The sequence below is a fragment of the Sturnira hondurensis genome, unplaced genomic scaffold, assembly GCF_014824575.4.
Source record: "Sturnira hondurensis isolate 20B ecotype Veracruz unplaced genomic scaffold, ASM1482457v3 Scaffold0006413, whole genome shotgun sequence".
In the NCBI taxonomy this organism is placed as follows: Eukaryota; Metazoa; Chordata; class Mammalia; order Chiroptera; family Phyllostomidae; genus Sturnira; species Sturnira hondurensis.
The window spans coordinates 26,875,521-26,947,609 of NW_028079044.1; the positions used below are offsets into that span (position 1 = coordinate 26,875,521).

The 72,089-nt window shown below is 46.2% G+C and overlaps 1 protein-coding gene across 1 annotated transcript; it reads left to right on the forward strand.

Annotated features, from left to right (window-relative positions):
- Positions 1–30,686: 30,686 nt before the first annotated feature.
- LOC118988563 (60S ribosomal protein L6-like) lies at positions 30,687–31,559 on the forward strand. The gene is given in 2 exon segments (XM_037048291.1): positions 30,687–30,877; positions 30,880–31,559. Coding segments are annotated over 2 exon segments (834 nt in total). The 5' UTR covers positions 30,687–30,708; the 3' UTR covers positions 31,545–31,559.
- The last annotated feature ends 40,530 nt before the right edge of the window (positions 31,560–72,089 follow it).

A 72,089-nucleotide genomic window follows, 5' to 3' on the forward strand; every position in this document is an offset into this window, starting at 1 on the left:
TGAACGTGGAGATTTTGGAAGCCAGAGGAGTGTGTCGGGTGGCCCAAGGAGTGAACATGCTTGTCGCATCTACTTGAGAGGAATGAGCAGTATGCTCACCGGAGTGCCCTTTTCCTTAACATGTATTTTGGGCCTAGATTAAAACTGTTTCCATAAAGTATCTCCCTTTACCCAAGATCATATTAACCTCTCCTTAGAGTAACTATTAATGCCTTGAGTCCATGTTACTGCTTCCATTTAGAATGCCGTATTTTACCAAAGTCATTTAAGAATGAGAAACATATGGAAAATTTATTACTCTGACAAGCAAATCTTGTACCTGGATACTAATTATGTAAAAAGTTTGCACCAAATATTGAATGTAATAGCAAGAGTTCTGAGAATGTCAAAACATACTCTTCTCAGGTGGAAATTTAGTAAGCAACTTACTAGAAATTATAAGCATAAGTAAATATTTTCTGATGTTTATAAATTTTAACTAATATTATGATTTCCAATAACATACATGGATGTTTAAGACCTTTTGAAGCTAGCCCTGGCTGGTGTGGCTCAGTGGATTGGGTGCCAGCCTGCAAAGCAAGGGGTCAGTTGCTGGTTTGACTCCCAGTCAGGGCACATGCCTGGCTTGTGGGCCAGGTCCCCAGTAGGGGTGTTCAAGAGGCAACCACACATTGATGTTTCTCTCTCTCTTTCTCACTCCTTTCCCCTCTAAAAATAAATAAACATATATTTTTAAAGACCTTTTGAAGCTGGAATCATAGAAGTTTTGGCCCTGGAAGAAACCCAAGAGATAATTTAATCTAAACCTTTCGGCGCTCACATAAAGACTAAAGAGAGAACTCCTTGCCATGGCCACTGGACCTGGCACAAGGGACCGGGCCTACTGACCCTGGGTCGTTCTTTCCTCTCACAACATCCTTCCTCCAATCTTGCTGAAGTTGGGGATAAAAATGATCTAAACTTTAGCTGTCTAAATGAAAGCTTTTAATTTATTTATGAATTTAATGCATATCTGTGATACTTGGAGCTAGATAAGAACACAAAGCCAAATGTGATTGAAATTCTTCCTTTGCCTCAATCCATCTCAGGCTTCCTGGCAGAATATGCTATTGGAGTCTCACAAGGACAGACCCTAGGACAGGACAATGACAAGAGTCTGATTCAGGTCTCAAGGCAGATTCAGCAAATAAAAATAAGATATTGCCCAGTTAAATTTGAATTGCAGGGTAATTCTTTGTTGATGGCATCCTGTAACACGTTCAACACTCTCAGGTGTTCTGCTTGTTGCAGGCCTTCCAGAACGTGGTCATTTTCAACAGACTCTCGACCATCTTGAAAACACTTGTGCCACACTTTTATTTGCGTTGCGCTCATGGCAGTGTCCCTGAAAGCCTTCTGAATTAACCAAATAGTTTTCACGGAGGAATGTTCAAGCTTAACACAAAATTTGATGCATTTTCATTGCTCTACTCATTCATTTGAACATGACAGCCACACAGTGCACATGCTCACTCCACAGCATCTACCACCCCCACTGGCTAGGACAGTGAAATCCTCACTGTTCACACAAGCTCATTCCAGTCCACTCTCCTTGGCTGCCAGGTTACATTGATGTCATACAAACCATTCTCATTATATTAACAATGGTTGGCCTTTTTCCAGACAGACCTTTTATACTATTCTGCTAGAAGAGTATTTGGCAAACTACTGCCCAAGGCCCAATCCAGCCAGCCTCTCGTTGTAAAATTAGTTTTATTGGAACACATTCATTCAAGTGTCTATGTATTACCTATGGCTGCTTTTGTAAAAAAAAAAAAAAAAGTCATGTAAACCCTTCTCATTATATTAACAATGGCTGGACTTTTACCAGACAGACCTCGTGTACACATACAATGGAATACTCCTCAGGCATAAAAAAGAAGGAATTTCTGCCATTTGTGATACATAGATGGACCTTGAGATTATTACGCTGAGTAAATTAAATCAAACAGAGCAAGACAAATACTGTATGGTTTCAGTTATATGTAAAATCCAACAAGACAAAACAAATAAATGGACAAACAAAATTCATAGATACAGAGAACAGGTTGGTGATTACCAGAGGGGCAGGAGGGTGGGGGTGGGCAAAATGGGTTAAGGGGGTCAAGTGTATGGTTATGGATGGCAACTAGACTTATTGTAGTGATCACTTAATATATACAAATATTGAATTATGTTATATACCTGAAACCAGTATTGTATGATGTCACATTAGCTCAATAAAATTTTTCAAATCATCCTAGGTCTGCTATGGTGTGTGCAGAAGCGAAGGAGGTGTCCTGCTGTGTCCTGGCCATCCCCACAATGTGCAGGACGATAGAGGACTGAGCTTCTTGAGATTGGCAGGAGTGGGGGTGGGGGTGGGGCTGGGAAGTATGAACACAGAGTCTCCTCCACTGTGTATTCTAAGGCAGCTGTATCCTCTCCTGCGTTTTTCACAGTGCAGACCGATTTTGCAGGCACAGAGTCAAAATTCATTATGTAATCAGTGATTACAAAACCAAAGCTAAAATGCAAAATAATACAATGTTGCATTACAGAAAACCATGATAAAGAAGCCTTCTTCAAGACAAGTATCTCACCCTAGCGTCCACGGCTTTGGCCCTGCATGCAAGCCTCATTTAGCAAAAAGGCTGAGCATTGAAGTCTCACCAGGAGACTCATCGCAGAACCGGGGCTGAGTGATAAGGGCAAGGAAACGCCAGCTGTGTGTCAGTGTATTAGCAGAGTTTGGCCGTTCGATCAGGCAGCAGTAAGATGTCATAACAACACTAAGAGTGATTTTCAAGTTCAGCTACACTGGCCACACAGCATTGCCAAACCTAGGTGGTGAGTCTAGGTATGAAATTACCCCACTACATGGCTCAGGTGACCTTGGCTGGATGTGGTGGGAGTGATGGTGGCAGTGGAAGTGGGGAAAGGGTCAGAAGTGACTGGGAAAACCTGGGGAGGAACACGTGCCAGGAATGAACAGAACTGGGGCGCAGCTGCAATCCTGTTTGTGAAGCTGCTTCCAGAGCCACAAGCAGGTCCCCTCAGAGCAGCCTGATAAGTCTTGCAGTCAATTTCAGTTTTGTCTGTTACTTCAAACAGAAATACCCACACAGGGCATCTGAACTTAGTATTTTAAAAAAATTCATCATTCAATCATAACCGTCACATAGTGTAAAAAGTAAGTGTTGAAACCAGGCCATAGTGGAGTTAAAAATGTGGTTAATTATAAAAATTGTATGTGGCTGCCACAGCCAAAAATCACACTCAACAACTGTACAATAATACCATTTTCTAAAACCTTAGTGAAGGAGGAAGTTAATGGTATCTCAGTGTCCGCTATGGGCCAGGGCTTTATAGAGCTTTTTATCATCTCATCTAATTCTTTTACATGTGTTCAGTTTCTTTTTTATTATGATAAGCTACACATAACACAAAATTTACCACTTTAACCATTTTTAGCATACAATTGAGTGGTATTAGGTACATTCATAATGTGCAACTCTCACTACTATCAATCTCCAGAACTGTCTCATCACCCCAAGAGAACTCTGTACTCACTAAACAATAACTCACTCCTCATTTCCCCCTCCCAGCCCCTGGTAACCACTATTCAACTTTCTATTGCTGTGAATTTGCCTATTTTAGGCACCTCATTTAAGTGGAGTCATGTATTACATGTCCTTTGTGTTTGGCTAAGGGTAGCATAGGGTTTTCAAGGTCCACCCATGTGATAGCATTACTATCTTATCTAAAACTGCTCAACACTCAGTGTAGTGTGGGCAGATGCATTTGTAACTCATCCATCATGAAATGGGCAAACTCATTGAAAGAGTCTTCCAAAAAATTTTTTTCACTGAAGCCTAATAACACCTCTCACAACAACTCCAGATGGTACACTGATACAGACAGGTTCCTAGAACACTCACCTAGCGGGGCAGCTACAAGGGGCCTGCCCTCCACAAGATAATTATTTTGGGGGGTCCCCCTCCTAGTTAGTTATTTATACCAATATGTGCTCATTGATATTTTAAACTTTGATGCTTTAAGAAATCAATCAAATGTCAACTTACTTCTAAAAAGTTCCATTTCCTTTCTCCCAGGTTCATTCTCCATGCCTCCCTCTGTCCCTCTGTTGCCCCAGCTCTGTCCGTGCCCCGACCACATGGCTGGTCTGTCTGCAGACCCCACCTGCTCTGAAGAGATGGGAGTGCATTCGATGGGGAGCCACCGTGCAAAGGATGATCCTAGAAGCCTCTTCACGCTGAGGTCAGGCACTGCGGGGTGTGTTCTCAAACTGCTGTGACTCACCTGCAATGAGGAGCCGGGCCCCTGTGGTCCATAGGACGGTGGAAAGGGGGGAGAGCCTAGCCTCCAGCCAAAATGGTCACGAAGAGGAAAGGAGTGGTGCTTTGGAAAGCCGGAGGGTTGATAATGTCTTACACCAGCATTTCTCAAGTCCTCTGCCTGGTCTGAAGAAAATGTGATTATGTAACTACACAAAAGCAGGCACTGACTAGAGGTAATCTCGAGGCCTCCTCTGTAATGAGTACCTGTTTACTCTTCGTCATGGTACTGATTTGGGCATATGAAGACAAGATGATAATTTGGGGGAAAGGTCTTCATGAAAGGATATTAAACATCTCTCTTCCCAAGTACACTTTAAAATTTTTTCTTTTAAAAGGGGTGGAGTCAAAACAGGATTTAGTAATCCAACCAAAAGCTGGAGTCAGGGTGTGAAGGAGCCTCACTGATCATCTGTGTATTCACAAACCACTAAGTAATCCCTAACCTGACACTGCGTGTGTCTAATCCTGTGAATCACAGGGTCCTAAGAGAGGCGCAGGTGAGAAGCGCCCAGGCTTTGCTCCTGCCACTGTGGGCTTGGACCTCTTCCCAGTCAGAGAGCCCCTCCTGCTTGGCCTTGTAGCCTCACTTTTGCAGGAAAGAGAAGGCTTTAACCTTTCCTCTGGGGAGCCCTGGTCAATGTGGGGAAAGGTGGAACCCTGTCTGGTAGTCACTCGGTGCTCAGTGTGCGCACGCATCTGGCTGCTGGTCTCTTGTTGAGCACCTCCCATGGACTGGGCCTCGCAGAATGCACATCACCAGCATGGCAGAACTTCCAGTTGAGAAACTGAGACCCAGTAACCCCCACCAGGGAAGGCAGGGCTAGGACTGAGGCCTCTCTGGCTCCAACCTCCAGCCTTCTTCCCTCAGGCCACACCACCTGTGGACAGGAGTGTGTCCGTGGGAGTATGTCCGATGTTGGAACTTCTTTCCTTTCCTATCCTGATGATGGTGTAGATCTGGAACATTTCCTTTGGCTCTAGTCTCCGGCTGCAACTCCACAGCGCCAGCAGAACATGGTGCAGAACCTTCCTACCAGGGCTGGTGGGAAGGGAGTAGGAGCTTCAGAGTTTGAGTTTTCCCTGGGCAAATGCCAAGGTGACAAGAGCAAGAGCAGAATCGCTCCTGTCGATGTAAGAAGGTCCATGCCTGAGAGAATTTTTGTAAGAGTTTACTTGAGCCAAGCTGAATACATATGCCAAGGAGTAAAATCTCAAATGCTCCAGAGACGGAGTTCTGCAGTTTCTTTGGGGGTGGGGTGGGGGGTGGAGAGAATATTACATGACGGTGGGAGAAAGCAAGGCAGGCACTGGGCTGCAGGATCAGGACAGGTGTCAAAGGGCAGTTCACCCATTCTAACGAGGGGTGTGAAAAGAGGCATTTCAAAGGGGTGTTAACTCAGATACACAGGAAGAATGGACGGGGCTTGCTTATGGCAAAGATAAACCCTTTATTAAAAAGTTATGTGCCTACGGTGTGCCACCCACGTGAGCTGCCTAGTTAGGAATTCCCGATGGGATGGGATCGCCCTGCGCGATGACTCTCCCTCACAGCGAACCATCCGTCACAGTGTGTCCCCCTCCACCCCGATGGAGCTCCCTCCCTCAAACACAGATCTGACACTTTGCACCTCCTTAAAACGTTTCAAGCGTTCCCCTTCATTTACAAAACAAAGGCCTGCCTCCTCAGTGCAATACTCAAGTCCCACCCCTGCAGAACCCTTTCCCCACCCCCTACACTCCCTATTCAAGTGCTTTTGGTTATAAATTCCATAGTTTGTATTTCCTGAGTATTTACAAAGTGCCAGGCATCACTGCACAAACCTCACACTCATCTCCATTAGCAACCCCAAAGGAGCAGGTCCCCAAACCCCTTATCCAGACTTCATCCAGAACCTGGGTAGGTTTCCCCATTGCCCGTACTTCTGAGAGACACACCTGTGCCTACGATGTATCATTCACAACACCCCCACCCTCACCCAAAGGTCTAGGACGACATCCGTAATCAAACATATTGATATTTCTGAGGCAAACTTATGGGCAATTAGGCTTAATGATATAAATAAAACTATATGAAGTTTCACATCAGTTCAAGTCAGGTTTTGCCATCAAATGAATTTCATGTGAACTTAGAAAACATGTTTTTCAGAGCTCTTTGGGTTTCAGAATTCGCCAGTACAGGATTAGGAACCTGGAGTACCATTTCCCCCTGCCCAGATTAGAAGGCTGAGGTGTGGAGACGTGAAGAAGCTATCCCAGGCCACACTATAAGTGGCAGGGCCAGGATTTCAACCCAATTTGATTGTGCTCATACCATTACCCATTTTAACCTTTGCTTTCGCTCCCAACATCCACAAGCAGGAGGTAAAGTCAGTCAGATTGATCTAGTTCATCTCCATGAAAAACTATTTGCTGCTGACATTCAAATACATTTACACTGGAAATGATGACTAGATTTTCTTACAAGCTAAAGGCTAGAGAGGTTTCTCATGTGGGGTCACACTCTCAAAGAGGTGAACGGACCACCAGTCACGTTGGGGAGGGGAGACGAGGGTGTGTGACTGTCCCATCCTCACTAAGCAGACACTGCTTTCCTATTCTTTCCAAGTCACGTGCTTTCTGCTTTGGTCCCACGTCTGCTCTGATCAGTGGGCTCCCGGCCTCGGCTTCCTGCTCGCATGGGCTCCAGGAGCTGTGGCGCTGCCCGCTGCCGGCTCCTCCCAGGACTGCTGTTCTCTTTAGCCTCTTTCCCTTTCCCACCCTGCTGTTCACAGTTCTCACCAATCCTCTGTCATCCACCGATTTCCACTGTGGAGGGCCGAAGTGAGGGGTGTGTGTGTGTGTGTGCGCGTGTCTGTCTGTCTGTCTGTTATTGCTCCTTAGCCAAGGCTTCTGTCTCCTCTGAGTCACTAAGAATGTGAGTACCTGGCCAGCTACTCAGCAAGACATCAGATTTCAGGGAATTGAGGAGGGAAACAGAGAGAGAGTGACTTTGGCACTTGAGTCTCTGCCGCTTCAGCTGGAGCTGGGTCTTGACTAAATTCACCAGCACTGGCCATCAATTGCCATGAATTGACACACACTTGGTTGACTGTGTCTTCGTACCTTTTCAATTAAGCATGTTGTCCTGCTTTGGATATGTCTGAAGCATATGCAGACCTTGGTGGGGAAGAGTGATTCCTGGTATTCGTTTAGTTGGTGGAGTCTAAGTCTGGGGAAATAAAACTCAATGGAAAGTGAATCTGTCTCCTTTTAAAATTATGTTTTTCCACAAATGTCTCTCTTCTTGTGAAATCCAGTTACTCCGATGTTCTTATGAAAGATACTCTTTTATTCTTCAAAGTAGGAGAAAACAAACCATGGGAAGTAACGGGAACACCACTGATTTTCATTAAGGGCTGACGCGTTCTTGGGTCAAATGTCTTAATCACAAAGATCAAAGGAGAATAATGCATCTAAACTCAAGTTCTTTTTTTTCCTTAAAAAAGAATAGACCTCAGTGAAAATACGTATTTCCTAACCCAATAAAGAAATCGGTGACAACCTGTCCTATTAGCTAACTTCCTAAATTTCATGTTTGTTTAAATTACAGATGGTGTGGTGAGTCTTGCCCTCCTGTATTTTTTTTACAGCCCAGGCCAGGGGGCATGATTTCTCCCGTGTTTATGTTCCGAGGTAATGACGTACCCCCACACTCACACCTCTCCTGAGAGCCTCTCTTCTCTCGCCGTTGATTCCAGCTCCTGTTTCCTGCTGTTGACACGCAGACTTGGTGACTCGTGGTTTTAGTCTCTGTACACTGCCCCCATTTTCCTGCTCTGTGATTGTCCACTGTTGCGACTTGATTGCTCACTTAGGAGCTGGAGACCACGATGTATGTCCAGTCCCGTTGAGCTCCTGAGCTAAGAACTCAACTGCCTTCTCTTGAATTCTCTGTTGGGGTGTCGGGCACCAAAGTGTAGTTGTTATCCACACCCACCTTTCTTCCCGCCATCACCGCCAGCCCCTTCTCCTCTTCCTCAAACCTATTCCTTCCTCAAGCTCTACTGGTGAGCCTACCATTTACCCACTTTCCAAGGCAGAGGTATCTGCAGGCCACCCTCTACGACTCCTTCGTCTCTCAAATGCAGCCAGGCAGGCTGATCTGTCAGTCTGCTTCCCCAGCTCACTGCCACTGTCCTAGTAGGGATCTTCCTCCGTTCTCACCTGCGCTGCGAGACCACCCACACTAACTGCTTCAGCCAGGGTTAACTTCACTTCCATCGCACCAACACTGCCAACACTCACACCAAACCAGCCATCACACTGTGCTCTCAGTTGGAGCTCACTTAGTCAAACACAAATCTGATACTTTTCACTTCCCTAAAATTCTTCAAGTGTCCCCATTGGTTTACAAAACAAAGTTCCGCCTCCTTAGTACTAATTTCAAGCCCCACTCCCTACCCACCACTCATTCTGGTCCCATCGTCTGCCTTTCTCTGCCATGTCTTGCCTTACATGCTTAAGTAACGTGGTCCTTCGCACTGATCCTTGCGCATAGCACGTGGCTTTAACTATGTGGGCTTCCTTCATGAAATTCCCTAAGCCTACGATGGTCTCTACTTTCCTCCACCCAGAAGGCACCTACGGGGTCATTCACATCAACAAACATTAACCAAGGGTCTACTCTGTGCCTTGAGACTGCTAGGTAGTGGAGACAAAAATGTGAAGCCCGGCTCTTCCTAACCATCCAACGGAAACTGAACTTCTCGAAGCTCCCCTTCGGCATCCCTTCGGCATCTCCACCACTTAAGCACAGTAGACCATTTTTTTCCTACTTTGTACATATTTATTTTTCACTGCACTTACATGATGACTTTGTTTTTCTTCCTGGACCCAGAACCAGTGCCCACAATTTTGGAGAAGGATTGAGTGACTTAAAGAACATGTGGGTATTGACATCGGTGTGGCAGGCAGAATTCTTAAATGACCTCCCAAGATTCCTGCCTGTTGGTGTGCACGCTCTGCCCCGTGAAGGGAAGCAGGACCCATGAGTATGGTAGGATTTTACGCCAGGGAATGGAGACTTGAAGCAGCACAGATGATCTCCTGTTGGCCATGAAGTAAAGTGCTCTGTGGGGGAGAGAACCAAAGGGCAGGGAGTGGTGGGCAGCCTCTAGGAGCTGAGGGCCTCAGTCCTACCACAATAACAGAATGTTACGACAATAACACAGAATTCTGCCAGCTTCCAGGAAACTTGGAAGACAACCTCAGACCTCCTGTGAGATTGCAGTCCTGGCTGACATCTTGATTTCAGCCTCATGAGACCCTGCGCTGGGAACCCAGCTAAACTATGCCCAAACTTCTGACCTAAAGAGATTGTGAAATAATAAATGGGTATTGCTTTTTAAAAATCCCTCACCCAAGGATATGCTTATTGACTTTAGAGGGGGTAGGAGAGAGAAACAGCAATGCGGGAGAGCAACATTGGTTGGTTGCCTCCTGTACGCTCCCGACCAGGGATTGAACCCACAACCTAAGTATGTGCCCTGACCAGGGATCAAACCCGCAACCTTTTGGTGCACGGGATGATGCTCCAACAAACTGAACCACCCAGCCAGGGCTAAATGAATACGGTTTAATCCACTAAGTTTGTGGTAGTTTGTTATGCAATAAGAAAAAACTAATACAACCTGATAGCCAGGGGCTGAATACCTATTTTCTAGTTACTATACATGTGATATTGGACTTAACCTCTCTAAGCCTCATCTTCCTCAACTATAAAATGGGGATGGTGATACCTACCTTATGGTGTATCTCTGAAGGTTAAATGTGCTGGAAACATTGTGGTACCCACCTCCCATGCCCCCACGCCAAATCAGCTTCTTGAAGATAGGGTCCATGTCCTCCTTAGTATTTTTAACTAACCCTCTTTCAATTATTTAAACCTCTTTGAATTACTTTTATTTTTAAAAAAATATTTATTTATTTTTTAGAGATAGGAGAAGGAAGGGAAACACTGATGGTTCATTTTGTGGATGACACCCAACCAACCGAGCCACACAGGTGGCACCTCCCTAGCTATCCTCAACACCTAACAACACGCCCGTACACGGAAGGTGCTGGTGCCTTTCAGTGGGATTACTGAACCAGGCTCGGAGTGTCTTGGAGAACCAAGCATAACCCTAAGCCTCTCTTTCTTGACTTCTTTTCTAATTTAGTGCAGATACAGTCCTCATTCACGCATATGTGAAATCAGGAACCACCGAGATGATCTCTCAGTTGCCTTCTAGTTGCAAATTCTATGATGCTGATGAATCTTGAGATAAAGTCCTGGAATAACAATCTGAAAGTTGCAAATCATTAGCACTCTTAGGGAGTACGTCATAGGAGGTGTTTGTTAATCCTCTCCCAAGCCTCTCTCCTGAGTTAGTCACTATCCCTCACCACAATTGGGTATTAATATCCAGATGTCTGCATTGAGAATTGATAGTATTCATGTAGTGTTTTGCCAGCTGTAAGCACAAATTATTTTTGATCAAATGATAGAGACAAATTTGAGTTTCTTACTTCAATATTAGTATATAGTTCAACCAGTTTTAAATTTCTAGTACTAAGAGAGATATTATGACCTAAAAGTAGAAATAAAATACTTACACTTCATAGGTGACGAGATTTTGTTTTATTTGTGTTTTGTTCTGAAATGGCACGAGAAATTCAGACACTAATATTTGGCAGAGGGAGGCAATAAAGAACCCTGCTGTACCTATTGTAGCTAGAGTTGCTCCTGTAGGTTGTACAAGTGGAATATATATATATACACACATACAAGTGGAATATATATAATATATACACCTATATATTATATTTAATTATACACATGATCATAAATATTGACTTACCATTGGGATGTTGGGCAACTGTGTTCACACTCAGATCTCAGAGGGATGCTTGATTACTATCTGGGAATCTCAAAGAATGTTTAACCTCAGAGCTACATTTCAACACGAAGGGATGTCCCTGGCCACTGCCGCTTAACAAGAGGAAAGCGCGGGACGCCTTCTCCAAGGAGCCGGCCTACGGGGAGGGTTGTGGGGAGTTCCGTGTTGTGCACAGCGTGATCTCTGAGCCATAATCTTACATTAAACTTCTCACTTCAGAGCAGAATACCGAGTTCCTTCCCTGAGAAGCTTCTGATAACCATACTGTCTGAGCAACAGTCTGTGAAGAATGAGATTCAGGAAGAGTGACTGATTTGTGTGTGTGTGTTGCTGTGCTTCCGTGCCTCGGGGTGGGAAGGAGTGTAAGCTAAAAGGTTAACCAACTCTTGCTGACTCACCCCTGTTCCCAGGAGACACATGCCTGGTCCACCTTGACTGTCCTGGGCTGAAGCTGGGGCGACACGGGGTCTTGCTGTGATTAACAGGATTCTGAGGGAGGAAAGGCCCCATATCAGTAAAAATGGCACAGCCTTTTTCCCTCTAAGGGAGAGAAACTGCTGGGCCTGTGCAAAGAGTAGAGAGAAGTGTTTGTGATCAAGGGAAAGCAGGGAAAGGCGAAGGGCTCTCAGATCCCTAAGGATTCTGGAGCTGGTGACAGGATGCTGACCCCACTCCTCCCCAGGGGTGACCACAGCCGGAGCAGCCCAGGAAGTTGCAGCCCTTCGTTGCCTGCTGTTCCAACCACTGGGTCAGGCAAGACAGCAGGTCCTGGGATACCCTTGATTTATGAAAGGCGCCCCCTTCCTCTTCATGAGCGGGTGCAGTATGCAGTAGAAAAGGCCCATGTCCAGTGGAAGTAACTTCCCCAACCTAGAAGCAACTGCTCTTCCTCGTCTGAACACCCCGAGCACTTCATCTATCTTTCTTTCAAGGACACTTTCCACTTCTTACACTTTGGTTGCCTCTTTTGTGTGGTAAGCTGTTTGAAGGCAGGATCTATGTCTACTTCCTATTTGTATCTTATAGCTGGTTCCTAACATCTGACTTCAAATCACGGATCCTTAGGAATGGTTGCTCAAAGAATGGATGGATGAATAAAAGACCCATCATATCATTTGCCAGCAGACTCTTTAGCAGGAATCACGGATTATAATAGCAGTTGCTGAATATTTACCATGTTCCAAGCATCACACTAAGAGTTTTACATCCTCAAGTCCTTCAATCCTCAAAACAACTGGATGAGGTCGGTACTGTTGTTAAACCATTTTCAGATGAGGAACTTAAGACTCAGAATGGTTAAGGACACCCAGCTGGTAGAGTGGCAGAGCTGGGATTCAAATGCAGGCAGCCAGACTCCGAGACCCAGGCTCCCAACCACCTCCCTCTGTTGTCCGGGAAGTTCACCTGGGACTTACCAGGGCTTTGGGGATTCCTGCAGGTCCTCACGCAGCCATTCCTGGATGACGGAGCGTCTCCCTTGCTCCTCTGTTATTCCGGGGAGGTGTGGGGGGCAGGGTGGCAGACGAAGAGCAGAGGCAGAAGGCCAGGAAGGGAAGGAATCTACACTCAGCAGACTCGCTCCCCACCAGCTTCCTTTTACTAAACTGACACAGTCTTAACTCAACATCCTCTTCCAGGTTGCTTTACAGTGTTTCTGAAAATTAAGATGCCTTTTCTCATTCGTTTAGTAAATAGCAATTGAACAACTACTCTGTACCAGCCACCTGAAGTAATTAATTTAATGACCTAGTTCAACAGAATAATAAGGAAAGAGGTTTGAGGGCAGTGGGGAGAGTGAGAGGAGAGTAAATACTGATATGTCTCTTATGCTCATGCCGACAATTAAATCTTTTCTTAAAACATGCCTTCCTGTCCCTTAATTATGCCGATGAAAGTAGACTAGAAGCCCTGGCTGGTGTAGCTCAGTGGATTGAGTGCGGGCCTGCGAACCAGAGGATCACAGTTTGATCCCCAGTCAGGGCACACGCCTGGGTTGCAGGCCGGTTCCCATCAGGGGACACACGAGAGGCAACCATACATTGATATTTCTCTCCTTCCCTTCCCCTCTAAGGATAAATAACTAAAATCTTTTTGAAAAAAGCAATTAGACTAGAAACCTAACTAACCACTTTACTTGGGTAAAGCTCAACACTTGTCTACCCCATACACCAGTAAGTTCCAACTGTTTTCAAAAGTGTCCTGTGATACCAGACAAATGTCCCACACCTTATTTCAGGGTTTATTTCTGAGCCTGCCCCGCTGCCGTTCCCCAACCATCTCTGAAAGGTCAGCAGGATGTTAACTTTGCTGAAAGCCTGTGTGTGCCAACCTTCTTCTCCCCAATGTCAGTGTGATTCTCTGACCCACCTTTCAGAGCAGAGAACAGTCCCCAGGCCCAAGCACCTTCCATGCCGGTCTACCAGAGCTTAGAGCTCCGAGCGCCCTTGTTTACCACCTGCTGGCTACTGCCGTCTTCCACCACGTGCACACACACTGCTCTGGGGCTGACTCAGCGGAGGTCGGACTGACTGCCTGTATTTTTTTAAGGCACATTTAGATTTGGCAGGCCCACCTGATATGCACACACATGTGCACGCCACTTCAGTGTGAACTGTATTTGGGGCCAGTTTCCTAGACCGCCCAGAACATGTCCTACCTAACCTGCCATGGCTATGGGCAGGCCAGCTGGAGAATGCTCTAGAATGCAGGGCAACCGTGCTGGAAGCCTGTTCCCAGGGGCCGGTTGGTCCTTGGGAGGACCGAGCCTCAGCTTTCTTGAATGCATGTCCTACTAAAGAATTCTGACAATCTGTCCCTGGGTCCTCCTATGCCCCATTTACTGCTGTAAACAGGTATGTGACATTGCAACCCTGTTTCAGACCCTATTTATAGCAACCCTATGCCTAATATTGCAAAGGGATAATTAAACTCTCTTACACTTTTGAAGAACCTTTCAGCAAAAGATTTCAGGGAATTTTACCAAACAAACAGTCCCACCCTGTCCTCCTCCCGTTTGGCCAGTGGAGAAGCTGAGGCACAGTAAAGCCTGAAGAACAGGGTCAGAAGGTGAGTCAGAAATGGAGCAGGGCTGTACCTGGTTATACCTGCTTTCTCACCCGTGGCTTAACCCCACCATCACAGACTTCCTGGAAAGGTGTAGCTTCTTTAAGGGCTTATCTGTTGAGTGAACACTGTTGTGTGCTTTCAGAGCTTCCCCCGATCGGATGAGGCTGTGTCTCAGAGAGGGAGGTGAGCTTTGTACCATGCACAGGGCCCCTTGGTCCACAGCGGTTCCCCTGGGCAGTCTTCAGAACCCAGCCTCTTCCTGTCGTGGCCCGTTGCCGCACAGCGCCTTGGTGAATTACTGCTCAGAAAGTCCCACAGCGTCACACTCCTTTCCTCACCCACCCCCTTCCTACCCTGGTTTGTGGCAGCGAGACTCCTGGGATGGTGGAGTCACCCGTTTCACCTGCCGTCATGTTGTCCTACGCCCACGAGGACAACAAGCCTGTCCCTTTCCCATGTTGCCCCCGGTTCTCCGTCCAGATCCTTCTCTCAGTGGAGGTCTTTGTTGCACCCTTGCACAGAGCGGGGATTTGGAGCAACGACACTCCCCCCTCCACCAAGGAGGAGGCCTAGTATTTGCCCAGACCTCACAGAATTAAGAGTTTTCTAGTGATAGGGGCAAAAGAGAAATGCTGCCAAGGATAAGAAAACAGAGGGGCTTCTGATTCCGTCCAACAGCCACTGCGTTGGACCCCAGAACAACAGCTCTGTTGCCAACTCCTGGTCATCCCCCTCCGTCTTCACAGGAGGAAACTGTATGGATACGTTTTTAAAAGGGTAGGTGTGAGTGAAAGCAGGTTTGGTTTCCACGTTTCCTTTGGTAGATAACAAGCTATGAATGCTTTCTTTAAAGGTATTTGTAAATGGGCCCAGAGGTTAGTGAAAAATGAGAACATTTGATGCAGCATATAATACCAGCTTTGTCTGTTTCCCCGGAAGTTCCCAGAACTTGGACCCTAAAGTGGAATCATTTTCTCCAATATCTTAAAAGACTGCAGAAAACAGAAGGCAGAAAAACTTGGTATAACCTACAATAGCAGTGTTTACAAACAAATAAAGGAACTACTCAATTATCTGCCAGATAAATGAACCTTCAAAGAAAATCATATTCAGAAAAAAATCTCTAAGCACCTAAAATAGTTGTGACAAAGCCCAAGCACTTAAGCATCCAATTAAGAGAAAGGCCTTCTGCTCATTCTTTGGGGCTCAGTTCACACACATCTCTACAAGACTTAGTTATCTGACTTCTCAGACCTCAGCAATAGGAAATGAAACATTTGGAAAAGGGAGATTGGAACAAGCAGGGATCAGATAGCAGAAGTGACAGCCAGGAGCGATAGCTGGGGAAGGGACAGAAACAGTTCTGTTAAAGCAGAATTTAAGAAGCAGTAGCCATAACCACAAGCATGATTGGTTCACTAGGACAATGCTGGATCATGTTCACCATCCCCAATGTGTAATTGGCCCCTTTAGGTCTTTTATCTAATGTAGTTTCAGCGGGGGCTGCCAGCCTCTGGAACGTTCCCTAAGGTGGAATGTGACCTTGCTCAACATGGAAAGAGTCATGGACTACTTCACCTCCTTCCTGTCATGTGTCACGCTAATGACATGGTCAAGGAGCTGGCTTCTTCCCTGACTCACTGTTTACAGGTAGCCACTGGCTTCTCAGGCCGCTTCCCCTCCAGTAAAAAAGGGGAAGAAGCTCACGAGTACCTGGTAAGGAGCTCTGGAGACCTTTGATGGCAGGTTCTAAAACAAGACCCAGCTTCATAATAGTGCAATTACACATGAGGCCAATTGGCGCAGAGATGCAGGAAAGCACCTTTTTGGAACAGACAAAACATGGCATGCTCAGCAGTAACACTACAACACTAGAGGCATAGGGAAGCCCTCAGGAGACCTGGAGATGGGCCTGAGGGAGGACTGTGTGCACCCACCCCTCCGCAGCAGTCCTGGCAAAGGGGGACCACTGACTGGGGTGCAGCTTCCACTCGACTCCTTGTGAGTCCATTGACTGCTCCTTCCAGGGAACTGGCAGGGTCCAGGCACATTAGATGGAGTCAAGGCAAAAGGCTTGGCCCATCCCCTGCCCACTCCTCTGCCTCCTTCCCGGGCCCACACTGTAATGCTAACTTCTGAGCCAAGTGCTCGACACCAAGGATGCCAACGTGAGGGTGGGAGGTGACATTTTTAATCACCAATAGAAGCTTTTCTTCATTTCCTTGCTCTAGTCTGCACTGTCCAATAGGAAGCCACCCACAGCCTGCTGGCTTCTGGGCCCTTGAAATGTGGCTAGTTTAACTAATATGCCGTGACCGTGAAATATATCCCAAATCTAAGATTTAATGCAAAAAAGTAAATGATCTCATCCATAACTTTTTTATACTGATTGTATATTGAAATAAGGTTTGGAGGGACTTCCAGTCAAGATGGAGGCATAGGTGGACACACTGCCTCCTCGCACAACCAAAATTAAGGGCAACAAAAATTTAGAAGCAAAAAAACAACAAAAAGACAGAAAATTGAACTGTATGAAAGTCCAACAACCATTCATCCAGACTGGTAAGAGGGGAGGAGTCGGCATCCAGCGGAGATGGGTTGCAGCTGGAAAAAGCGGTGGTTGGCAGACCCAGGTGTGGGGAGGCAACAAGCAGACCCAGTGAGGCGCACAAGGCAGTTGGCAGACCAAGGTTACACATTGGCACGCAGATAAACCAGGTGAAAACAAGCAGTGAGACAGACCACGCAACCCAGGGCTCCAGTGCCAGGAAATAAGGCTTAAAAGCACCACTTGAAAACACTTGTGGGGACTGATGTGCCAAGAGAGACCCCCAGCCTCACAGGAGAGTTCGTTGGAGAGACCCACAGGGTCCTGGAATGCACACAAGCCCACCCACCCAGGAACCAGCACCAGAAGGGCCCAATTTGCTTGTGGGAAGCAGCCAGCGGAAGGGACTGAAATCCAAGAGGGAGCAGAGCAAGCACCATTGTTCTCTCTCTGACCCCATCCCCACATATAGCATCACAACCCAGCAACTGGGTTGCCCTGCCCTGGTGAACACCTAAGGCTCTGCCCCTCATACATGACAGGTGAGACCAGACTCCCCCCCCCCCGCCAAATGGCCCAAAAGCAAGAACAAATCAAAGGCCCAGAACCAATACTCTTAAGTGACCAACAGATAGCCAACCTATCAGATGCACAGTTCAAAGCACTGGTGATTAGGGTGCTCACAGAATTGGTTGATTTTGGTCACAAATTAGATGAAAAAATGAAGGCTACACTAAGTGAAATGAAGGAAAATGCACAGGGAATCAATAGTGATGGAAAGGAAACTGGGACTCAAATCAAGGAAGTGGACCAGAAGGAAGAAAGAAACAACCAAACAGAAAACAATGAAGAAACAAAAATTCAAAAAAATGAGGAGAGGTTTAGGAACCTCCAGGACATCTTTAAACATTCCAACATCTGAATTATAGGGGTACCAGAAGGGGAAGAAGAACAGCAACAAGTAGAAAAGTTATTTGAACAAATAATAAAGGAGAACTTCCCCATTCTGGCAAAGGAATAGACTTCCAGGAAGTCCAGGAAGCTCAGATAGTCCGAAAGAAGTTGGACCCAAGGAGAAACATACCAAGGCACATAATTACAGTACCCAAGATTAAAATGAAGGAGAGAATTCTAGAAGCAGCAAGAGATAAGGGGACAGTCACCTGTAGAGGAGTTCCCATCAGACTGTCAGCTCATTTCTCAAAAGAGTCCTTACAGGCAAGAAGGGACTGGAAAGAAGTATTCCAAGTCATGAAATGCAAGGACCTACATCCAAGATCGCTCTATCCAGCAAAGCTTTCATTTAGAATGGAAGGGCAGATGAAGAGCTTCTCAGATAAGGTCAAGTTCAAGGAGTTCATCATCACCAAGTCCTTATTATATGAAATGGGATTTAGCTAAGAAAAAGAAGATAAAAATATGAACAGTAAAAAGATAGCAAACTCAGTTATTGACAATCACCTAAAACAAAAGCAAAGCATGCAAACTAGAACAGGAACAGAACCACAGAAATGGAGATCACATGGAGGGTTAGCAACAGGGGAGTGGGAAAAGGAGAGAGGGGGAAAATGTACAGAGAATAAGTAGCATAGATGGTAGGAATAAAATAGACAGGGGGAGGGCAAGCACAGTATGGAAAATGTAGAAGCTAAAGAACTTATGACACATGGACATGAACTAAAGGAGAGAATGTGGGTGGGAGGGGGTGTGCAGGGTGGAGGCAAATGAAGGGGGGAAATGGGACAACTGTAATAGCATGATCAATAAAATCTATCTTTTTAAAAAAAAATTAAAAATAATTTTTTTGCAAAAAAAAAATAATAATTTTTTTGCAAAAAAGAAAAGGTTTGGATATATTGTGTTTAATAAAATGATATTAAAATTAATGTCACCTGTTCCTTTTTACATTTGTAAATAAGACTACTAAAAATTGGAAATCAGACATGTATGTGGCTTACATCTAGGGCTCGCAGGACATTTTTATTGGACTGTGGCTACACTTTCTGACTCAGGTAGTTCAACCTGGCAACTGCCTTACAGAGGGGAGGGACTCAGAAGGAATGGAACCTTTCACGGCCTGGCAGTTTCAGCAGTTGGGGCTTATGGGAAAAAGGAAGCACTCTGACCAAAGCAGATGTTGGAGAGTCTTCCATGATGCTGGCGGGGCAAGGTTCTCTGGCTGCCCTCCCACCCTCCACCTGGTCTCCCAGATCAGATTCCCATTCTTCATGTTGGAGGGAAGGGGGCACAAAGGTTGGTGGGGAATAGAGGAGAACTTCTGTCCTGATGTGTCCCTGAGAAGAGGTAGGGCATCAGCCACACCACAAATATATATTGAGCACCTGACATGTATGCCTAAGGCATTGTCCTAGATACTGGGGTTCCTACAATGAGAAGTAGAGTCCCTGTCCCCAGGGCAGGTGAAACAGAAAATAAACACGTGGACAAATACATAAAAGACTTCCAGGTATTGCTAAGTGGTACAAAGACTCTGATGCGTTGGTGGGACTGGAGAGCATGTGCCACTTGGGCCTCATTCTCCTGCCCTTCCTGTTACATAAACTCTCTAAGACTGCCCGTTCTTACTCATTGTAGCCCTCTGCATTCTTTTTTTTAAAGATTTTATTTATTTACTTATCTTTAGAGGGGAAGGAGAGAGGGAGAGAAACATCAATGTATGGTTGCCTTTCGTGGGTCCCCTGCTGGGAGTTGGCCTGCAGGGAACCGGCCTGCAACCCAGGCATCTGCCCTGACCGGGAATCGAACCTCGATCCTCTGGTTCGCAGGCCCGCGCTCAATCCATTGAGCTACACCAGCCAGGGCTCTGCATTCTTTTTTAAAAAGACTTGCACAGCCTCTCCCATTATCAACATCCCCCACCAGAGTGGTACGTTTGGTACAACCAATGAACCTACATTGACACATCATAGTCACCCAAAGTCCATAGCTTCCATTAGGGTTCATACTTTGTGTTGTACACTCCATGGTTTGGACAAATATTTAATGGCATGTAGCCACCATTAGAGGATCATATGGAATAATTTCACTGCCCTAACAATCCTCTGTGCTCTACCTATTCATCCCTCCTATCTCTCCAACCCCCGGTAACCACTGATCTTTTGACTGTCTCCATCATTTTGCCTTTTCTAGAATGTCATTTAATTTTAAACACACAGTATTCAGCCTTTTGCATTGGCTTCTTTCACTTAGTGATATGCACTGAAGCTTCCTCCATGTCTCTTCATGGCTTGATAGCTCATTTCTTTTTAGCACTGAGTATGAATAGCAATGAACACATCCATTGCATGGACGAACCACAGTTTATCCATTCACTTACTGAAGGACAGCTTGGTTGCTTTCAAATTTTGGCAACTATGAATAAAGCTGCTATAAATAGCTGTATGCAGCTTTTTGTGTGGACATAAGTTTTTAACTCCTTTGGGAAAATACCAAGGAGAGTGACTGCTGGATCATATGGTAAAAGTACGTTCAGTTTTGTAAGAAACAGCCAACCTGTCTCCCAAAGTGGCCGCACCGTTTGCAGTCCCACCAGCAGTGGGGGAGGGCTCCTGTGCCCCACGTCCTCACCAGCATTTAGTGTCCTCAGTGTCCCAGACTTAGCCCCTCTGATAGGTGTGTAGTGCTATCTCGCTGTTTTAATCTGCATTTCCCTGATGACATACAATATGGAGAATCTTTTCAGGTGCTGATCCACCATCTGAATATCTTAAGGTCTTTGGCATACTTTTTAATCAGGTTGTTTTCTTATTGTTAAGTTTTAAAAGTTCTTTGTATATATTGGTAATAGTCCTTTATCAGATTTTTTTTGCAATTATTTTTACCCACTTTGTGGCTCATCTTATTCTCTTGAAGGTGTCTTTCAGAGACAGTTTTTACTTTTAATGAAGTCCAGCTTCTCAATTATTGTTTTCATGGATCGTGACATTGGTGTTTCATCTAAAAAGACATCATCAGCCCTGGCTGGTGTGGCTCAGTGGGTTGAGTGCCAGCCTCTGAACCCAAAGGCTGCCAGGTTCGATTCTTGTCCGGGACACATGCCTGGGTGGCAGGCCAGGTTCCCAGTTGGGGTGTGGGAAAGGCAACCACACGTTGATATTTCTTTCCCTCTCTTTTTCCCTCCCTTCCTCTCTTTCTAAAAAATAAATGAAATATTTAAAGAAATAAAAAGACATTATCATATTAAAAATCATCTAGATTTTTTTCTATGTTATCTTTTGGGAGTTTAATAGTTTTGCATTTTATATTTAGGTCTATGATCCATTTGGAATTAATTTTCATAAAGGGTATAAGGTCTGTGCCTAGATGAATTTTTTTGCATGTGGGTGAGCAGTTGTTCCAGCACCTTTTAAAAAATCATGCCTCATTGATTTGGAAATATATTTTACCTACCTACATTTTTCAACTTGTACCTCTGAATGTAATTTCCCCTTGGAGGTTTCTGCTAACATGCCAACCCGGGGAGTCTATCTTTTAAGATTTACCCAACATTTAGGGTTTTTTGCTACAATTAAAATTAAAAACATGTTGTTTAATCTGCCTTGCAGAGAAGCAGGAACACCACTGGAATTCTTAAAAGGTTTTGTAGTCCAGCTAGCTTGATATCGGAATTTTACCTTGTGTTTATAATTTAGATTTTTTTTCTCCTTAACTTTATTTCATTATGTCTGTTTATATCTGCTGCACAACACTAATTAATTTCTTGGCTTTTCCTTGTTTTGAACTAATATGTGTTAAACAGCTGATGCTAAACTGTCTCTCTGTGTCTCCTGCTTCAAAGCCAGTAGGGGCGTCTGTGGGGAGTAACACATCTTCAGGGCTCCCCTGGTGGGAAGTGGGGCCTGTCCCCGACCAACACACAAACAGTGAATGTGTCCCCAAACAGTGGGAGTTAAAATGCATGATCACCAGTTTCCATCTGCTAAGTGTGACTGTCCCCTATAGTTAGGAAGCCCCGAAGAGGTGTAGAACTTAGCATCTTTGTGACAGGAGAATGAAGGCCAGAGGAATGATCTGTGGCCTGTGGTCACCTTTAGCTTCTACTTCTAGAGAACTAGAACATGCACCTAATTGAGTGTGCACCTAATTGTTTTATGAGAGAGATCTGGAGTAGCACACATAACTTCTGTTCACAGGTTCACGGGAGGAACTGAGTCATAAGGCCACTTGGCTGCATGAGTTTTCCTGTAACATAGCCTTGGCCTGGGTGGCTGTATACTCAGCTAACCCGTTATTGTGAAGAGCAGGGGAGAACGGACAGAGGGACAACTAGCAGTCAGGCACAGGTATTAAGAACCATTCCCAAGCAGAACTAAAAACCCCAAGTCCAGGAGTCAGGAGGCCAGAGTGACAGCTGGGAGTCAGACAAGTTCTCCGAACACCTGCTGTTATCTCCACCACGTGGCCTCCTGTCATCCGGAAAACGCTGTGTGACCTCTGACACTGTGGCCACTGGAGGATTGTTATCAGGAGTCCACTGGGGCCAACAGACACCTTTCTCACCAAGGCTGTTTGAAGACTTAAACTCTTAGTGTATCATAGGCTTTAGGCACACTTGGTGAATTTGTCTTCCTCTGCCTACAGCGACCCTATTTTTAGAAAAACGAAGGATGAATGCTGCCATGTTTGACAATGAAACAGAACACCTGGAAGAACCAGCACAGATGGTCACCCTACCCCTGCTCATAGATCATGTCTTACCCCTGGAACAGTCCAACGGAGGGGCCTTTGGGAACCTTCTTTCCCAACAGAGTTGTACCCATATAGTTTCACATTCCTTAAGTCAATCTTGTGCAAAAACATATGGCATGAAAGCATAAGAGAAACAATAGCTGCCTAAAATAGATTGCTTCCTAATTAAGAACTTTTTTCAAAGTTTTATTTATTTTTAGAGAGAGGGGAAGGCAGGGAGAAAAGGGGAGAAAACAGCAATGTGTGAGAGAAACATTCTGGGTTCCTCTTGCATGGTCCCAACTGGACACCAGGCCCACAACCCAGGCATTTGCCCTGCCCAGGAATCAAACCAGTGACATTTAGCTTTACAGCATGATGCCCAACCAACTGAGCTACATTGGTCAGGGCCCCAATTAAGAATTTTACAAGTCAATATAAGATGCATCCTTTCCAATACAAAGAGAAAAGGAAACACTTTGCAGACATCTCTCCACAAATCATTAAATAACACTGTCTGGAATAAGACAAAGTCAGAAACATCCAGTGATAAAGAGCAAAGAAGAAACCCAGACAATTCACTGAAGATAAATTTTGTATCACTGGATCGCCCTTGATAACATTTTCAAAGGTGGTAAAACAATTAATTGAAACTTCATTGTTCCCAGCCTTCCTTAGCAAAGAAATCCAGACTTCTTAAACTGGCATCAAAATTAAGATCCTAAGCTTATGAACATAGATGCAAAAATACTAAATAAAATAATTTTAAAATAATGCATTATGAAAAATAAGTTCAATTTTAGGGATATAAAAGTGATTTGACATTAGGAACTCTCCTAATATAATTCAGTTTGTTAATGGATTAGATGGAAACTGAGACTCTCAGTAGATGTTTAAAAGCTTTTGCTTGAACTCAATGGCCACTGCTAGTGACACCGCTAGTAGGTGCAATAGATGGAAACAGCAACTGGAACACACAGCGGCCACACTCAGTGGTCTAAAGTAGCCCCCCCCACAAACACAGGGAAAAGACGGTATCATCTCTCACCTCTGCGCCTATTCTGGGGTTCACTAAAGTCTTACTGAATCAGCAAAATCGGTACAAGAAAAGCAGTCTAAAGATTGGAAGGGAGGATTCACTTGTTATTTGTAAACAATATCATCCAGAGGGAAAATGCAGGAAAGCCACACGAGAAAGTACTGCATTCACGAGAAAGACACAAGATCAACACACCAAAATTCCATTACTGCCACACACTCAAAAACTCTAAAATACTTAGGTATAAATATTATCAGAAATATGTAAGATATGAGTAAAATTGTAAACCTTTATTGAAGGACATAAAAGAAGACCAAAAGAAGTGGAAAGACATTCTAGCTGCTGAATGATGTTTGTTATTGTTTAATATCAATTCTTCCTCAAATTATTCTATAAATTCAGTTCAATCATAATCAAAGTTTTGATTGAATCTTTTGGATAGAACTCGATAAATGTATTTTAAAGTTCACATGTATGGACCATTTCTCGAAGAACTAAAGCTGCTAAGACCAGTTGGCTGCCTTTGAGGGCGCGCTGAATGACAGAAGGGAGGGGAGGGTGACTTCCTTCCTCACGTGTACCCTCCTGTGTCTTCAGGATGCGGTGCCATGTGTCTATTTCCTAGACAACAAACTGAAAGTAAAATATAGGCTCCACGTGGGAAAATCTATTTTTAAAAAGAACAAGAAGTTTTTGATGAAAAAGGTATAATGGCATCAAATAGGAAAATATACAGTGAATAAAGCCATAATAAAAGGCTTTGGTATTGAGATAGAAATAGGTGAGAAGAAATCGGCAGCGTAGATTAGAGAGCTATAAAGAGTCGTGTACACATGGCAATTTACTTTGTGATAAAGGCAGCATCTGAAATCAGGGGATAAGAGAATGGATTACTGAATAAATACTAAGCCTTCCAGGTTCCTCTCTGTAAATAGGAATTGTGACTTCGTAGGATTCCTAGGAGAATTAACTGAATTGATGTGTGTGAAGTCTAAGAAGTGGAAGTAATAACAATGGTGTGATTGGAACTATCAATAAAGCTAAAGTGGTTTAGGAACACGTGACACATTATATAGTATTTATAACTCTAGGCTGCTGCAACAAGCGCAGACGATTTAATGTGGTCTTGCACTCCTGCAGTGATTTTTGCTCTTAAGGCACTTTTCTGTATTTCATCTCATTTAATCCTCTCAACACCTGAGGAACGATTCTTTGTCTCTCTTTTTTTAATCCTGCAAAGGATCACAAGCAGTGCAAATGTTCAGGTGTAACAGGGCAGAGACTAAACGATAGCATCCAGGATGACAATGCAAATCCCTGTACCAGTGTCGCTTAAAGACTTTCCCAGAAGTCTCTGAAACTTCCTTTTTAAAGGAGGAGGTGGGGTGGGGAAAGGGCTTATGCGTTGCTCTCATTTGAGCGGTGTTTGAGCTGCCTCCATAAGAAAGCAAGGTGACCAGGGCTGGGCAGAGACGGGGGCAGGTGTAGGGGTTGATGGCAGAAACGGCTGTGGGAGTGGGCAGGTGGGTGGGTGGGCAGCAGCTCCAGGCCACGCCCCTCTCAGCAAGGCTGTGATGGGCACGTTCACAAGTGGGGCAGGGGACGGAGACCAGAGCAGGTGTTTCTCATGACTGCCCTTTTTGTGTCACTTCTTTGTAGCATGGCCTTCCCCCACGAGTCAGTTTCCTTCTGGACACAGAGTTTCTTTGTCAGGGCCTCTAGGAATGGACGAAGAATAGAAAACAGGCAGTTCCATGCCTGGGCTGACCTTCCTCCTCATGGAGCACTGAGTCCATTCCATGCCTTTGGCCTCCTTCTCCACGCTGAGTGTCAGCTTCCCTAGGGCCCACCTCCCACTCCCTAAGCCTGCTCACCTGTGACCAGCTCACACACAAGGGCCCATCAGACCCTGGTGTGCCTCCTGCCTCTTGTGTGTGGGGGGGGCAAGTATAAGCTCGCAAAGGCTTGCTGGCCACATGCGTCTCAGGGCTGCAAGAACTCTGGGCACTGGAGGAGTTCCGCAGCGTCGAAGTGCTCTGTGGATCCGCACGCCGGCGGCTGTACTCAGTTTACAGTGGGGTAGGGAGTCACAAAGTGAGTTGAGAAATCATTGCTCTGGCATCTCTTCTTCCACTAAAGGACATTCTCAGCTCTCGGCAGGGAGCTGAACAAAACCCAAAGTAGGAAACTGATATTTTAATTTGAATTGAAACCGAACTCAAATAACAATATTGTTCTCTCTTTGAAGTGTAAACTGAATCTGACCTGGACAAAATCCAGAAAATTCTTTACCCTATTCCTACTCTCAAAACAACCTCCAAGACTAGCCTAGATCACTCTGAATTCTGAACCTGCTTCATGTTTTGTTGTGTTTTTCCAACCGAGTAAAGCAATATGTGAAATAACTTTTAAAAAACCTGTTTTATAACTGTGGTAGAAACATGGCCTTTTAAATACAGATTCTATCTTTGCTTTTGAAAGACTAAACTGAATTGGTAAGACTTAAGAGATTTGTAATTAGAAAAATTTTTAAAAACTGATATGAAATTTTGATTTGAAGTTCCACACTTTCTAAATTTGTATTTTGTTTCTAATGATGAATTCAAGCAGCTACACAGAAAAAAATTAAACTTGGTGAACATTTTGCTGCCCTATCTTCGTTGCCAGGTCTTTAAGGAATTTCAGCATGAGAGGGTGCAGTGGTAGTAAATGTGGATTCCTGGGCTCAGTGGCGATGCCTCTGCAAGATCTCTGTTCAAGATTTTGAACAGAGCTGGAGGTCGGTGCCTATTTGTTGAGTGAGTGAATTGGGAGAGGCCATCAGCCTCCTCCTGTTCATGGACATTTTTGCCTCTGTTGCATTGTAGACCTTTGGTCTTGATTTCAGATGTTTTCAGTTCAGCCTTTCACTCTCCTAGACCAGGCTGGTCTCAGGGTCTGTCAGCACAGTGGTCACCTCCCTCCTCTCCCGTGGTTACTTTACTCACTTTCTTCCCAACTTGTTAATTCATCGTGTGTGTGTGTAATTTTTCTAAATATTTGATCTTTGATTATGATCTTATTTTTTTAAGTAACTTTTTATTAGAAGCTCCAAATTTATTTTCCCCTTATATGGAGTTGTGTACTTTATTTATTTTTTAATATTTATTTACTTATTTTTAGAGAGCGAGGAAGGGAAGGAGAAAGAGTGGGAGAGAAACATCGATGTGGTTGCCTCTCATGTGTCCCCTACTGGGGACCTGGCCTGCAACCCAGGCATGTGCCCCGACTGGGAATCGAACCAGCGACCCCTTGCTTCACAGGCCTGTGCTCAATCCACTGAGCCATACCAGCCAGGGCTGGAGTTGTGTACTTTAAAAACATACACAAGAATAAAGGGACTGTGTATGATTTCAGATTTTTTTTCCTTTGGACACTCAAACATAGGCTAGCTCTTACGCTTTGGTTCCAACTTTACTTTTTCCCTTTATTTCTTCCATATTTATCTTTTATTTGTGGCTAGCGCTAGTGCCTTCCATTGGGATAGCTAACTGGGGCATCTTTCCTAAATTGTACATGGTAATTCCAAAGAGCAATGAGTAGAAAAAGAAGCAAGTTCCTCCTCTTCTCACACATGCCTTCAGGTTGCTCTTTCTGACCTTGCCTCCTGAATCATTTCTCTGCTTCTGATATTTTCAATCTTAATTCTAATGATCAATCCTGCAGAAAATTCACTCCACTGAGTGCCTGCCTGTGTCCCTCCAGGGAAAGTGCAGGTGAGTAAATCCACGTGCACAGCACCCGTCTCTGTACAATTTCCATCGCCAGCAGGCTCGGTGGCTCAGTCACTGAAGGTGCCCCACTCCCAACCAAAGGGGAACACAGGATTGAAACGAAGCAAATGGGGATCCTTCCCTGTAGGATTTAGACCCTGAGCCACGTGACATAAGGACCCAAAATGGCAAAACAAATTCATCCCAAAGGAGAGAGCTGCCCCTTTACTTCCTGCCCCCTGGGTCTCTAGAGCCACCAGGTCCTGCTGAGGCCTTTTCCTGTGACTCTGTAGCCAGGGGTTGTCCAACTTTTTGGTGTCTCTGAGCCACAATGGAAGGAGAAGAGTTGTTGTGGGCCACAGATTAAATACACATACACACTTACAGAAACTGAGGAGCAAAAGAAAGGTTTTAAGTACATTTAGAATTTTGTGTTGGGCCGCATTCACAGCCTTCCTGGGCCCCGTGGCTGCTGCCATGTGAGGCTATTCCACTGCACTCCTTTTGTCTTCAGTTACCTGGAGCTCATTCCTGTTGCTGCAGCCTAACAGCCCTGCGTGGCACAAGGGTTTGCAACTCTCTGAGAAAGTCCTCTGTCCCTTGTGGTTGTGCTTTATCCGAGCTCTGCTGCGGCCCCATAGATCAGCATGCATCCTCCAGCCTTGAGCGCCAGATTGCTGAACGCTGGGGTTCACTTCCACCAGCCCCATCCCAGGTTCCTGGGCAGCCACCTCTGCTTTCCGTGATCACTGCTGCCTTTGGAAGAGGTGCAACTATCCTGTTTGTATTACACTCTGCTATGACTTTGGGATGACAGGGTACCATTTGGAGACCAATTGGAACTGTAGACCTATTCTGTTTAAACAAACACAAACCAGCTAAACCAGAATGCAATCGGCCTACTAGAATCCCTCCCCACCGTCCACCTGGGCTCTCTCTGAGAACGGGTGACCTTTGGGTGAAACTGATGCAAACGTGGGGAGGGAGACAGGATTCCTAGTTGCATGACATTTTTAGCACAGAGCAAGTCTTTGTGAGGCAGCATCACGGAGAGCTTTCATCAGGAATGTCAGGCATCTTGTCTGCCTCGGGCACTCTGCCAGCCTCCCCCCTCCCTCTTGCCTCTTTCCCTCTTCCAGTCTCTGTTGCTGCCTCGAGGTGCCTTTAGCTGATTCAAGTGCCCTCTGCAGGGCAGTGCCTCTGGGAATGGCTCAGAGACTCCTCAAAGGTGTCTGAGTCACCACAGCCTTTCCCTTGGGTTCTTAGCTGGGCCTAACTGATGGACATGGTGGCCCTAAGCAACAATGGTGGTGGCTTTGTTTTCAAAAGTCAGACAGCACCCACTCTGGCAGTCCTGAAGGATTCAGAGCAAACACTCTGCAGGGCTTGGTGTGAGCTTCTGGAGGGCGGAGTTTGGGTCTGGTTGCTCTCTCTGCCCTGGCTGATGGACTAAGCAGTTGACTGCAGTGTAGCAGAATACTCACAACTACTTAGTCAGCCTCTGACCAGCACGGGGACACAAGCATCCACTAAGCCAAGTGGAGAGAAGGAAGGTCTCCGGGGCCTCCCAGAGAAGGAGGGTTCAGACTGTGTGGTTAACAGCATGAACACTGGACTCAAACAAGATCTGGGTACAAAAGCCAGCTCTGCTACTTAGCTGTTAATGTAGGCAAATTACTTAATGTTCTCTGAGCCTGTCTGCAAAGTGGAGATAACACTAATATTTATTTCATAGGATTCTGTGACAAATGAGATCAAGTTTTATTTTGTTTTATTTTGAAATCAAAGGGTAGTTTATTAAAAAAAGAATCAAAACAGAAACTTTAAATACCAGTGTTTACATCATACACATTTAAATAACACAAGAATGAAGGTTTTTTTATATACATTAAGACCACACCAGCGTTTACCAAAAGATCTTCAAGAATAAATCTGACTCCAAACTACATTGCTACCTTAACGAGACCTCATTTCAAACCTGCAACAATGCCACTGGTAATCAAGCTTTGGAATGGGAGCTCATTCTATTATTTCACTCAAACATGATAGAAAGGAAGATAAGTTGAGAACTTTTTCTAAAATGGAACGGAAGGCGTAGCTGCACCAGCACCCCTCCCTCGTCTGCTGCCATCTTTAGCAAGCATTCTTTGTCCGTCTTAGAGTCTCCACCCCTCCTTGCTGGACAGATCAGAAGCACCTCTCTTTTTGTAGAAGATGAGAGATGATTCACTCCATTCTGCTACCAGGAAGTGCACGCTCCTGCAGCGACATTTCACCATAACCCGGCTTAGAGTCTTCAGAATTTCTGATCCTACCCCAAAGCTTCTATAATCACTCCTTTTGAAGAAGTCCTCAAGATACAAGAGTCTGCCAATCCATGGGCCACAGGTAAACAGACCAAGGCGAAACCAAATGCTGTGTCCTTCCATGGTGCTGGGCCCCTTGGATACTTCTGCCACCAGGCAGTGGTGGAAGGGGTGCTTTCCGAAACCATCTTCCAGCAGGTCTTTTTCAGCTAGTATCACTTGTTCTTCCATGTGTTCATATTTACCCAGTTCCTGAGGCTGAGAGTAAATTTCAAAAGCCTCCAGTATGGACAGTTGTCTGTAGTAACAGTGCAATAAACATTAACTATCATTTAATTAGCAGTAAAATCACCAGTAATTACCAGAGCTACCAGGGGAGGAGCAATCTTCTGGCTGGCACTGGGGCCCTTCTGGAAGCAAAGGCTCTGGGAGAGCGTTTCCAGGGATTCGGGACTACAGACCGCAGTGGGGGTACCCCCACCCCACCTGGCACAGCACAGCGGAGGCCAGGATAAGACAGACCAAAACCAAGAGGAGTCTGCTTTGCCCACTGACGTCAGGCTACTGCACAAACCCTGAGATGTGGAACTAACTTCAGGGATTAGGAAGAGGAAAGGGTGAGTCCTGCAGTCACGCGTTGGCTTCTAGTGGGTAGAGGCCAGGGTGCCGCTAAACATCTTCCAATGAATAAGACAGCGCCACAGCAAAGAATTATTTGGTCAAAATGTCATTAGCTCCAAAAAACTTCACAAACCACTTTGGACATGCTCAGTCAGTCACAGCACCTTTTTCACCACAGCACAAATCTGTTTTTACATTTCGGTTGTTTTTACCTTTCCTGAAATAATAAAGCATAATACACCAAAAACATTGTTTATCTTCTTCCATCTTCAACATTAAAATGACTGCACAAAAATTCACCAATTTTGTTAAGTTTTTTTAAATGTATGCTGATATGACAGCCATCACAATACAATCTAACAAAACTGTTTCTCTTTTTCCCATCTTGCAAGATGGTGGGTGAAAAAACCGAGAAGCCAGATGCTAAGGAGAAGAAACCCCAAGCCAAGAAGGCTGATGCTGGTGGCAAGGTTAAGAAGGGGAACCTCAAGGCCAAGATGCGTAAGAAGGGGAAGCCCCACTGCAGCCGAAGTCCCGTCCTAGTCAGAGGAACTGGCAGGTATTCCGGTCAGCTATGTATTCCCGAAAGGCCATGTACAGGAGGAAATACTCCGCAGCTAAATCCACGGTTGAAAAGAAAAAGAAGGAGAAAGTTATGGCTACCATCACTAAGCCAGTTGGTGGTGACAAGAATGGTGGTACCCGAGTAGCGAAACTTCACAAAATGCTTAGATACTGTCCTACTGAAGACGTGCCTAGAAAGCTGTTGAGCCGTGGCAAGCAGCCCTTCAGTCAGCACGTGAGAAAACTGCGGGCCAGCATCACTCCTGGGACCACTCTGATCATCCTCACTGAGCGCCACAGAGGCAAGAAGGCAATTATCCTGAAGCAGCTGGGCAGCAGCTTGCTACTTGTGACTGGACCTCTGTTCTATAGTCAAGTTCCTCTGTGTGGAACACACCAGGAATCTGTCATCGCCACCTCCACCAAAATTGACATCGGTGGTGTGAAAATCCCCAAGCATCTCACTGACGCTTACTTCAAGAAGAAGAAGCTGCACAAGCCCAGACACCAGGAGGGGGAGATTTTCGACACCGAGAAAGAGAAATATGAGGTTACAGAGCAATGCAAGGTTGATCAGAAAGCCATGGACTCGCAAATTCTGCCAAAAATCAAAGCCGTTCCCCAGCTCCAGGGCTACTTCCGACACGAGTTACACTGCTGTTAGCCATGAGTTTAGTGTTAATCACTATATCAGATATAGTAGATCATTACATAAAATCATATAAAACAAATCAATATATTAAATAAGGTGTCTTTAGACAGAAACATACATAAAATAGGGTTATATATTGATGAACTGATGAAAATGATGGGGCCAGAGGCTCGCAGAAACCCAACTTTTACTTTGTGAAACGTAACTGCTGTCAATAATGAGGGTCTATTGTATTTAGAGGGGAAGGACAATTAGTGAAGAACGCAGAAAACCCACAGACAGTCCTTTCCCGTGAGCCAAATTTCCAAACACAGGCACTGGTCGTCCTGTCAGATACTGCGGGGAAAGCGAGGAAATGTCCGGCCTCTGCTGTCTCCACCACCACCCTGAAGGGGTCCCCATCACCTCCAGCTGGACAGGTTTCCCCAAGCCCTTTTCCAGCCTCTATAAATAAATAAAGCCTCAAGGATTGCTCCAAGCAGAGTACGCCTTCCTTCCTCAGACTGTAATAGGAGGGTATGGTCTCCTCTCCTCTGCCTTAGAAGGGCAAAGGAAAATAAAGTGGCAGATGACAGAGATGAGTTGATTTTTATTTAAAAGAGAGTTCTGAGGTACCTACATTTTCGAAGTACAACTCTTTACTCTCCCAGAGGGGAACAGGAGGGTACCAGCAAGCTTTTAGCCAGGAATTGCCAGAAAAGCGAAAATCTTTTGATGAACTCTTGGCTGAACGTGGCTAAAGGAAAGGTAATAACTCTCCCTGGTTCTCAGGTGATTCGATGCAAGGTGCACTGGGCTTCTGTGCCAACGCTAGACTTCGTGGTCACGGCACACTTCCACCACCTGGTGACCAGACACGTAAATTGCAAGGCCTGCTTCTAGAAGCCAGGGGAAAATCCACTGGCAAATGGAGAAAACTATTGATATGAACTGAGAGCAAATAATTGCCAATTCTTTTTTACCTAGAAATAATAAATTGGTACGTCTGGACCAATCTATAGTGACCACTCTCTTTCCTAGATTATTGTACATTTTTGGGTGTGTGTGTGTGTGTGTGTGTGTTTTACCTGGAGAACAGTGAACAGTCCTTGTGGATGGTGAATTTAAGAGTCAAATGACTGCTTAGCAGCCGGAGTGAAAAGCATCTTTTCCTCATGGGTACCTGAAGACTTATTCCAACCAGGCCTCAGAAGCAGCTTCCTTCAAAACCAGAATTTGGTTTTGCTCCTCTTAAGTGTCCAGAACCCTAAAATTCTTGCATTAGTAACCAATCTGATTTCCTTACCTGAGTCTCCCCTTTGAAGATGGAGACACCCATTGTGAAGGGTGAGCTGTTAAATCATTAACATTTTAGTGTGAATAACTGTCTTAGCCATGTTCCTGGAGGGCCCTGGAGGAGGTTAAGGATCCCCAAATTGGGGAAAAGGCTTCAGGCCAGATCTTTCTGATTATACAGGCCGATGGGGTCAGGGAGGACCCCTGGTAAGAGCTGCACAGGGTAACCTGCCGTGCTCCGGCCCCAGGAGCACCGACAAAGCCCACAGGGCCAGCTCACCAGAGGAGGCAGTGTGCAGTGAGCCTGGGGGGCTCCTGGGGGACTGCTCAGGAAGACTGAAAGCCCCAGGATCCCAAAGAGAGAGCTGGGTCCTCTAGCTGGGGGATGCTTGTTTCTTTGAAGCAAGGCTTGTGGATGCAATCCTCGCCCCAGACGTAAACTGCTTTGACGCCAGAGGGGCACGTCTCTAGGGGGGATGCAAGCCTTGACACAAGACAAGAGGTCTCTTGGCTTCACGCAGGAAGGAATTCAAGATAGGAGCTGGACAAGAGATTAAATTGGAAATGCAGGTTTTATTGAGCACAAAGAAGCAAGAAAAGCCATTCCACAGAGTAGTAGACTCTTCTCAGGAGAGAACAAAGGGACACCCAACCACCATCAGAGGTTGAGCGTATATCTGTTTATAGTTTCTACGGAAAACTGCTGCATAGGAAAATAATGGGAAAAGGTTGGGATTAACTTCAATGTTTATGAGGTATATTTTGTAGTCTGTTTCCCTTTACGGTATGGGTAAATGACAAGGCATGGGTGAGGAGCTATTAATCAATCTTCGCAGGAATTTTCTTTGTCCCGAGGCTCCTCGAGGTCTGCTTGTGTCCCCGATCAGTCCACTGAGTTCTGCGTCAGACAGCACGAAGCAGACCCCTGACTGAGCTTTGTTTGACATTAGCTGATTCATACATTCCTCATGCCCAGCTTCTATATTAGTTTAGTTCTCAATATTTAAAATGGGGAGATTTCACATAAAGTCTGGACTTCCAGCTTTTTCTGAAAAAAAGGATGAGAGTAATGAGGAGGAGACGGGCATCCTCCTGTGACTGGGACTTGCTGGAACGGAACAGGGGTGCTCCACTGGAGGGGGCGCCTGCTCCAGTCTCCTCAGCGTCACAAGGTCCCCTGGCCGCATTCACATTCCTGGCCTGGCTCCTGCAACCTTCTGAGGTTGCAACTCTGCTTTCAAGTGCTAAGGATAATTAAAGCCATGATAAAAATAATGAAAATATAAGTAATGACCAGTTAGTTACTACTATTACAAGCCAGACATTGTGCTAGTAGTATTATCTACAAGTTATTTTTAATTCTAAAAAAATGGTTTTCTATTCCTATATTAGAGAGAAGGAAACCAAGGGACAAAGAAGAGTTTCATATTCACATGCTCTTTGTCATATTTGTGTTAGAATACTGCCACTGTAGATTTTCTTAGGTATTTATTACACATTTTGTACTTCCTTGTCCTCATTCTCATTTGGTTAGAGACTCCACTAAAAATGAACAGTACTGCGTTCCCTTTCGACACCAGCAATGACCTGGCTCTGTGTAAACACCAACACTGCAGCCACACTGTGCTGCCTACAATCCTAGGTTCTGAACCCTCTGACCTGCCCCACCCTGCGCAGGAGAAGGAGGAATCTGTTTACCTACGAAGGCTGCTTTTCTAAACCCCAAATATCCAAGGGCTCCCTACTGTTTTGCTAATTTATTAACGACCACGCTGTATTTCAAATGACTAAGTGCCTTGGTGCCAGCGGGGAAAAGGAGAGGTGTTTCCACTCGTGCCCACGTACTGGCAGTGGAAATCCATTTGAGCTGCTGCTTCTGACACTGTGAAGTACACTCCCTAGGAAGGCAATGAAGGTAGAGCACAGGGCTTTCCTTTAAACATGAAAATAATGCTGCTGCCCCCAAGTATTTGGAGTCTTTGCCACCCCTTCTAGGCCCTTATAACAGCTGTATCTCCAAGGGAGCTTCTACTCCCTCCATCCTGGTGCTTCAGTAATCAAGAGGACACATTTTCTCTATCTATGCTTCCGCACCACCCCCTCCCCCAAGGGAAAACAGAATGGGGGGAGGGGCGGGAATCAGAAATATTTTCTCATTTCATTAAATTAGCTTGGCCAGAAATTAGTTTGCTTGTGTAATTGTGTGTTAAATAAACTATCCCAGAGACACATTTTTTGATATTCTACTAACTCTGTAACTTCCATTCTTTCTTCCCCTTTTTGTTTATTTGTTTCAACCCCAGTGATTTTTCTCAGTTAAATTTTTATCAAAGTTATCTATGATCATAGAGACAAACACAAAGCTTGTTACAAAAATAGCAGATCTCTATTTTCTGATCCCGAAATACAACCATTTTTAAATGTTCTACTAACAATCTTAGACTACAGATCTTATTTATCAGCTTTCTATTTAGGAAGATAAGGATTTTAGCTCTTTCTCTCTCTCTCTCTCTCTCTCACACACACACACACACTCTCTCTCTCTCTCTCTCTCTCTCTCTCCAATTCCCCACCCTCCCCAACTAATTGTATCAATTTTGGTTAGATAAATATTTAGTGTTGAATTAATTGATCAAGGTCCAATTAGGAGAGAGAAGCCACAAGTAATTAATAGAGGGAAAGTTTCATATCACTTTATTATATAATAAAGGGTTATCTTACAGGAGAAGGAGAACTCTAAAACACCCTAGAGATGAGCAAGGCTACTCAAGGAAGGGATACCCTTCCCTGAGGCTGGTACGGCAAAGAAGTGTACTGAGCTGCTCCGGGCCACACTCACTGGCCAGGCAGGAGAAACCGCTGCAGGGTGCAGGTGGGTGGAAAAACCATGGCCAGGGCTGGCAAGCAGTAAACCCCTTTCTGGAGCGCTGAGAAGCCAACCACAAGGGTGCCAACGAGAGTCATTGGAAATCCAGTCGTGAGAAGCTATCTAGGAGGGGCTGCTGTAACTTCACGGGGGTGAATGCCACTGGATGCCTCCCCAACCCAACCAATGCTGGCAGTGAAACGGCAGAGGAGTAGGAAGAGGCAAAACAGAAAACAGTAGAACGAGGAAGAGAAGCCCCTTCCCCTCGCAGTGTCCCTCCAGTGCCCTCTACTGATCATTTAACATCATGTCAGCTGCAAAGGAAAAACAGTTCAAGGACCCTGATCTGTTTTCACAGGTCAAGCAATGATGGATCAATTTAGAGCCTAAAGGCAACGAATTGCAAACAGACACACTTTATCTTTTATGGTTGTAATAATCTCATTCACAGCTGAAGCACGTAGTATACTGTAATCACTTTGTCCTCCCTACTTGACTTTTTGTTTTCTCTTGAATTAATAACTGACTTTGCTTTTGTTTCTTTAATTATCATCAATCCCAAAACTCTTTCCAGTTACATAAACTCCCCTCCCACGATGGGAGCAACGGACTCAGCCCTAATTCTGGCAACATTCGGAGCCAAGACCACCAGCAGGGTAGAGGAGATGCGGCAGCACAGACCACCTTTGTCGTCTGAAGTTCGTGCACCTTGAGCAGGATTTCCCCCCATGGCCTTGGGGCCAGTACTTTGCTCCACCATCTCCTTTCCCAGGGGGAATCTCATAAATGTGGAGCCCTCTCCTTCATTAACGCACTGCTCTCCCAGCTTCTCAGCATCCCATTTAGTAATCAAAACATAGCTGTAAATATGGCTGATAAGCATGAATAGTGGGGCAACTCAGTGTATTAAAGATAAGAAGAAGAACGGTGAAAAACTCTCGACTCCCTTCAGCAGTATCATTCGAAATAAGTAAATCGTGTCTTATAACAAATGTATATAATTTCAACCACTTCTCAGAAAAAATGCACATAATTTCAACAAATCAAAAAACCTATAGCTAGGCTGGCTCTCACCACTACTTAACATCTTTTTACATGACTTCTGAGTTTTGAACAAGTGATTTAGAAATAAATCTTTGAAATTCAACTCATTTGTAGATTGGAAACTACTCATTTTTAGGGTTTAACCATGAACTAGTAAAATTGTTTTCACAGTATTAATTAAAATGTATTGTGTACCCCTGGCTGGTGTAGCTCAGTGGATTGAGAGCCGGCCTATGCACCGAAAGGTCACCGGTTCGATTCCCAGTCAGGGCACATGCCTGGGTTGCAGGCCAGGTCCCCAGGTGGGGGCATGTGAGAGGCAACCAATCAATATATCTCTCACACATTGACGTTCCTCTCCCTCCTTTTCCCCTTCCTTTTCTGTCTAAAAAGTAAATAAAATCTTTTAAAAATGTATCATACCATATACCCAACATAAAAATAAGTATTTGTTTTGTTGCCATGCACAGTTTTTAGCCCCTGGAAACACAGAGATGAAGAAGATAGTAGGGGCTTATGGAAGAGTTATTGGATTCAGTGGAAATATTATTACAATAATTAAGTTCTAATCATTAACACCATTTTACACTTGTACTTGACATGTTATATGCTGTGTTATGTTATTTTATAATTATTAATAATATACCAGTATTACTTGTACCTATTAACTATTGATTCTGTTTCACAATACTTAGAACTCACCATGTGGCAGTCTGAAGCTTCACTCTCAGGCACAAATATGTCATGTTGGCCTTGTTTAGGACACTGAGTAGCCCTAACAGATGAAGTTCAAGTTTGTTTAAGTTACAATATCTCAATAGATTTCTTCCCCAGGTAGGTTTTTTTCATTGATTTTGAAGATCAAATAACTTTAAGATTCAAAGGAATGTGGAAGCCATAAGTAACACATCCAGATGAGTTGATTGTAAATTGCTATACACAGAATGCTATTCATGCCTGAAATAGTAAGAAAATTATCATTTTCTTTTTTAAAAAAACAGCTTTAGTTGTTGGTATTTTACTGAATGAATGGGTTTTCCAGAGAGACAGAAAACAGTTCTCTGAAACCAGCGTGGAAAGGGGAGGAAGAATGGGAGTCCCAATGGGGTGAGGTCCAGATGAGGGCAGACCGGGGACTCCTGTCTCCAATCAAAGGCTTATGTGCTTCGAGACTAGTTTGAAGAACAAAGTGGTGACCAAAGTAGGCAAAAAAGAGAGTCAGACCTTACCCCAAACTGATTTCAGAACGAGGAAAATCTGAACATAGTATAAGGCAAACATATGGGATTTAAGAAGACAGTGTGCGTACACATTTGTGACTCTGGTGAGACAAGCCTTACTCAACGCATCGCCGAGGCAGAATGGCATCGAGAACATGCTCGGCAGATTTAACCGCACGAAACCCCATTTGGCAAACCTTTCTATTGCGGACCAAGTGTTCGTGTCCCCACAAAAGTCATTTGTTGAAGCTCTAACAGTCAGAGTGCTGGCATCTGAACGGAGGCTTTGAAAGGTAATTAGCGTCAGATGAGGTCAAGGGGTTGGGGGGGAGTGGTGCCCTCGCAGAACAGACGAAGCAGCTTGCTTGCCTGCCCCCACCCTGCCTCGCGAGGACACCGTGCGAAGATGGCTGTCCCCAAGCCGAGGAGAAAACTCTCACCAGAACCTGACTGCGCCAGCACCCTACTCGTACATTTCTACCCTGCAGAACTGTGGGAGATGAATCCAGCTGTCTAAGGCACCAAGTCCAAGGTGTTCCGTTATGGCATCCTCAGCTGACTAATATGCAGCCCAACGAAATATTTAAAACCAGCAATGTAGGAAAAAAATGTTTACAACATATGTAATAGGCAACATGTTATAACTCCAAAATATAACTTTTTTATAAATCGGTTAAAAAAATACAAATATTCTAGTAGCAAAATGAACGAAGGGCACATAGATAACTTATTAAAGAACTGCAAACTGTCTATAGCAAAAGAGAGCATGCTCTGTATCATTACAATGATAGGCAGAACAATGGCCTCCCAAAAATGTCATGTCCTAATCTCTGGTACCTGTGAATCTGTTACCTTACACAGCAAAAGAGATACTGCAGGAGTGACTAAGTTAAGGATATTCAGATGGGGATACTGTCCTGGGTAATCTGGCTGGGCCCAAAGTAACCACAAGCGTCCTCATAAGCGAAAGGGGGGGAGGCAGGAGGGTCAGGGTCAGAGAAGGAGATGTGAGAATAGAAGCAGAAGTCAGAGTGATGCACTTTGAAGGTGGAGGAAGGGGACACAAGCCAAGAAACGCAGGTGGCCTCTAAAGCCAGGAAAGGCAGGGAGACAGATTCTCCCTCGGAGCGTCCAGAAAGGAATGCAACCACGCTGGCACGCTGATTTCTGCCCTGTGAGACCCAGGTTGGAGATCTCACCTCCAGACTTGTAAGTTAATGAATTTATATTGCTTTTGGCTCTCAAGGTTGTGGTAATTCATTACTATAGCAATAGGAAACTAATACAATTACTCCTCAAAGACTCATAAATTCTAACAATATTTTTGTCTTCAGAGCAGTATAAATGGAAAGTGCTGGTGTGGGGGGACAGGGGCACACAAATGCGTTTGGTAGGAATGTGAATTACCCCGCTCTTTCAGGGTAGGAGTCATTTGGCAGTACGTATCAGATCTTCAAACATGCACACTCTTTGACCTATTGTATTTTTCTTTGACTATACCCTAAAGCACCGGATTTTCTACTGCATTTAGTAGTGAAACTTTTTTCACACCATCCAGCAGAGATGAGACCCTGTAATTGCTGAAGCAGGGTAGGGGCTGCAGTCCTGCAGCCTGGCCCCTGCTTCACCCCTGCAGGATACCCTCAGGCATTTCCAGGGGTTCCACGGGACATACTTTGAGAACCACAGTCCTGGGAGAATAACCAGACAAGCAAAGACTCTAGCACACAAGATGCTCATCAACATTGGTTATAACTGCAAAAAATTAGAAACTACCTACGTGCTCTTCAAAAAAGTGACTTATTATGGTTTATTTGTGAAGAGTACACAATACACCTATTAAAATGATGACATATATCTATATTAACATGGAAAGAGTTATGCAATTTGTTTTTTTAAAGATTTTAGTTATTTAGAAAGAGGGGAATGGAGGGAGAATGAGGGAGAGAAACATCCATGTGCAAGAGAAACACTGATAAGTCGCCTCTCGCACACCCCCAACCTGGGACCCGGCCTATAACCCAGGCATGTGCACTGACTGGGAATCGAACCAGAGATCTTTTGGTCTGTGGTACAATGTCCAACCCTCTGAGCCACAGTAGTCAGGGCTGAGTTATGCAAGTTATTGAGTGGGAAAATAGGCTGTAAAATATCTTTGCATGGCAAGATTCTTTTCTTCAGCATATATACAGACATATGTAGAGAAGATGTGTAAAGGGATACAGAGCAAAGCAATAACAGTGATCTCTCTGAGTGATGGAATTAACATGAATTTTACTTTCTTCTTTACATTCACATATTTAAATAATGAGCACATATTACTTTTCTAATCAGAAAAAAGTCTGATTATACCTTGAATAATGATGAGCAACAGATGATGAGATGACAAGAATGTGGGGTGGGTGAAAGGAGGGCGGTTGGTAGGGGACAGGGAGGGCAACAGAGGGACACAGGAAGGCGGCAAATGACACAGAAACCTGTTTTAGGTGGAAAGGTCTGAACAAAGCCACTGGTGTCAAACAGCTTCCATTTGCCTCGCTAACCCCAATTGCTCCCTTTTTTCTTCTGCTCTGTGTGTGAAGATGCTGACCCATCAATGACTCCCATGCCTCCTGGCTCCCAGTTGGGTTTTTCAACGAAGGAGCACCAGCAGAGATTAGACAGCATGAGATCAGGGGACCTTTCCCAAGACCTTCACCCGTGTCAAAGCCCAGGGTGTGCTGCAGGCTTCACACTGCATCCTTCTAGCACAGACCCCTGTCTGCAGGCCCTGTTCATGCAGCAACCCTCTGCTCTACCCACTGCAGGTCTAGTGGCGACGCAGTTTTCTGCTTTGGTTAGCGCCAGGGTACTGCACGGTCCCTTGTGAGTTTCTGTGAATTCTACCCACAACTTTGCAAATGATACATTTTAAGTGCGCCATCAGTTTCCAGCTAGGATTCAGACTAATACACTAGTTGTGTGTGTGTGCGTGCACATATATGTATTTGAACTACTGTGAACTACTATGAAGAGGGGTAGTTTATTGAAAACATCCTACAGCCTTATCTAAAAGTCTCAACTTGTTCTACGAGTATGCAGCAGGTACACCGCACACATCTCAGCCCACGAATACAGGTACTAAAGAAATCATACATTCACCATTATCTACAGATCAGCTGCATTTCTATTTGGCATCTCCATTGTACCAGGGAGGCAAAACTTAGAGTCACTCAGTTCGAGACTTACTCCCCCACCTGCTTTCCCCCAGGTTCGTATCTAAGTAACGGGGAGCTTTCCTAGTGTCCAGCCCTGGATGAATGGGATGCCCGCTGGCCACGTGGGCACCTGACGGGACACTGCACACCTTACCCTGTCCTCAGTCAGTGAGTCAAGAGGTTCAGTGTTTCCTTCCCCTACAGCTATGCCACCCAGGGGCACACAGGAATTGTTCTGTTGGTACAATTGTTCTGTTGGTACCCCTGTGTTATTCTGGGGTACAGGCCACAGGGAGGTGGCCCAAGCGCCATCTGCTAGGTTATATACTGTACAATGAATGGTATGCTACACTATGCCGTTTCTCCCCTAGGTCTTGCCACACCCTCAGGGCTCTGCCAGGGAGCGTGACACAGGCCCCACTGCTACTCCCACCCTGACCTTCCACGACAGATCTTACAGTCTCCCCAGGTCTCGGCCTGTGGTAATCAGGGGTCTGTTCTCTGGGGCCCACCAACACCTACCCTGGGACGGCTGCCGTGCAGCTCTCCCTGTTTCCCCCAGCCAGGAAATCCACTGTCTAGTCTGTATTGTGAGGAAGCTTTCTCATTATGTATTCTTCTGAATACTTCACTTAGTAGTTGCTCAATCTACATAGGTTCATCTAGCTGTAAGGCCAACTATTACTTGATAGTAATAATTATGAAATTGATATACAACCTAAAAACATCAAAAGAAGTTCAGCCCTGGCTGCTATGGCTCAGTGAGTTGTGGCACGTGCCAGGGTTGACGGCCAGGTCACTGGTTGGGGGTGTGCGAGAGGCAATGGCTGGGTGTTTCCACTGCACATCGATGTTTCTCTCTCTCCCCCTCTTTCTCCCTCCCTTCCCCTCTCTAAAAATAAATCAAATCTTTTCTTTTTTAAAAAAAGTTCAGGATCATGACAGGTGAGCATATAGAAGCTATTAATAGAGTCATTATATCCCAAATTTCTCTTTCACACACTATATACACTTGCGTACATTTAAAACTTTGGGGAGAACAAGCTTAAAGTAGGTTTATTGTACTTTTCATTAAAGATAATACTGTACTACTACAAATTTAAAGTGTGTACATTCCTTTTCTTTCAAAATAATTTAATCCAAAGCCTTCCAATTTGGGCATGTACAGGTTCATAAATTATAATTTTTAAAAAGTCAATTAGAGAGGATCCGCTAGGCCTGTGATATAATTTTCTGCCACTAGGTGTCTCTGAGTCTCAAAGCAGCACAGTAATGAGGTTTTTGTCTATTTATAACAGATCACCTACCTCCCTGTTACAGAGTTTCATAATCCTCTTATGTAATGCTGGGTCGGCAGCTACAGTTAATCATCAGTTGGGAAATGGGCAGGCAGGGACCTCAAGGGCTCAATGTCCCCAACACCAGACCGGAAGTGTCGAGAGAAGGGTCTGTTCCAGTGTGACCACAAGAACCCCACAACTCTGAAATGTGTCCGTGCATTGGGCAGGGAAAACAAAAATCTGCCTTGGCATGTGACCAGCTGGATGCAGAGACCAAATCATCCTTTTTCTTGCAGTTTGGAACCAGCAGAGGAGCTAGTGGGCTTGAGCAATCTCCCAGGGTTTCTCCCCAGGCTGCAGACGCCACTTAAAACCCTGACGCCATCATACCTCCTGCCCTCCCCACCAGGGCACCTGACAGCCAGCAACAGCCACAGAATTCTCATCAGCCTGTTTTCTGTGGTGTTTCCTCTCTCTGGCAACTTGACAGGGACTCCCTGAGGGCACAGACCACTCTAGTTCATCACCGCAGCCCCAATGACCCCTTGCCCAGTGCTCTCCGGATGGTAGGTATACAGTGAATGTCTGATGAAACCAATGTGCGACCGTGGAAGGTGTGAGAAGGCTGAAGAAATTGCTCATCACTCGTGAGTTTTTGAACCTTAAAAAAGAGCTCAAATCCTACAATAACATACACCACCTTTAAAGAATGGCTCTCATGCTCATAGGAAGGCTGCTTTTTACAGCTCCTTAAAGCCTGTCATCTCAGTGCAAGGGTTAAGTGTGTGAACTCTAGAGTAAGACTGTCGGGGATAAAACTCAGCTCCACTGTAAGTTCTTGTGGCAGGAGATAGGCAATCTCTAGGTCAGTTTTGGCTTCTGTAAAACGAGAGCAATAATAATACTCGTTCCATAGATTTGTTGTGAAGAGTCCGTAAGTCAACACTCACAGCACGCTTAGCACAGTTCCTGGCACACAGTAGTTGCTTAATATTAGTGATTAAGAGCTGGAGGACAAAGTGTAATTTGGACAAGTCACCTTAAACTCTCCAGGCCCCAGTTCCCTCCGGTAAAAAGGGATACACTACTTAAACTCGCAGGGCTGGCATGTGAGTAAGTAAAACAGGAAGCTGCTACCATGCGTTAGCTATTATTAGTAGTGCCTTTCAACACTTAAAACATTGAACAGGCAGCAGGTAGGTCGGTTTTTAAAGAGATTAGGGATCAGTCATCACATCAATATTCATCATACTGGCAAACCCTTAATTTTCCTTTACTCCATACTTTTGTATAATCCTGCAAAGTAGTTTACATTCATTATTTCACTGGGATCATAAAACTCCTCCAGCTCATTTCAATTCAGAGATTGGTGGTAACCCATTCGTTGCACACCTGGCTGCAGTATAGTCACTCCCAGATCCACTCAGAAAGCCAAGAATGAAGACATTTGGGCAGAGGGAAGGATGGCAGGGAGGACAGGTCAGGAGTGACTTGGGAGCTTTATCTGAGCCTGTGGTCCCCACCCTTTTCCAGGTGGTGGGGTTGTTCAGGGCTCTTTTGAAAATGCAATGAAAACTGTGGATGCTCATCCAGAAAACTGTACATGCTCACAACATACTCACGGAGTTTACACGGGGTCAGGCAGAGATCTGTTGCAAGCTACAATTTAGCATCCCCTTGAAGTAAATGTTTAAATAAATATTTTTAAACTTATTTGCATTGGCAGAGAGGAACTAATTTTATTTTAGTAAAACTTATGCACCTCTTTGTGTTTAAAATGAGAACTTCTCATCTACATGCAGTTTTCTGAACTTTCTTGGACCCATTTTAAAGTTAGTTAAGTAAATGACAAATTTCTGGTAGTCAGCACGAGAGCAAGGGCAATAGAAGCGTTTCTACTTAGGTGAGTGTTGCCTGTGGGGGCCTTAGGGAGCAGGCACCGTCTTTCTGAATTACTGCCGTGCTGTTGGGAGGCACTTCGTAGAGGAATACCTAAGCACCTGCTGACCTACCCACCCTTTAATCCACGTTAGGGGTCAGGGCTCAGGGAAGGACCTGGCAGTCCAGGTGTGAAACACCAAGGAGGCCACTGCAGTTTATGCAAAAGCCTCACTTTTCACCTGAAGTTGATGATCATGGGAAGGGGGCCAAGGAGGGGGGAAAGAGTAAGAAAACGGTGTCTTTACCTGGAAGCCAAGGAGGGAGAGCCCACCACACGTGCACGCGGGTTTGAGAAGCGGACTCTTGTCCCGTGGGGCGGCCCTGGCGCCTCCGCGCATTCACTGCAATGCCCGAGGCCCCGAACTTCCAGGCTGGCCACTCACTTCTGGTTTTGAATACCAGGTCGGGGCACCGGCTCTTTAAGGATAAGGGAGATCATGCTGAGTGAGGGAGCTTCGAACTAGCCTCCTCCGAGCTTCAGCGGGATGGGTTTTGGCATCAGCTGGCACAGGAAGTAGTTCTCAGACTTCCTGCCCGGCGGGCTGCATTTCCGGTCCTTCCCCTGCACAGGCCTGCGAGGGGATGGTCACTGCACGGGTTGGCCTGGAGAGCAGGGAGGGTGTTTGCACTGGTTTTCAGAGCCAGTAATGAATGGGTCTCGGTTTATGAACGTCTTGCTTAGCCCCCAACACAGTGTGGTGCTTGGCAACAAGTTCGGGCCACAGGAAATGTGTTGTGTAGGCAATGAGAATCCCTAGAGGGCTGGACCTCCTTTGGCTATTGGGCCCCTGGCTTTCCCCCGGCTTTTGCTGATGCTGTCAGCCCAGCGCTGCAGCGAGGCGCGGAGTGTGCAGGAAAGACGGCCTCTGGGCAGCTTTCTAGGCTGTTCCCTGGCCAGGTTGGCAGCAAAAATTTGGCAGTCAGTATTGGAACAGTGTTGTGCCCCAGAGGAGAAGGTGGTGGTCCATTAAACAGTGGTTCTCAGAGTGGGGTACCCCTAGTAGAGGTTGAGGTTCTGCCTGAGAACTTGTGAGAATGTATGTCCTCAGGCCCCATCCAGGCCCAGAGTCAGAAGCTCTGGGGTGGGGCTTGGGGTACTAAGCCCTCCAGGTGAATCCCGTGCATACTACAGTTTGAGAGACACTAAGATGGGGAGCCACAGTCACGTCCCAGCCTGTTTTCTTCATGGGCTGGAGGGGCTCCTGGCAGCAGACTGGTGAGCAGACAAGGGGCTAGTTTTGCAATTCCAAGATTCCCCCCACCCCCTGCACCCACCCAGGATTCTGAGTTTGGAATCAGTACTGGTGGAGAGCTTCTAGGTCAAATCCTGCACTGACCATAGGGATCCCAGGTGGTGGGGACCAGGAGTGCAGATGGGAATGTTGTGTGCTAGGCACAGGGCTGGTCTCTGGCTCCTGGAAGGAACAGGGGATGCTGGGCAATCCTACCCTCATCTAGGTCCTTGGGGGTGGCCAAAGCTTCAGCAGACATGGACAAGAAATGAAGGCTTCTCGGCAGGAAGGCAGGGTTACAAAATACTGGGAGGGCCAGCTGCCCTCACCCCTTCTAATGGCCCACTTTCTCCAAGGCAAAAGGGATAGGGAGGTGGCTTGACATTTCTGTGATTTCCCAGTGACTAAAGCTAAATTAATGTTCATTGTTGAAGACCCTAGGCTGTCCTTAAACACGTTGGAGCCCTGTGCTTTCTCCCAGTAGCCACGGGAAAAGCACTGGGGGCAAAGTGAACGTTAGTTCTTGTGTGTGAGGCAGACTTGCACAGGGTGCAGAAGCTATGCCAAGCTGGGGGAACTCAGCCCCCAGGAGCCCAGAACCTTCAGAGAGACAGAAGGAGCCCAGAGCCAGCTCCCACCTCTCTCCTGAGAGCCCGAGTCATCCCTCTTTGGGCAGGGCCTGCATTCATGAGGTTAAAGCAGGGGACCAAGGTTAGTACAAAATGCAGAGTCTCCCGGCAGCTCGTTTTAATCCTGACCCTCTGTCTACTGGAACACAGGTTCCTTGGCACAGAAAACTCAACAAACCACTTGCACTGGGAGAGTTCAAGTGAAAACACAACCAACCAAATAAGCAAACAAGTCCCTGAATAACGCTCTACAGCTCACCCATTTTCGCTTTAAAATATCCACTTGGCCGGGGGCAATGCCGTCTTCGCATAGTGGGGTGTGGAGCACACAAACCCTGGAGTCAGACTCTCTGGGTTTAAAATTCAGCTTTGCCACCTACCAGCTGTGTGACATTAGGCAACGTAAGGTCATGTACAGCAATGTAATTTAACTTCCTGTTTTCAGCTTCTCCTTTTGTAAAATTGGGTTATTAATAATAATAACTACCTCTTAGGAGCATTATAAAATTAAATAAGTTAAAATACATGAAATGCTTAGAACAGTAGCTGGCACATAGCTTTTTTGTGTTACCTGTATATGAGTATTAAATATGCTATACAAAAATTAAATAAGATTTCAAAGGAAGTTGTGGTGACTTTGTAATGTGTCAACTTGGCTAGGTTGAACTACATTTCCCGGCATTCCCCTCTTTATATATTTCAGTAAGGGCAAGCCACAGAGAAATTCTTGAGCAATTTGGAGGGTGAAGTGAAGCAGCAACTAACTGGCAGCTCAAATTATTAAATTATCTGCAGGTTCATCTCCTGTGTAACGAGCCCCAGCCACAACCTGCTTTACCTTTTCCTGATGCTCCTTCATGGGCTCTGACTCCTGGGCCAGGTGTATGTGTTTGGCCCCATAAGCAAAGGCAGACAGCACGAAGGGTGGAGGTGACAAGAACCAGCACGGGTTGCACTCCATCTCCGTGGGGCTCCAGCTAATGCTTCGGGCTGATATTAATAAGAGTTCCCAAACAACACAGTGAACATGGAAAATAAGGGTAGAACGTGATCAAATAAATAATAGAAAATAACTTTCTCAAGCTGAAGGACATACATTTTCAGAGTAAAATACTTATAATATTTATGCCAGGAAAGAAGAGGAGGAAGAAAGGGCAACTCAGAGAAAGACAGGTCTTACTAGCAACAAACATGGAAAACTCACCAGAGATCAGAGAAATGCAAATGAGGGTAACTTTATATCTACCAGACTAGAACAAATGAAAATAGGTGGAACACTTTTGTTGGCAGTGATGCACAGAGAGGGACCTCTCATGCATGGTTGGTGGAACTGCAAATGATTACTGGCATTTTGGAAACAACCTGACAACATCTATTAAAATAAAAAAATTAAATTTGGACTCAGCAACTCCATTCCCGGGAATCTACCTCACAGAATCCAATGCACCCGAGGCTGATGTGCAAGGATGTTTGTAGCCACATTATTTGTAATGGCAAAAACCTGGGGCAGGAAACACAAACAAGCCTAGGGTGGTGGCGGTGGTTAAAGTAGAGGCATCAGAATAAATGATGGGGCATCCATGCAGCGACTCAGCGTGCATTCTAGTTCCTGCGAGCTTGCACCTCCCCTCCTTCACACGAGTCTTCACACATCTCTCCATTCCTCCACCCCCATGAGACAGAGAAGCTGGATGTAACTGCAGCCAATATGTCCCATGGCTGGCAGCGGTGGCCTCCCCGTCCTGGTCTCCCGTTAGTGTAGCAGGAAGGAGGATGCATAGCCCTGGCTCTCTCTCCCTGACCGAGGCGAGGCTGCTCTCCGCCCACCAGAAGCACTGTGACGTCTCCTCACGCCCCCCAACCAGTCCCTCTTCCTCTCTGCGGTCTTTCTCTTCACGGACTCTAGGTTCTCAGCTGTGAGTCCCGGTGGTGGTGCAGCAAGATAGCCCCGAACAGCTGTGTAATACAGCCACACAGTCCTCCATGCGCACTGTGAGCCCCGCCTCTGTCCACATATCGGTCCGTCAGAGCTTCCTCAGGCTGGGGGACGCCGCGGCCACTCATCTCTTTCTCGAGAACCTGGGGCCTCCATGGGAGCTGGTGGCCTGCCTTGGGCACCACTTTGTGCTCAGGGCCCAGCACGGTGGCTGCTGGCCGAGATGTTCATTGGGGCAAACATATTACCACCCATTTCCTGCTTTCCCACCCTCTCCGTCCTTCTCTCACACCCACTAATGGGATAGCGTTTGTGATGCTGAGCCAGGAGAGGGAAGAAAAGGAGGACAGAAAGGGGAAAGGCCTTAGCCAGAGCGGCAAGTCGATTTATAGAATAAAGAGCTGTGTAGTAGGGAGGAGAGAGAAAGGAAGAAAAGTCACCTGGGCAGGCCGAGCGAGTGTGTGCTTTAGGGTGCCAGAGGCCCTGGAGGAACCGTGGGAATCTCAGGACCAGAAGGAGGAGACAGGGGCTCTGAGCCACGTTGCTGTGGAGTCTGCCTTTGAATGTTCTCGAGACATCCAGGTGAAGGGGGAGGCGTCTGTAAATTATGCTGGTGGCCAGAGGGTGCTTCTTTGAAAGCACCACGTGGGACTGAGCTATGTGGAGCCTTAGAATAAAAGGATTCAGAAATAAGAGTGCTGCCAGAGAGTTTAATAGTGAAGGAAAATCATAGTGGCTGCACACACACGGGCAAATTCATGCCTACGGGGAATGACTTGGTGTTAGATGATAAGCCCTCAGCGAGCTGCGGAAGGCATCGCACAACCAAAAACAGAATGTGAAAACCCAGTGAGGCAATGTTCAGCCAAGGAAACCCAGTGACCTCACTGTGTGCAGGGTGAGTGTCCTGGTCCCCTGAATGAGTTCCACTTCTGTTTGCCAAGCTTGGTAACGTCTGCAGTTGGGATGACGAGCTCACTACCCATGCCAGATCCGTGCCCGGCAGGCAGTGCCTGATTATAACCTAGTTTCTGTGAACTTGCCTCTCCAAGCCTCAAGGAGGAGTAGGTACTGACCAGCAAATGCACACAAGCATCAGGTCTGCTTGATACCTCTTCTCATGGACTTTCTGGTCTTCGTGAGGCAGGTACCTAGAACTCACTTAGCACTGGCAGAATGAACGATTGAGTTTCTTGGCCTGCACAGCAGGGGCCCCACTTGGAGTGCAGACCTAGGTCAAGGAACTGCCGCATGCCTGAGACCTATCTGGGGGACCCACAACCTTTCCAGGGTGATTCCTCCCTTTCCCCAACAATCTCCCCACAAGAGTTTCTTTGTGTGTAGTCAGGACCAACACAAAAAACAAGGCTAAGAATGAAACAATTTGAGTCCTAGTTCAGTCCAGAGCTGGGGGTGTATCCTAGCTTTACTACTTGCTAGTTTTGCAAGTTTGAGTAAGTTCTTAAAAATTTTTGGGGACTTCCACCAAGATGGAGGCATAGGTGGAAACACTGTGCCTTCTCCCACAACCAAGTTTGAACACAACAAAGGTTTGGAGAACTAGGACACACCCAAAGACCAGAAAACGGAATTATACGGAAGTCCGACAACTATGAACCGTTCAACGGGGACGGTAAGAGAGGCGGAGCCAGCAGCAGAGCTAGGTCGGGCAGGACAGATCCCCTGACCTAGGCCCGCAGGCAGCCCGGAACCAGTCGGGGTGTGGGGCAGACTGACCGCAGTCGCACATTCGCGCACAGTGAGACGGACCACACAGGCCCCAGGGGGCGAACCTAGGGGTGGAGGGCTGACGGCGGTGGCACACTCGCCTGCAGTGGAACGAAACACGTGGGCCTGGTGACGGTGGTGGCTGCGGTGCCATTGGGGGCCTTGGCAGCAGGCGGCAGATGGGAAGCCATTGTCCCTCTTTGACCCCGCCCCCACATACAACGTCACAACCGAGCGACTTAGTTGCCCTGTTCTAGTGAACACTTTAGGGCTCTGATCCTGCTATGGAACAGGCACGAACAGCCCAAAAGATGATGCAAGAAGAACTCAAAGTCCCAGAGCCAATAACTCTAAGCGACCAAGAAATTGCCAGCCTCTCAAAAGCACAATTCAAGACACTATTTATCAGGATGCTCACAGAACTGGTAGATTATAGTCACAAATTAGAGGAACATAGTCACAAATTAGAGGAACATATGAAGGCTAAACTAATTGAAATGAAGGGAGATGCACAGGAAACCAATAGTGATGGAAAGGAAACTGGGACTCAAATCAATGGAATGGACCAGAAGGAAGAACAAAACATCCCACCAGAAAGGAATGAAGAAATGAGAATTCAAAAAAATGAGGAGAGGCTTAGGAACCTCCAGGACATCTTTAAACGTTCCAACATCCGGATTATAGGGGTACCAGAAGGGGGAAAGAAACAGCCACGAGTGGAAAACTTATTTGAACAAATAATAAAGGAGAACTTCCCCAGTCTGGCAAAGGAAATAGACTTCCAGGAAATCCAGGAAGCTCAGAGAGTGCCAAAGAAGTTGGACCCAAGAAGGAACACACCAAGGCACATCATAATTACATTAGCCAAGACCAAAATGAAGGAGAGAATCCTAGAAGCAGCAAGGGATAAGGGGACAGTCACCTACAAAGGAGTACCCATCAGACTGTCAGCGGATTTCTCAAAAGAGACCTTACAGGCAAGAAGGGGCTGGAAAGAAGTATTCCAAGTCATGAAATCCAAAGACCTACAGCCAAGATTGCTTTATCCAGCAAAACTTTCATTTAGAATGGAAGGACAGATAAAGTGCTTCTCAGATAAGGTCAAGTTCAAGGAGTTCATCATCACCAAGCCCTTATTATATGAAATGCTAAAGGGACTTATATAAGAAAAAGAAGATGAAAAATATTAACAGTGAAAGGACAGCAAACACACAGTTATTAACAACCACACCTAAAACAAAAGCAAACCAAGAGGACAGCTAGATCAGGAGTGGAACCATAGAAATGAAGAACACATGGAGGGTTAGCAACAGAGGGGTGGGAGGGGGAGAAGGGGGGAGAAGGCACAGAAAATAGCATAGACAGTAGGTAGAAAATAGATAGGGGGGAAGGCGAGAATAGTGGGGGAAATATAGAATCTAAAGAATTTGAGACACGTGGTTATAAACTAAGGGGGGGAGAATGGTGGGGGAGGGAGTGTGCGGGTGGAGGGGAATGAAGGGGAGGAATAGAACAACTGTAATGGTATAATCAATAAAATATATTAAAAAATAAAATAAAATAAAATAAAAAATTTTCCAAGCCTCAGTTTTCTTATTGTTTCAAGCCTCATTTTGTTTCTTAAGTTACTGAGAAGAACAAAGGAGATGGTGAGCACAAATAGTTTAGCACAGTGTTTGACACACAGTCAGTCAGCATTATTATTACTTCACGCTTTGAACCAGGGTCTATATGGCTCAGGATGTGTTCAGCTGCAAGTAATAGAAGAACTAACTAATCAAGGCAGGTATGAAAGATATTTAATTGTCTGATATAATAAAACAGTTAGAAGGAGGACAGCTCTGGGTTTGATGTGGCGTGGCTCAGTTGTACCACTAAGGACTCTGTTTACCTTCCTGTTGCTTCACGGTGACAAGATGGCTGACACAGTGCCACACAATTGTGTTAAGTCGGGAAGAAGGGTTTGAGCAAAAGGCCATGGGCCTCTGCTTTTTTATTCAGGGAGGAATTTTTCTTAGAAACATCCCTCCGATAATCAGAACAGATCAAAAGCAGGTTGTAGACCTAGAGCAAAACCTTGGAGGCTCACTGCCATGCCAGATGTAGCCTGTAGATGCTGGGTTGTGGGGAGATGCAGGGGGTCTGGGACAAGAGGTGGGCGTTTATCACCTGGTGGAGACGTAGTTGAATAATTTAACAGCTAGTACCACCATTCTGGTGCGTTACAGCTAAACATCGGTCCCGCTCTCACGTCTCATTGACCAGAACTGGGTCACGCACCCCACTCCTGGGCCAGTCACTGCACAGGGAAACAGTTGCCATCACTGGTTTGGACAAATCACGATTCATTTCCGGGCTAAAAGAAAGGCCTGCCTGCTAACTGAATACAGCTGAGTCTGCTAGCAGACAATCACTCTGCTGTTCATTTGATCAATACCAACTGAGCACTTGGTGCTGGCAGTGACAAAGGATGGTGGAGGTGCGCCAGAGGGAACACGGATGATGCCTAAGTAATTGCCACAGCTGTTGTTGTTTTCAATCAAAGTTCATAATTTATCTTAGACTCTCGAGTTGCACATTCTATGAATTTTGATAACTGCATAATATGTATGCGCCAGTGTAGTATCACACAGTATAGTTTCCCTTCTCTAAAACTCCTCTGTGCTCCACCTACTCGTCAGACCTTACCCCCAACACCTGGCAACCACTGATCTTTTGACTGTATTCATCGTTTTTCCATTATCAGAATGTCATATAGTTAGAATTATACTGTCTTTCGCCTTTTCACCCTGGCTTCTTTCATTTAGTAAAATGCATTTCAGTTTCCACCATACCCTTCTGTGGCTTGAAAGCTCACTTCTTTTTAGTGCTGAGTAGTATTCCGTTGTCTGCATGTACCACAATTTGTCTTTCCTCTCACCTGTTGAAAGACATTGCCATAGCTTTTTCACTGGTAAAATGGTGAACACTATTGAAAATATATATGTCAAGGAATTACTGATCCTAGGAATAAGCATCCAGAAAGATGTTGGTGCTTAGTAAATAATTTAGATTATTTCAAACAAGATTCTCAGCTAAAGACACCACTGTTTGCCCCATAGGATTTTCCTTTTGTGGATTTTGTTCAGTTGCTTTCCTTTAGGCCACAGGGGGCAAACACAAGGCCCAAGGCCCAAGGACTGAATCCAGCCCTCCACCTTGTTTTATCCGGCTCAGCACCTTGTTTCTACCCGGCAGCAGCGCCATGCTCCTTTCCCCTAGTTAAGATGTTACATTTACACAGTCCTAAAATTACATTCAGCCCTTTGAAGGCAACCACGAGGCTGATGTTGCCCCTGGTGAAAATGAGTGTGATGCCCCTGCTTTAGGCAGAGAACATACTTACAGCATCTCAGGCTGAAGAGAACTTGGCAGCTGGGGGAGGAAAACCACCGCCTTCCTGTGTGGCCCTTTCTGTGTCTCAGAACCTCAACTCAGAACATGGGTTTTTATCTAGAAGTCATCACTGGAAATGTGAGCTGCTTGCCTTTTTTTCTTGGGTGAAAGTTTATTTTTAAATAAATTGTTTCTTTCAGAACATGGCTTGGATCTTACCACCGTTTAGTCCTTCTATTCCAAAGTGGATACAATGGTTTACCTTAACTCACCCCAGGCCTCGTGGGTGCTCACCGACACCGCCGGGCCTTACTCATGCACTGGCATGCTTGTCCTCCTCCTGGACACTGGTCAGTGGTGTCACAAGGTTCCCCGACTGCACAGACCCACAGGGAGAATAAGGATTAAATAAAAGTCCTCCTGTGCACCGTTCTTTAGTCATCTGATCTCACCCAGACTTGTCGCTCTAGCCCAGGGGTCCAAATGAAGCATTTCTAATTCAAATCACTTCTCAGGAAGGGAGATGCTTATCTGATACCAAAATGAAGCTGTTGATTCTGCTAAGAGCCAATTCTGCTTTGTGAATGTTTCCAGAAGCCACGGGCTTGGTTTGTACTTGATGTTAGGCAGCTTGCCATTGCCTCTTCCTTGGGAAGACAGCCTGGAGTCCAGGCCCAAGTGTTCAAGACGTGGTCACATGCAGTTTTAATGCAGAGTGATGAGGTCACAGACCCACCCCCTCCCCTAGGCTCTCCAGGCCTACAGGAAAGGGAAGGGCTGACCTGGAGCCTACTGTGGCTCCTTCGTCCAGAAAACGCATTTTCTGTGCACTGGCTCTGCACCTCCACACTCCCCACCCCCACCCACTGGCCCCAGGCTCCAGGCCACTGGCCAAAGCCTGGTGGGTATTCCCCACTGACAAAGCTGCTTTCCTAAGACTACCCTGCATAAAGAGAGGCCCAAGGGGAAAGGGGATCTTCACGGGGCACAGACCAAACTGCAGCCCAGCAGCCTGGGCTGGAGCACACTTCTCACGCTGATGAGAGAATCTGGGGACCTGGGATTCCTCTTGCCTTTTCACTTACCGCCCTCTGCCAGTGGTTCCTTTTCCTGGTAAAGCATACTCCTTGATCTCCGTGTCATGTGTGCTGTGAAATCCATCCAACCCCTGGTGCAGAACAGGTGGGGACCAGGAGGGGACTCACCTTGCTTAGGACTACAGCGGGAGGCCTGCCAGGGCCAGGCCTGGCCGAACAATTCGTAGGTGCTCCAGGAGGGGACCTCACCCCTTCTTACAGGGACTCTGGTGGGGACATGCCCTGTGAGCACTGTGTGTCTCTGCAGTCATGAGGGTGGTCTTGCCAGCAGAGAAAGCCTCTTGGAGTAGCCCTAATGCTGACAGCACGGCCCCTGTAGGAGGTTAGGCCACTCGCAGCCCCTGTTACGAAGGAGAAGCCCCACCCCCATCCCAGCCAGCTCAGTGCCAGGCAACGTGAAGTTTGCACCTTGTCACTCAGAGGAAAATCCTGTGTCTTCTCATACATCAATATTACATACTGAAGGCTTGAAGACAGGCATTATTAATCCTGATTTATAGAAGAGGGAACTGAGGAAAAGACAGGTTAAAAGACTTGTCCCAGGTCATTTGGCTGATAAATAAGACTGAAATTTAAATCCAAAGTTGTCCGGCTCTATAGCTTTATCCTTTTCCTCTTTCTACTGTGTAGCTTTACCAAACAAATGTGACTGAATATCCGTCCAGGATGATCAGTCCTCTGGAACTGGAAAACGAGTGAGTGAGTGAATGAATGAATGAATGAATGAACTTACTCCCTGTATTACAGATGTAAGCATCATCCACAGCCTCCTGAGCTTTCTGTCTTCCCTCATACCCAGCTCACGAGGAAGTTCTGGCAGCCTCCATCGTCGGTGGGTGTCAGCCCCCCCCCCTCGGGCAGTAAGTACAGTGGGGCAACCCTGAAGAGGGAGTAAGAAACCTGGGTGCTGAGTCCCAGCACGAGTCACTCAGACCCCAAGAGCCTCGGCTGCCTCCACTCCAGGGTGGAACGGGAAGCGTGCCTTCAGAGGTGTGGTGAGGTGCGGATGAGGCAGAGTGAGAGCAGCCTGACGTGCGTGGGGTGCCGGGGACGGCTTGGGGATGGGAGGGTTCTCCATCTCACCTTAGCCAGTGACACTGCCCTGCGGTAGGGACGGTCACTCAGGAGGGGTGGACCTGGTCCCTGCCCTTCGAGGCAGAAGCCTCCACAATATGACCCACGTGGACCTTCCTTGCCTTTGGCCCCTCACTTCCATTCTCATCCTGCTGCATTACCCCCAGCAGCTGTGGATTTTACAATTCAGAAATACAGAAATGGGAGTTTTTCCCCTCTACATCTAAATGTAACTTGGCTCATACCTTCACTTGGTGGCTAAGAGATCAATTCCTCACAATCTAAGGGTGACTTAGATTCTCCTTTCCCACCAGGTGGTACGACATTCGTCTCCTTGCTCGGAGACGGGAAAACAGCCTTTCCACCCTCCAACCCCTTCCCCTTCCCACATACCTCGCTCTACGTGTGGCAGAGGCTGGCAAATTCTTGCAGATAAATATGAACCACTGTTGGTTTTGTGGGAGATCCTGCTCCGTGGCAACAGCTCAGATCGGCCACTCCAGCAGGAAGGCAGCCTGTGCAGTGTGTAAATGCCTGGTGTGGCTGCATCCCAACGACTCTTCACTGACAAAAACAGGGGACAGGCCCTGCTCCCCGACCCTCGGTTAGAAACCCTACAATCTCAGTCTTGGAGACTTCAGCTTTCGATGCTTAAGACCAAGCCTGAAAATCCTCGACACACTTCACTCCCTTCAGCTCAGGTCCTGGCAAGAGCAAGTCATGGCTTTTAGGATTTATTGCTTCTCTGAGAGGGATTCGGGAAACTCTTCTTAAAGGTCAGAAGCCAAGAATTTGACGACTTGCTCTTTAAGTTTCTATTCTCTATCCCCTGACATCTGCTACCCAAGGGGCAGCAGGAGGGCCCCTGGTATAAGGATGCAACCAGGAAATAATGATTAGATCTTATCCCACCACAGCTGTGGTTCTCAAAGCATGGTCCCCCAACCAGCTGCACTGCCGTCAATCCATGTTTTTGCAGTCCCACCAGGAAATTCTAGTGCACGCTAAGGCCCAAGAGCCCTGCCCCTACAGCTCTGTTTCCTGCAACTGGGTTTTTTTCTTGCCTTTATACATTTGTTCACGCTACTTCCTCCACCTAGATGCTTCACATGGGTCTCTGCCACCCTCCTCCAAACCATTCTACCTCTAAAACCCATCCAAATATTGTGTAGTACCTTGTGACATGTCCCAAAGTATCTTCATTGTTATTTATTTCTCCGCCTTTTAACTTTTTGCATGTTAATGTGCTGCCACTGTAATGGACCAAGAAACATTGTACAAATCAGAATCGTGCCTTCAAGATCAGTTAGCCAACTTTTCTGTCTCTTGCCAGTTTCCTAGGAGGAGGGATTCTGAAAAAGGGTCTCAGGCCATGTGACTTCCTGAAGCAGAGCCCAAGGGAAAAGCTGCAAGGGAATGTGGGGAGCGGGAAACAGAGGAGNTCTAGTGCACGCTAAGGCCCAAGAGCCCTGCCCTACAGCTCTGTTTCCTGCATCTGGGTTTTTTTCTTGCCTTTATACATTTGTTCACGCTACTTCCTCAACCTAGATGCTTCACATGGGTCTCTGCCACCCTCCTCCAAACCAGTCTACCTCTAAAACCCATCCAAATATTGTGTAGTACCTTGTGACATGTCCCAAAGTATCTTCATTGTTATTTATTTCTCCGCCTTTTAACTTTTTGCATGTTGATGTGCTGCCACTGTAATGGACCAAGAAACATTGTACAAATCAGAATCGTGCCTTCAAGATCAGTTAGCCAACTTTTCTGTCTCTTGCCAGTTTCCTAGGAGGAGGGATTCTGAAAAAGGGTCTCAGGCCATGTGACTTCCTGAAGCAGAGCCCAAGGGAAAAGCTGCAAGGGAATGTGGGGAGCGGGAAACAGAGGAGGGGAAACGCTAAGCAAGAATGGGGCTCAGGACCATGCGAGGCAGGATTTTGAGGAGCATAAACCATAGCCCACTTGAGACAAAGCTTTGGCATCTTGTAACTCGCAGTCTGTCAGTCAGTCACGGGCTGTGGACCACCCCGAGGGGCACCACTCCCTGAGGGAGGAGGTGTCCATTGGCCGAGGCCACTCCTCCACAGAGGGTGGCAGCTGTGAGCTACCTAGAGCCATCAAGCATAGCAGCTGTGGGGGGTGTGCCCTGACCCAGGCAGGCAAAGGGACCTGCGCAGGGCTGTTACCCCATTTCTGACTCACGCAGAACACGTGTTGAATAAGTATGTGTGATCAACTGACTCCTCTGCCTGCCCCATCTAGGAAAGAAAATACTACTATAAAAGAATACAACTCTCTAGACCCCATAAGCATTCTGCAGGCACACACTGTGGAAGGAACACCAGCTTCCCCAAGTGATCTGCAGTGGGAGTGGCCCAGAGACCCATGCCTCCCCATGCACGGTGGGGAGCGTGAACACGGGGGTGCGGAGGGAGACGATGGACCATCTGGAGCCATTGAGAAGCAGAAGGAAAAGGTACAGCCCCAAGTTCCACCGCCCTCCTTGAATCAGGGTGATTTTTGTGTTTCATCTGGAGTATGAGTCACTCCCCACTCTGTTCCCCTCAGCCTCCCCAAAGTCCAAGTCAACCACGAAGGATCTCCAGATGGCTCACCCACGATTAGGTCTTCTTTGATTATTCCAGGAGGATTAATTAGTCACCACCACTAGTGTGAAGACCAAATCGAGAGGCAACACGGCAGAGGAAGAGAGAGGGAGGGGGACACTCGTCTGCTGGTGAGGCGAGCACAGACGGGCCTGTGGACCACACAGATGGCGTGTCATTCAAGAGCTCTTTTGAGAAACGCCAACGTGGGTTGGACCCAGTGTGTTGAACAGTCCAACTCAATGATTCACAGTCCTGGCCACACACTAGACCCACCAGGGGAGCCACAGGCCCTGCCCCTGAGATTCTGATGTAAGTGGTGCCTCAAAGCCCAAGGACCACCATTCCTCGTTTTAAAGTTCCGTGGATGATTCCAACATTGCACTTGGTGTTGTAGAGCACAGCTCCATGGAGCCCTTGCTATTTTTTTGAACAGCAGTTAAGGTTTATTGCATCCCCCGAAGTTTTTCTTGCATATCTGCCCCAACCTGCGCTAGACACTGAAAAGAGACCAAAGAAATGTGGAACTGAAAGAAGTCAAGGTTGTGGGGAGTCGAAAGGTTGTGGTTCCAAATCCAGCTCTGCCACGTTCCAGCTGTGTGACTTTGAGGAAGTCACTGTCATTATTTGGTCCTGTTTTCTCATCTCTAAAATACTGGGGCCCAGAGAGAAGACAATGAGAAAACCTGGGGTTAACTCTTTCCTCAGCTTGTAAACCAACTCAGAGTTTCCATCGAGAACAATTAACTGTATCCAGAATCCATGGTTTTGAACTTTACAGGACTCTCCTAAAAATCTACTTACGCATGTTGGTCTCCAAAGCATCTGACACTCCAGTGATTCGCCTCCTACATGCCCGTTGCTCACAGAGTCCACTCCCAGGAGCCCTGTGATTGTCCAATCCCAAGGCCCTGATTCTTATTCCTTCCTCCACCTCTTCGCTTTGTTACAGTGCCCACCTCTTGTACCCTGTCCTCCACCTCTCCAAGCCACTACCTATCTCTTCACTTTCTGGGCCGGTCCCTTCTCCCCTAAAACATCTTTGGAGATTGATTCTGTGCACACCGATTCTCCCTCTTCCCTCTATTGATTCTTCGCCAATTATGGGGCACCTGCTGTGTGCCAAGCACTTGCTAGGTGCTTTACATATGTCCCTTTCAATCCTTGAAGCAACCTGTAAAGGAGGGCTCTCCATATTTTACAGACGAGGATACCAAGGCTACAAAAGACCATGTAAACTTACCTGAGGTCCTGGTACAGGAGGGAGAGCTCAAGCTGATTCGTCTGGCTCTCCACCCACACACTTGCCACCATTCTACGTTGCCTCTGCAGTGGAACATTTGTCAAATGATGGATTTAAATACCCACGGATGAATACAAGTAAGAGATGTTAAATGGCCAACTTGAGGAAAAAGCAGGGAAATCTCTTTGGTCCCACCTTCTCTGAACAGGAAATTGACACATCTATACAACCCTAGCTGAACATCTGCTGGGTATGTTTAATTTATCATCCAGCTTGATGGATTATATCCAATATACATAGTCACTAAAATGACATAGACATTATAAATTTCTTGAGGGAGGTCATCATGAAACAGAAAAATAACAGGACTAAGGTTAGCGGTCTGAAGTTTTAGCCCTATCTTGCTGCATGACCATAAGCAAGTCACACAACTTCTCTGGGCTTCTGTTTTTTGGTAGATTTTAGGAGTGAGATTATATTAGTTGTTTCCCGATCTGACTTTGAGAAGTAGGACACTTACATTAAAGGTATTTTGTTGAAGGGTGGGAATACAAGGAGACACCTGTTCTTAGGGGCCCCCCTTCCCCCTCCAGAGGTAATTCCAGGGCTCCTATTGGAAAGCCACTGGGCTGGAAGATGCTCTCTCAGGATCCCTGCTGCCAGGTCCTGTGGTCCTGTCTCTCACTTACTCTGGCAACCCCTCCAAGCAGTACCTCCTGCACTTAGGTGCTTACTGAATCTTTTCAGATGATTAGTGGAAATTTTCTTGGATCTTGTCCACCAGGCACATTCTCCTCCTAAGCATGTGGGCACTTTTCCTCCCTGTCTTCCTCTTGCGTCCTATCATTGATTAGTTCTACTTGGCAAGTTTGTCTTAATTTCAAATCTCTGCCAAGTTCTTTCTTTGTAGGATGAGCCGGCTCTGAGGACAATGATGCCTATGTCCACTGGAGATTCTGGAAAAGAGGGGATGTCCCAGAGCCTGTGTTGCTGTGATCTCTACAGCTCTCCTCTGCTAGGAGTTGTTGGGCTGCCTCTCTCCACCGTGAACTGGGAGCACCTCATCTACTCCATCAGCTAAGCCTGCTCCAGACCCCATTAAAGGAGGTAGAGACAGGGTGCTTCCTAATCAATAATGCCTTTATTAAAATTTTATACTTCGTAAGCTGTTACAGGGCTTGAATCAAGACATTATGGCTGACATAGAGTTGTCTCCAACTCTTCTGTGTCAGCTGAAGCCTTCTGAGACGCAGACAGCAAGAGAAGCGAAGAAGATGGGAGTAAAATCAAAGAAGCAGAGCAGAACAAGGTTGGATGTGCCAGAGAAATACTGAGGGACATCTGTAACGAATAAAGGATTGGAGTCAAGAGCAGTTAGGGCGAGGCTTCAGCCCACAGTGCCAGTCTGACCCCAGCAAAGGACAGTGGGAAGGAGGAACGCTAGAAAGAACAACCTCAGACGGAAGTGCTGCTCTGAGGAAGTCCTGGCCAGCAACATGGAGTCCCACACGGGGCAGGCACACTCAGCTCCAGGTCTCTGTCCCAGGAAAGTGTGCTCTTGGTGTGTCTGCTTGGTAGAGACCAATGTACGCAGCTGTGAGTGGTCAGTTACCTATGTTCCCTGCAGCTTCTCTTGAAAGGAGTTGGGGAGAAAGCACCTCCTTGGCTGCCATGCCTCCGTTCTTGATTCATCTTATTTCACCCAAAGGACCCCAAGAAACTGCAGGGGGCCTTGCCCATGTCCATTAGTCCTTTTTCCTTTTTGCTCCCTCCCTCAAACCAGTACAGGGGAGGCAGCATGCCAATGAGCTCACGAATACAGTATGACCACAGGCGAATTTAGGTTTTCTAAGGATGAGTCAACCATCATCGATTCCATTATTTTCTGTATGTTCCCCTACTAAGGCAGGAAAATATACATTTTCTGGAGAACTTTTTGCTAAAAGGACTAAGTTTTTTAAAATTCTCCTTTAACCAGAAAAGCCAATTACTCAAAACAGCCACACTCCCAGACTGCCTCCCTTCTGAGCACCCCCCACCCCCACCCCCGCCCCAGGGCCTGGCAGCGTTTGGCTCCCTGTGGCTGCCCCGCCTCTCTGCCTCACTCGGAGTGGCTAATTTTCCTTTCTCTTCCTACCAATACTTTCACCTGCTCAGATTGTTTGGCTGCCAGGCTTTCTCCAGCCTTGGTTACAAAAAGGTAATTATAGAGATTAAAGAGAAAATCAGTAGTTAGCTAATTATTAAGTAGCCTTTCCCAAGAATACTGAAGACATTTTAAAATTGTTTGTAGCTATCTCCCCGTTAGGTCACGCAGGCCTGGAAAATCATGAGTGGTTTTAAATCTCTCCTGGGGGAGCATGAGTGGAAAATGTAAACCAAATTATTTAAACCAAAACAACCTCTCTCGAGCCCTAACAGCTTAAAGTGGTTGCAATGTGCCTTCATCCCAACCAAGATCCTTCCTGGGGAAAATTGAAGCGAGGTGGGCAGCCAGTGCAAAGGTCTTCAACACAAAGAAAGGGCTTTTTATGAGGGTCTCTGGCTTTATGTTAAATTAGAGAATAGTGCTTTGCTTGGGTTATTCTTGCCTTGGGGGCTGCACTTGGAGAGGGTGAAAATATAAGGAAGCAGAAGCATCATTTTAATGGACGCTTTGAGTTGTTTGAAGTCAGTGTGTCTATTCATTCCACACACACAGAATTTTTTTGGAGAGAGAGAGAGATGAGTTTGTTGTTCCAATCACTTATACATTTATTGTGTGTGCCCTGACTGGAAATCGAACCTACAATCTCGGCATAGCAGGATGACACTCTAACCAACTGAGCCACCTAGCCAGGACACAAACAGAACTTTTGTATTCTCAAATTTAATACTTAAGAGTCTCCATTCTTTAAGAATAAATATGTACTCGTAATGTGTCCCTACCAAATGTGTGTGTTGAAATCCTAGCTTCCCCAGGTGATGGGATTTGGAGGTGGAGCTTCTGTGGGGCGATTAGCCCATTCGGGTAGAGGCCTTATGAGTGGGGTTTCTGCCCTTATGAATGAGGCTGCAGAGTGCTCACTTGCCACTTCAGCCTTGTGAGTTTATGATGGGAATACAGCCAGTCTATATTCTGGGAGGCAACAAGCAGGCTCTTACCAGACCCTGGATCTGCCAGCACCTTGACCTTGGACTTCCCAGAATGGTGACAACCAAATTTCTGTTGTTTATAAACCACCCAGTCTATGGTATTTTGTTATGGCAGCCTCAGTGTACTAAGACAACACGAAAGTTTTAAAACTGGCGTTAACTAATGACTCACCAGTGAAAGCGGTGCCCCTTAGGTTGTGGGCCAGAGCTTGTCCCTTTTGTGAAGTGTGGCTAAGGAGCCTCCCAGGAGTCCTTTCTCAGTGTGGCTGTGTGCTTCTCACCTACGACTGGGTTTCATTCCATCACCACATCTGCCCTCTGGAGTGGAGCAGTGACATCACCAACATGCCAGGTCCTGCTGTCTTCCTGGTGGGGACAATTGTGCTTCCTTGCCCCCTTGAAATTACGCTTGGCCACTTAACTTGCTTTGGTCAACGAAAAGTGAGGAGAAGTGACGCATTTTACTTTTGCATGGAAGTACGTTAGCTCTGTCTTCTCCTCCTACTGTGACCTTGAAAGCACATGTTGATACAGAGGTAACTTAACAGCAAAACACCCTGGAAAGGTGAACCAGCCCATGGAGGATGGCAGCCCTGGAGAACTACTGGACCCACAGTGGGCTTTTTGCATAAGTGAGAAGAAAATTTCAGTGGTATTAAGCTACTGAGGTTTGGGGGTCTTTGTTGCTGCAGCATAAAATACCCTATATGGCCTGATACAGGTAAACATTAAAGATATTGAGAGAGAAGGAAACTGCAGAGTTTATGGTGGTGAAAATGTAATATTCAAAGAACCGTGATATCTGCCTCCTATAACTTATGATGTCGTTTCTCTTTCTCTTTTTCTTCTATCTACTTTAAACATTCTCAAATCCCAACTCCTGCCAATACCCCATATGCTCCTTCCATTGGTCCCCATTTTACTGGGATAAAATCCTTGAGGGTAGAGACTGTATCACCGTGTTTCACACACAGCAGATGCTCAATGAAGATTAGTGTCATCGAGTCACTTCCAATAATATCATGTTTGCTTTACTTTTTGAAATACAAAACAACCCATTCGCTGATCATTTTTGTAAAAGGGAAGTCAAACACTGTGAGAAAAGTGAAATCTTTATTACCAATATTTATTGAATGCCAGATGCTATGCTGGGCATTTTACATAAGTGGTCTCATTTGACCCTGGTGCGGTAGGTAGTCCCAAAGGTGGCTGCCATCAAGCCCTTTTTTCTGTGCACATACCACTCCTCCCACCCATGTCCTCTGCATGGGCACCTGGGCTGGCCATGTGACCTGCTTTGACCAGCAGACTGAGGAAGAATTGACGCTGTGTCATTTCTGGATCTAACTCTCAAGACACCTGGCAGCTCCACTTCCACTCTGAGAAAGCCAGGAACCATGCGGTTAAAAAGCTCAGGCTAGATTAGTAAGGAAGGACCATGTGGCGAGCGAGGCCACTGGCAGGAGCACTGAGGCACCCCACATGTGAGTAAAGCCCTCTTGCACCTTCCAGCTGAGTCATCTGCCAAGCTAACGGCAGCCAGGAGAGTGGCCTCAGCGAATGTCATGAGAAGCAAAGAACCACCCGGCTGAGCCTTTCCTGAATTCCTGACCTACAGAATTATAAGACACAAAATTGCCATTTTAAGTCAATACTTTGGGCAGTTGGTGCAAAGCAATAGTTACTGGCTACACTTAATAACAACCTTAAACTGTAAGTACTATTTTTTTAAAGGGAAGGAGAAACAGAAGGAGAGAAACATCAATCTGTTGCTTCTCACACACCCCTGACCAGGGACCAAACCTGCAACCCAGGCTTGTGTCCTGACCAGGAATTGAACCCGTGACCTCCTGGTTTGCAAAATGACACCCAACTGAGCCACACTGGCCAGGGCTGTAAGTACTATTGGGGCTGGGAGAGGTTAAGAATCTTCCCCCAAGGCCACACAGTTAATAAGTGGCACAACCAGGAGAACCTAGTTTCATCTGACTCCAAAGTCTAAACTCCTAACCATACCCTATATCATCTCTAAAGTCAATCCATTTGTTTAGGAATTAGAAATACATGTTATATATAACTTGACCTTTTTATTGACTCAACACAATTAGCATATGAGGAAACTCAAAATTGCAAACTTTCCACAAGTTATTACCTCTTCCAGTGGTGAAATGCCATGGCCTTCCTGTGTATGACACCTCCCCCTTGCCTTTAGAAAATGAAGGGACGCACCACGGTTGTCATTCCCACCGCTGGCAGTGGAAAGCTGGCGGTGATGTGCTCCAAGGAGGCTGGGAGGGAGACGACTGTCAGATCCACGTGTGCCGTGTGACACAGGTGGGCATCTGGAGCACTTGTGTGATTGCAGAGGTAACTGTTTCTTTACAAGTTGGTGTCAACTACATGTTCGTACAGAACACAGTTATTGAGTGAGGTTGAATTTTCCAAAAATAGCCATATCATTACACATCTTCATCCTCAGTGTGAACTCACTATTCCTCTCTCAACCTCGCTCCTCCTCCTCCGTGGAGTCCGTTTCTCCACTCCTGTGGCCTGGAAGGACTCCATGTCCGCTTTGGCCAATATCATATATGGTGGCAACGACCCAGTGCCAGTTCTTCTCACAGCCCTTAATTGGTCTGGCATCTGCTACATCCCACCTCTTGGAAGCTGTTCCACATGAGAAGTGCAGCTGCTCTGTGGCCACCGTGCTCTAAGAAGGTGAAGCATATGCCCCAGGTGATGAGACACTAGCCGGGAGGGGGGAGACCAGCAGGCACCGAACGGGCCTGACCTGGGAATGAGAAGCCCTGTTGGAAGTGGGCTTCTAGCTGCCCCGGATGACACTGTATAGCAGAGAGAAACTATTCCGCCAGCCGTCCCCAAATTCCTGACCTACAACATCATGAACAAAAGAGAGTTTTGTTTTAAGCCAGTACGTATTTGGATATCTTGTTTCTTAGCTCTAAGTCACCATGACACTGAATAATAAATATTTGCAAGTGACCAACAAGTATATCTTAACTGTCCTGTATGCATGATATAAGTCGTATGTCACAGGCTTTTATGAGTTATCAGCTCCAGAGGTGAAATATGTTATGTATATATAATATATATTATTATATACTATACTACATGATAATTTTAGTACTTAAAATATATTATGTATAATATTGTATTAACATCAGTGCCCAAAATGCAGTGGCTCTGAGCCCCCAGCCCCTGGGTTGCCACCCACAGACCCTGCCACCACCCTTACCCTGTTCGATTAGCCCAGTCACTTCCAAGAGCCCAAATGTGCCCTCAAACCCACCTGTCAGTGGCAGTCACCATGGAGTGTCCCATGTCACTCTTCTTGTGCTCCAGATCCTACTCATTTTTGTCCCATTGCCTGAGGTATCTCTGAAAGCTAATTTAGTATAGCCACTGCCGAACAGCCTTGTCTCGGCCACAAGTTCCTGGCCTACCAGAGCAAAGCAAGATGAACCCAGAGCCTCACCAAGTCTCTGATGACAGGAGTGCCTTCGGCTCTGCTCTTTACTGCTCACAAAGGCTTCCGTCTTGCTCAAGGTGCAGGTGAGAAACAGCCAGCACACAGCTGATCCCATGATCCCTGATGTCTGATCTCCTGGCCCTGCTGTTCTCCAGGGGCTGCTACAAGCGCCCCCCCACACCCCCACCCCCAGTCTGTTCCTCTCCTCAAACACTCACAACATCAGCAGCTCCCAGGCAATCCATGGTGCAAAGGAGCCACCAGACAGAACACTGACGGCTGCCCAGACAAGATGCCCTATTTGAACAACTCATTGGAAAAAATAAGCAACAAACAGAAACTGATGGAAGTTCCTATACGTAAATGGAAACTTTTTTAATGTGGTGGAGAACTGGAAGAATGTCTTTCCTCTTGGTTTGCATCCCTACTTGTGTTGGGCAGTAGGATATAGATACAGGAAACACTACAAAGTCAGGAAAGAGCTGCGGCACACGACAGGGAGCAGCCTCAGAGAAAGCAGAAACAGATGAAAATGTCAGAGGGAGAGGAAGGGAGAAGCAGTCACAGGAAGGCGCCCAGCCTGGAGCAGGCTTCCCCGGCACTCAGGAGCAAGGCTTTAAGTGCCCGCTTAATAATGAATGGAGCTCCCCAGGGAAGCCCTGGAGCCTCTGCTCCTAAGATGGTTGAATTATTGATGGAAAATATATAATGTTCTGCCAGCCGGAAGGCAAACTGACAGCAATTTAAATGGATTCTGCCCCCAATAAAGTGAAGGCCACTTTCTGACCTCTGGAGATACTCAAGGCCCCTGCGGGCAGAGATGGCACGGAGGCCTGGGTCTTCGGAGTCCATGACTTTCCCTTACCAGTTCTGGAAGCATCCTGGGCTTCCCCAGGGTTGTTCTTCATTTACATGTGCAGACCCGGGCCCCCTAGTAGATCCCCAGGGCTCCAGGCATTTTTCTGGCAGTGTCCATTCCCCACTCTAATCTGCTCACTCTTGCTGACTTCTGGTTGAAGTCTGCACACTAGTTTGCCAGGGCTGCCGCACCGAGTACCACAGTCTGGGTGGCTTAAGAGACAGAGATTATTCAGTCCCAGTTCTGGAGGCTAGAAGTCTGAGGTCAAGGTGCCAGCGGGTTGGTTCCTTCCAAGAGTAATGAGGGAGGCTCTGTTCCGCACTCTCTCTCTCTCTGTTGCTCATTGCCTTGCTGGCCGTCTTTGGTGCTCCTTGGCTTGCAGATGAATGGTCCTGATCTCTACATTGCTTTCACATGGCATTCTTTCTGTGTTCAGGTATTTCTCTGTCTAAACTTTCCCTTTTTATAAAGGTGCAGTTATATTAAATGAGGGCCCACCCTAATAACTTCATCTCAACTTGATCATCTATTTGGTGATTTTATTTTCAAATAATTGTCCAAATAAGTGTCCAGGAGATCCTATTACCTCATTGTTAAAATATTTTATTTATTTATTTTTAGAGAAAAGGGAAGTAAGGGAGAAAAAGAGGGAGGGAAACATTGATGTGTGAGAGGTACATCCATCAGCTGTGTCTCACACACCCCCAACTGGCGACCTGGCCTGCAACTTAGGAATCGAACTGGTGACCTGGGAATCGAACTGGTGACCTTTCGGTTTACAGTCTGGTACTCAATCCACTGAGCCACAGCAGCCAGGCCTATTCCCTCATTTTTCCATATATAAGTGTATCAAATGAACACATTGTGTACCTTAAATTTATATAAGGTTTTACATCAATTATATCTCAATAAAGCTGGGCTGGGGCATGAAGAAACGGGGTGGGGGGAAGCCTTTTACCAAATAAGATCATGTCCATAGGTGCTAGGACTTAGGCCTTCAGCATCTTGTGGGGAGACACAATTCAATGTATAATAGCACCCTTTACACAGGACCCAGCTTTCTTCCCTCTGCATTAACTCCTGGGCCTCGTCAATATAGAGGACTCTTCTGACCTGTCTCTTGAGCCAGACCCCTGGGAGTCCTGCCCATTCCTGGAGCTCCTTGCCTCATCTATGTCCAGCTCTGGCTCCCAGCACCTGCTCAGGCTGGCATCCCTGACCGTGGAGGCCCAGGCTCTTTGGACAATATGGTGCCCTGGGTCACTGTCATCAGCCTCATCGGCTTGTAGAGGGCCCAGACCACTTCTGTTCAGCTAGTGTGTGCAGGAACCAGCCCAGCCAAACTGCCACATCACACCGAGGGCCTGGAAGGGTAATAACCAATACCGTAGAAGTGCGTTTGCTACCATGTCCATGTTATCTTTAAAACTAGGGCAACACCTGGATTTTATCAGCCCGGTGACGGTGACGTCGCCACCGGAGCACAGAACTGGCCCTCAAGGGATGGACCACTGTACCCGTCCCAGGTCCCACTTACCATCTGAGTGGGTTTTGAGCCTCTTAACCTCTCTGGAGCTTTGTGTGTGTGTGGTATGAATTGTCTTGTTGAAATATAATTTTCAAGGATTTAAATGCATTTATCTAATTAGAAGTCTGTTCTCTCCTCAATATGCACATTCTCAGAAGTCAGCTCATGTCTGCAATTGGGCAAGGCAATATACCCCTTAGAACAATTGCATGGAACTTTCTTCCCTCATCTATAAAACATGTGCTTGAACGAGGTATTTCTAAGCTCTTCAGCTCTGTGACTCAAGATGGGTGGGTGGAAATCAGGCAGGAAGCACGCGTGATGTGTAGCGATAGCTACTTTTCCTGGCAGTTCCACAGGGCAGATGAAGTCTGTGCTCCGCACTGGTGAAAACTTGGGGGTCAGCAACACTGCCTGGGGTGTGAAAGGTGTTCAATTGATATCTGTCGAATAGACAGAAGAATCAACAAATTAATGAATGTCACAAAAATGAAGTATTTCTGTAAGTCCTTATCTTTTTACCTGATCTGAGACAATCTTGAGGAAAAGAATCTCTTGCAGTCTTATTGACTCCCCAACTTGACTGAAGTGGTTATGGCACTGGGGGGCCTAGTTATTCCCCAGCAGGTAGTAACGGCCCTGGTAAGGAGATCGCTCCCGAAGGCTTTTCTGTAACAAGCTCTGTCTTCAGGTTTCTCGGGCACTCTTTTCCCAGCTACAGCTCACTTATTCTCCTGTGGACACAGCCACAGAGCTGAAGGCCACGCTCCTTGCTGTTGACTCAGTGGCTAAACCTTGTGTGAGTTTAGCATTTAACCACAGTGCACTGCAGGAAATTTTCTCCAGAACGGGGAAGGCCCCAAGTAAAGCATTGAGGTGATGACTTCAGTGTACTTGGGTTTTTTTTTCTGTGTGTGTGTGTGTGGGGGGGGGGGTGGATTCCAAGAGAACAAAAAAATTCTCCGGATAAGAACATGTAAGATTTTGTTGCTCCTTCTATAACTTCGCCTTGCTGCGCCCCTTGCAGCCTCCAACATGCTCCCCCTCCTCATCGAGGGGGAAAGAAAGGAGGGGATGAAACAGGTATGGAACAGACAGAGGCAAAAAGGAAGGAATGGCCCCCAAAAGGATTCATAGAATTCTAGAGAAATGTTTTCCTTACCAGAAAAAGGAGAAACTTGTATACAACTGGCATCTCAGCAAAGGAGGACGGGGGAACTCTGACCACAGCCCCTTCTCGCGAGCCCCCCCCTCCCCTGCCCAGACTCTGCCTTTCAGAGTTGCTTCATCTTCGTGGGGCCCTGGGCTCCACGACCTCCCTGCTTGCCCGGATTCCTGCCCAGAGGGGAGGGGAGGTCGGGGGAGAGAGTGCAGCTTCATTTCAGGAGCCGGTCTGCAGGCTAGGGGCCAGATGTGGAGCCAAGTGCTAGAGATGCAAAAATGGGAAGGCAGGGGCCCTGCCCACCAGCCAAAACTGTCTCGGGCACCGTGCGACCCACAGGAATGAGTTCCTATGTCTACATGGGGGAATCAGGACACCTTCACAGAGATTTATCCTTCACTTGAACGATAAATAGGCACACATCAAGTAGAAAAATAAGGGGGGCATTCCAGTGAAAGGGAAGAGCGTGTGCAAAGGCACAGAGGCACCAAGGGGCCCTGAATAGCCTGCCAGCCAGAAGCAGTTAATTAGTGACGGGTTGTACACCTCACGGTGGGAAGGAGCAGAAGAGGAGGTCAGACTGAGGTTGGTTATTAAGGTGCTGAATGACCATTCAGGAAAGGGACACAGTGAGATTTGTCATCTAGATAGGGCACTACCCAAGATTGCACGACCAGGAAGAGTAAGAGTTGCTACGGTATTAATGTTCATGTCATCCCCACCCCCCACTGCTCCAAGTTCCTATGCATTCAACAGAACTCTAATGCCTAATGGGACGATATTAGGGGGTGCATGGGACATGAGGGTGGAGCCCTCATGACTGGGATTAGTGCCAAAGAGACTCCGCAGAGCTCCCCTCCCCCCCTTGGCTGTGTAAAGATGCAAGGAGAAGTCTACAACCCAGAAGAGGGCCCTCACCCAACTGTGCCAGCACCCTGATCTTTGACTCTGAGCCTCCAGAACTATGGTAAATAAATATCTGGTGTTTATACTCAGTCTTTGGCAATTTGTTACAGCAAATGGACTAAGACAGGGGTCATGAAGAGAAAGCAGATCTAGAAGCAGGGTGGCAAGGTGGAGGTCAGGGGCTTGGTGGGGGGCAGCACCTGGCTATTGGACAAGTTCCTTAATTTATCCGAGTCTCTCTTATGAAATGGGCATAATGGAATCTATCCTTCCTGGTGCTGCGATGATGAGAAAAAATGCCAGCACCTGGCTTATGGGAGGCCCTCAATGCACAGAAGCCATGAGCAGCAGAAGAGTGGGGAGCCACATAGTCACACCGAGGTTGTGCAAATTCAACTAGCTATATTCAGCACCCTCCCCCCAAAAAAGTGCAAGAGAAAAAAAGGATTTCATTTTACTTATTGTGGTGTTTTCAGAATGGCCACAGATTCTCTGACATAGATGGGGGGAATCATTGTCCCCTCCTTTTGAGTTGACATGGCTCTGTATATCTGGATCACGGAATATCATGCAGCTGTAAAAAGGGGTCAAGTGCTGATACATGCTACAGTGTGGATGAACCTTGACACATAATGCTAAGTGAAAAAAGCCAGTGATTCCGTGCATATGAATATGCAGAATAGGTAAATCCATAGACAAAGCAGATTGGTGGTGGCCTGGAGCTGGAGGGAATGGGAAATAGGGACTGACTGCTTAATTGGTAGGGGATTTCCTTTCATGGTGCTGAAAACGTTTTCGAACTGTGTGGAGATGTGGGTTTCACAACACAGTGAAGGAACCAAATGTCACCAAATCGTTCACTTTAAAATGATTAATTTCACATCATGTGGATTTCACAACATCCAAATAAAATAAAGCTAGTTGCTCTTGTGAAGCATGAAAAAGTGTCATAATTTGGGGATCCTCCCCTCATATAGAGCTTCAAAGAATATTTTGCATTTGTCAGAAATGGAGCCTGCTGCCTGCCACAGAGGACTGAGCTCAGAATAAGAGAATGAGCCATTCTCTTTAACAAACTCAACACCTTTCTCAGTTTTACCAAAATGCTAAAATGATTTTCATCGTGTTAGTTTTTGGAATGTACCCAAAATATTGATTTTATTTTATATTTTTAAATATTTGATTGATTTATTTATTTTTAGACAAAGGGGAAGGGACAGAGAAAGAGAGGGAGAAAAACATCAATCTGCAGTTGCCTCTCACATGCCCCCTACTGGGAACCTGGCCCACAACCCAGGCATGTGCCCTGATCATGAATCAAACTGGTGACCCTTTGGTTCCCAGGCCAGCACTCAATCCAGTGAGCCACACCAGCTAAGGCTGATTTTATGTATATAAATAGATATTTATATATAAATACAGGACAATATATAAAAATATCTATTTATAAATATGCAAATGCATATATTCCTAGTAGTCTAAATGTCTTACACTTTGGGGGAAAATGCACTAATGTGAACACTCAGAATTTTGGGATTCCACTGAAAATTCTGCAGAGAACTGTTGTCTTATTAGGAGCATTGATTAAAGAGTAACATTTTGAGGAACAGATACCCCACATGTCGCACTTTGGGGGAAAAAAGTGGCTGAGAGGAGCAGGGAAGAAACAGAGTTTGCTCTGGAGCTTATGTGTTTCGTTTATCATCTCAGGCTGCTGAGAAGTGGTGGGCGGGG